This window comes from Pan troglodytes, chromosome 10, assembly GCF_028858775.2.
Source record: "Pan troglodytes isolate AG18354 chromosome 10, NHGRI_mPanTro3-v2.0_pri, whole genome shotgun sequence".
In the NCBI taxonomy this organism is placed as follows: domain Eukaryota; kingdom Metazoa; phylum Chordata; class Mammalia; order Primates; family Hominidae; genus Pan; species Pan troglodytes.
Genome location: NC_072408.2, coordinates 20,028,053 through 20,099,326, shown reverse-complemented (window position 1 = coordinate 20,099,326; position 71,274 = coordinate 20,028,053). Strand labels below are relative to the sequence as shown.

General features: G+C 45.6%; 2 protein-coding genes, 1 long non-coding RNA gene and 1 other non-coding gene across 5 annotated transcripts in view; 1 reads left to right on the top strand and 3 right to left on the bottom strand.

Moving 5' to 3' along the window:
- Positions 1-11,418, top strand: part of GPRC5D (G protein-coupled receptor class C group 5 member D) — a 17,191-nt gene extending 5,773 nt beyond the window's left edge. Inside the window, exons 2-4 of one of the 2 annotated variants that reach the window (XM_001154995.6) lie at positions 1-586; positions 7,555-7,622; positions 9,034-11,418. The exon at positions 1-586 is cut by the window's left edge and continues 4,618 nt beyond it. In XM_001154995.6, coding sequence (XP_001154995.1) covers positions 1-586; positions 7,555-7,622; positions 9,034-9,108 — 729 coding nt within the window. In that variant the 3' untranslated portion in view covers positions 9,109-11,418. The remainder of the gene's footprint in view (positions 587-7,554; positions 7,623-9,033) is intronic. The other variant, XM_063785461.1, reaches the window with a different exon arrangement.
- LOC107967465 (uncharacterized) lies at positions 536-9,055 on the bottom strand. Its single transcript, XR_001707883.3, has 3 exons — positions 5,391-9,055; positions 2,829-3,032; positions 536-624 (listed from the first exon to the last, which is right to left on the bottom strand). It is a non-coding gene; the product is annotated as an uncharacterized LOC107967465 (long non-coding RNA).
- Positions 11,419-31,479: 20,061 nt separating the features above from the next.
- Positions 31,480-58,428, bottom strand: GPRC5A (G protein-coupled receptor class C group 5 member A). Its single transcript, XM_054664093.2, has 4 exons — positions 57,738-58,428; positions 40,215-41,143; positions 37,245-37,303; positions 31,480-36,940 (listed from the first exon to the last, which is right to left on the bottom strand). Exons 2-4 carry the CDS (start codon positions 41,134-41,136, stop codon positions 36,848-36,850), a joined length of 1,074 nt encoding a protein of 357 aa, XP_054520068.2. The 5' UTR covers positions 41,137-41,143; positions 57,738-58,428; the 3' UTR covers positions 31,480-36,847.
- MIR614 (microRNA mir-614) lies at positions 33,487-33,575 on the bottom strand. The gene has a single exon (NR_035943.1). It is a non-coding gene; the product is annotated as a microRNA mir-614 (primary transcript).
- Positions 58,429-71,274: the final 12,846 nt, after the last annotated feature.

Sequence of the window (71,274 nt, the reverse complement as noted above, 5' to 3'; positions counted from 1 at the left end):
TTCTCATGCCTCTTAGCTCATGCCTCCAACCTAGTGAAGCTGGTTCGGGGTTGTGTCTCCTTCTCCTGGACGACAATTCTGTGCATTGCTATTGGTTGCAGTCTGTTGCAAATCATTATTGCCATTGAGTATGTGACTCTCATCATGACCAGAGGTATGATGTTTGTGAATATGACACCCTGCGAGCTCAATGTGGACTTTGTTGTACTCCTGGTCTATGTCCTCTTCCTGATGGCCCTCACATTCTTCGTCTCCAAAGCCACCTTCTGTGGCCCGTGTGAGAACTGGAAGCAGCATGGAAGGCTCATCTTTATCACTGTGCTCTTCTCCATCATCATCTGGGTGGTGTGGATCTCCATGCTCCTGAGAGGCAACCCGCAGTTCCAGCGACAGCCCCAGTGGGATGATCCGGTCGTCTGCATTGCTCTGGTCACCAACGCATGGGTTTTCCTGCTGCTGTACATCGTCCCTGAGCTCTGCATTCTCTACAGATCGTGTAGACAGGAGTGCCCTTTACAAGGCAATGCCTGCCCCGTCACAGCCTACCAACACAGCTTCCAAGTGGAGAACCAGGAGCTCTCCAGAGGTACATTCCTGGGGGATTCAGGGAGCAGGGAGGTGCTCCTACAGGAGAAGCAGGAGAAAAATCATGCAGTAGGATGAGCCAAGAGGAAACTAAAAGAAAATGGTCAGATTTGGGGTGGGTGGCTTCATAGTTCAAGCATGGAAATGCAGACTCCCAGAATCAAGGTTAAATTTTTATGAAAAATGAGTTCTTCCAAAGCATAGAGCTTTATGGGGAGAGACCAAGACATACATGAATCAAAGGCCCTAAATAAAGAGGGTATGACTCTGAATGTTCACACTGGTTAAAGAAAGGCATCCACTATAAAATGAGTTAACTGGCCCTAAATTAGGCCTGGACCATGCGATTTTGCATGACATCTAATGTTAAGTCCAGATGTATTGGCCTTCAAGTGCAAAAGCCGATCCTGGCAGCAGTGATGGACATTTTAAAAATTTGTCTCAAAGCTAATTTGCCCAAACGTAATCTTAAACTGATTCACAGGACTCACCACCTCATTAAAGCCATAAAGCCCAATCACTTCTGGATTTCAACTTTTCAAAACATTTACTATTTAAAATCCTTCAAGGTTTACAAAAAGCGAGAGGAAGAGCCATTATATCCTAATTCTGAGTAAAGACTCAGATGTGTGATCATTAGGAGAAAGAAAGTAACTTGCTTATGTGACATTTTCATAATAATTTCTGGGTCATATTTTGATTCAAGCCACCTGACTCCACTTTGTTAAGGAATAAAATACATTATCCATGGCAACAAGGATGCTTGGACCCCAACAACCTGGGGGAAATAGTGGCTAATTTTAATTATCTGGAAATATGTCAAAACTCATTAATTCCTTTTCTGAAACATCTGGGCTATTATCCAAAACCCAATATCATAGTTTTACATCAATTTTTGTGTCTTAATAGGCATCTGATTTCTCACATTTTATTTCTAATATGTAATGATGATGTTATTTTATATATTGTACAGCACACATAATGTTCACCAGGCTCAAAAAAATTCACATAAGCTTCCTTTTAAGTACATACACTTTTTTTGAGCTGTAATCTGTGGCTAATTGCGCATTCAAATTAAATCCTGTTCAGATAAATACATCCATTAATTCTTTTCAGTTCAGTTGACCAAAAGTTGGAAATTGATACTACACACTTTTTCCCATAAAAGTTTTCCATTGCTTCTTGGTGATGCATAATCACATCACTGAGTTTTGTGGCAGAATTGCAGAGTCAATCTTTCCTGAAAATACTTCTCATAGTTCTTACTAGAAGATAAAACTTTTTGTGTTTTTGTTGCTGCTGTGTGTTTCCAGGAAACAAAAGTCAGAGCAAAAAAAATTCTTAGAGTTTCACAATAAACCAAAATACACTGAGCTTTGTAATGATCAATATTCCATACCCCACAAAGTACCAGGCAAGTGTTGAACAGGTTCGAAGGAGTATCTCAGTTGAAGAGCAAGGGCCTGCTAAAATATGATGATTCCTGGTTTGGCCAGGAGTATTCTATTACTCAAGCAAGGTTAGAAAATCCATCTCTGAGCAGGAAATAGTCTGCCAATGATAGCCATCATCAATGTAATTTGAAATTTTGTGGAAAAAAATCAATAGTGTTGTAAAGAACATACAGATTGGCTGGGCTCTGTGGCTCACACCTGTAATCCCAGCACTTTGGGAGGCCGAGGCGGGTGGATCACTTCAGCTCAGGAGTTTAAGACCAGCCTGGGCAACATGGCGAAACCCCGTCTCTACAAAAAATTAGCTGGGCATGGTGGCACAGGCCTGTGGCCCCAGCTACTCAGGAGGCTGAGGTGGGAAGATCATTTGAGTCTGGGAGGTTGAGGCTGCAGGGAGCCATGGTTACACCACTGCACTCCAGCCTGGGTGACAGAACGAGACCCTGTCTCAATTTAAAATAAAAGAAAGAAGGGAGGGAGGGAGGGAGGGAGGAAGGAAGGAAGAAAGGAAGGAAGGAAGGGAAGGAATTGCTCTCCAAGATTGGGCAAAATAACCAGAAGCTTAAGCTCAGAAAGTAAAATCAGAATTTAGGTCACCTGGAAGAAGTACAAATATCAAAATTTAGAGGAATGATTAAAACTCAATTAAAAGTGCAGGATTCCACCTAGCTAGGAAAAACATACAAACAGATACGAAATAGGTAAGAGCTAGAGAAGTATAATAACAATAACTTGAAACATCCTAAGTGTTATGGTAGGTCATGAGCTGATAATAGGGAAACAACTTACCACTGTCTTTGCTTTTGTTTGCTCAAGAAACAATCATGGTACTGTATAAACAGATGTGTGGTCAGCAAGAACAACCGTGCCATTGTACCCGCAATCGGTCAGTCTCTAGCAAGGATACCCACTGATCCACTAATGAGAAGTGTGGGAAGTTTGGGGAGGCTTGGCAGAACCCAACAAAGATGATTAAAGGGTATAACATCAGACCTGTGTGGAAAGGTGAAGACAGTGAGAATGAGATGGTCATTCTTAAGTTTTATGTGCTTTACCAGACTATCCAAGTTCTCTCTTGAAATTCTGTCCCAAAACACATGTTGTTTCAGTCCATGAGGCATGCATTTGTGATGTGACACTTCTGACTAATGCTGTTTGTAGCTGTGATTCCAGTCACATAATTATTTAATTTACCACTGGGTTATGAGACCAGAATTATTCAGCTAAAAGGAGAGTAGGACAAGGGATCCCTAGCTGGAAATTTCACAAGTATGGCCGGGCGCAGTGGCTCACGCCTGCAATCCCACCACTTTGGGAGGCCAAGGCAGGCAGATCACCTGAGGTCAGGAGTTAGAGACTAGCCTATCCAACAGGGTAAAACCCCATCTCTATTAAAAATACAAAAATTAGTTGGGCATGGTGACGCATGCCTGTAATCCTAGCTACTCGGGAGGCTGAGTCACGAGAATCACTTGAACCTGGGAGGCAGAGGTTGCAGTGAGCCGAGATCACACCACTGCTCTCCAGCCTGGGCAACAGAGCAAGGCTGCGTCGAAAGAAAGAAAGAGAGAAAGAGAAAGAGAGAGAGACAGAGAGAGAGAAAGAGAGAGAAGAAGAGAGAGAGAGAAAGAGAAAGAAAGAAAGAAAGAAAGAAAGAAAGAAAGAAAGAAAGAAAGAAAGAAAGAAAGAAAGAAAAGGAAGGAAGGAAGAAAGGAAAGAAAGAAAATTTCACAAGTGTGAAGACCTCTCCCCAAGAGGCGGTTGTCCTGTTGTTTTCCATCTCCAACTAAAGATAGCGGGTGGAAATGGATGCAAAGGCATGAGAGATTTAGATTAAAAATGAAAATAAGAGTTGGTAGACAGAAACAGATCAGCAAAGGGGATTAAGAATTTCATTTCCCTGGAAGTCTTTCTAAAGAAGATTAGGCTTTATTCCTCCGAAGTGGATTATGGACTTAATTTTAAGATACAAAAACATCTGGATGGAGAATGAAAATGCAATCAGGTGTATTACTGTAGGACACCAAACAAATGGGTATAAATATTATTTGCTCTGTGTTATAAGTGTGTCCCTGAAAAGCTGTATATTGATTGGACTTTTAAAAATCAGTTGGCCTCAATCAAAATCTTGAGCCAAAAATATAGATACATCTTCTCACAGCATTTGATTGAAATTTAACATGCTCAGCATATTGTTAGGTACAGGAAACTTCAACAAAAAGATTAGGGTAAAGAATTTGTGTACATGAAATGAAGCAATTAAAATGCAAAATAAAATAGAGATGTAATTCTGAAATTATTTTGATGTTTAACTACTTTCCATTTACATGATCCTGGGATTATGTTATTTTTTAACATATTCATTAATTAGTTGATGAATATAATACTTGTTTTATATTTAATTTGGAGTTGGTAAATTTTGGAATATTTCTCTTCCTGAATAAATGATAACTAACCTTCAAAATAAATAAATAGAATAAAATCAGTAGGTCTTTTAATTGAGAATCTTAAATGTGATATAAAGAGCAGAAATCTTAGAGTAGAATATCAGCTATGAATTGTTTTATGAGTGGAAAACTTGTAACTATTGCCTGCCTTATCTGTTTTAGACTAACAGGAATATTGTTATATCATATTTGCTAACACTAAGACCTATCTGTATTTGAAAGCGTTGGCCCGGCGTGGTGGCTCATGCCTGTGATCCCAGCACTTTGGGAGGCCAAGGAGGGTGGATCACCTGAGGTCAGGAGTTCAAGATCGGCCTGGCCAACATGGTGAAATGCTGTCTCTACTAAAAATACAAAAAAATTGCTGGGCGTGGTGTCGGGCACCCGTAGTCCCTGCTACTTGTGAGGCTGAGGCAGGAGAATCACTCGAACCCGGGAGGTGGTGATTGCAGTGAGTTGAGATCATGCATTGCACTCCAGCCTGGGCAATGAGAACGAGACTCGAAAGAAAGAAAGAGAGAAAGAGAGAGAGAGAGAAAGAAAAGGAAAGAAAGGGAAGAAAAGGAAGAAAGGGAAAGAAAGGGAGAGAAAGAAAGAAAGGAAGGAAGGAAGGAAGGAAGGAAGGAAGGAAGGAAGAAAGGTGTCACAGTACTGTAGGCATTTTTCCATCCAGTGTTTGGATGCATACAGACAAACCTCATATGATTCTTTTTGAAGGCATTAGATAATCAATGAGTCTATATAATGTAAAAATGGATCAACGAGTATAAAACGAGATGAACCAAGAGAACAATATTCCTGCAAACATAAGCCCTTCTGGTTGTTTCCCTAGCAAACTCCAACTTTTGCTGAACATAGCCCTTTTTGACAATTCTCAACATTTTTTTCTTCAAGGCACACTCACCTTACCAGGGGAAATCCAACTTCAATGGTCCCAGGTGGTGTCATGTTTGTTTGTTCTTTCATGGGAAGTTCTTTTTTGTCACCCTCAAGTTACAGGTCACAGAGAGAGAACTAGCTTAAAGCAAGGAAGAAGACAGTGGGGTCATAGGCAGGATTTGTTTGGTCTGAGGACAGATAAGTCAAGGATGGTGTCATTCATAAAGATTCAGAGAGCTTAGCTGGACATAGTGGCACACACCTGTGGTCCTAGCTACTCAAGAGGCTGTGAGATGGATCACTTGAGTCCAGGAGTTCAAGGTTGCAGTGAGCTATGATTGCGCCACTGCACACTCCAAAAAAATTACATTTCAATTTAAAAAAACAAATTCAGGGAGCGAGAGCATAATTGGGCAGCAAAGGGCAGTGGAAAGAGTGCAGAATCGGGCCGCATGTGCCCAGGATCCGAGACTCTGCTTCTTACCAACCTCGAGACCAAACCAAGGTCCTCAAACCCTAGGAGCCTCAGAATCCTCATCTTTAAATGCTGCTCATCACCTCCCTCCCTGCCTTCTCCACAGATAAATGGAAGGTCTTACTCAACTCGGACTTCCTGTCACACAGTGGTGCAGGTTTAGTATTAAAAAATGCTCAGCCTTTTGGTAAACTCATGAACTATAGCTAGAGCTGGAAGAATTAGGCTTTTCTAACTGATGATCTGGTTTGATGAGAATGTTGGCTGAAAGTTGGTTCCCAAGAGACTGAGTGTGAAGGAGCCTTGTTATGACACAAGGAATGAAGTTGAGCCAAGGATTCAGTTTGTTCTGCCATGAAGGAAAGACAAGCATTTCATGTATCACAGCATCAGCCCCTTTAAAAAATAAAAAAAATAAGTAAAAAGCCACTAGGAAGAGGATGTCAGAGCATCTATTATAACTGCAGCACCAGCACCACCACCAATAATCATACACAAAGGATAGCTCTGTTCCAAGGACTTTATATAACATTTTACATAATCCTCAAAGCAATCCTATGAGATAGACTTACTGTTATGACTGTCATTATTCCTCTTTTATTTCCATCAGGAAACAAAGGCAACAAAAGGTTAAGGAACTTGGCCCTAGGTAGGTAACACAAATGAGAGAGCCAAGCAGTCCTTTTCCAGGGTCCATCCACTCAACATGAAACCCCTAAGTGTGAACCCTACTAACACGGTTATGTCTGTGATCATCAAAAAACAACTAGGTATCCAGCAAGTACCTGCTCTCAGAGACAGGCACAGCTCCTGTCTTCACAGAGCTTACAGGCTGGTTGAGGAGGCAGCCATTAAACAAATACCTATGTCTGTGATGATCCTACAACAATATAGAATTGTCTCAAGTGATCTCTTTTATTATGCCCAATTTTAAAAATTGAATTCAGGCGAGACATGGTGGCTCAGACCTATAATCCCAGCATTTTGGGAGGCCAAGGTGGGAGGTTTGAGGCCAGGGGTTTAAGATCAACCTGGGCAAAATTTTTAAAATTTTGAAAAATTGAATTCAAGCTTGTAGAGAATCAAGCCTAAAGGGACTGTTGAAAAGAGTGAGATGCCCAAGGCCACACGGTAATACTGAGAGAGCAAGAACTGACTTGGAGCCAGTGGTCTCCCAACGCCAATGCACTTCTCCTAAACACTCACACGCTACCCACGCTTTCTACATCAACTTTAAATGCACTCCTTTAAATCATAAACTTTTTCAATAACAGCTACAACTGATTGATAATTCCTCTTACTTATTTATTTATTTAGTCTCGCTGTGTCACCCAGGCTGGAATGCAGTGGCGTGATCTCGGCTCACTGCAACCTCCGCCTCCCAGGTTCAAGAAATTCTCCTGCCTCCACCTCCCAAGTAGCTGGGATTACAGGTGCACGCCACCACGCCCAGCTAATTTTTGTATTTTTAGTGAAGACGGGGTTTTGCCATGTTGGCCAGGCTAGTCTCGAACTCCTGACCTCAAGTGATCCGCCCGTCTTGGCCTCCCAAAGTGCTGGGATTACAGGCGTGAGCCACCGTGCCCAGCCTCAGAATTCCTTTTAAAGAGTGAAGAGCCTGTTTGCAAGCCATGGAGTTTTCCTGTAGTCCTCATGTGCTGTTTCCGATTGACTCTCGGACACTAACCCAGCCCTTCCCTCCTTTGGCTTTCAGCCCGAGACAGTGATGGAGCTGAGGAGGATATAGCATTAACTTCATATGGTACTCCCATTCAGCCGCAGGTAAATGTACTCGCCTATATTCACCCAGGAGGGACTTAGCAAGCACTCCTTCCTTAGGACAGCCTCAGGCTTCATTTCTAATGGCTTTACTGACCTGAGAGAGGAGAGACAGAGCAGGAGCATCCCTAAAGGCATGTGGAGCTTGAGCCACCCAGATTTAAGCCAGACCAGGTGGCGCAAGACAGCTTTCACCCAAACCCTCCCAGTCTTCACCGCCAGCAACAATATAGCATTCTGATGCAAGTGCGTGTCCCTGGAAAGAAAGGGCAGCTTGAAGCTTCTGTGTGAAGGTGAAGAGCAGCAGGCTTACTGAATTTTGCCTCGGGGACAATACAGGATTGTAAATATGTCTGAGTTTGGGGTCAGCTTTTAGTAGCAGTTGTCTGAACCTATCACCTGAGCCCCACTGACTGCCTCTCTGAGTCACTGTCTAGCTCCAGCAGCCCAGGCTGCCCTAAGAACTGGGCAGGGTATGTCATCATCATCTGGATGCCCAGATGGATGAACAAATTTTAATCCTTTCAGGCAAAAACAGAGGGAGCACTGCTGAGTAGTTTGGGGGTAATTCACATTTGGGCTGTGAAGACTTGAAGACATACAAATCTAAACAGCCAAAAATATCACACTGGGACACAATTCTTACATTACGGGGATCAAAAGTAACTAAAGCCCCAATATGAAAGCCACCCTCAGATCATTTGTTCAATGAATTTACTAGGCCACTAACTAAGCTAACCCCTCTGGTATGTTATCTCAGAATTTGCCTTTTCCTAGAATGACACATGGACCAGGCCATAACTATATCATGTGCTTTAATCAACCCTCAGGAGGGCATTTACATAATGAAAACATCTTTATTATCCACTCCAAGAGTTTCTTGGATTCATTTCAATTTCCAGTGATCAGCTATTCAAGAACCTTGCTTGCAAAAAGATTCTTGTTCGTGGCTAAGGGGTAGCCTGGTATAGGTAGGCTCAGTACGTTTCTTCTTTTGTTATTGACAAAGAATTAAATGAAGGTGAGATAATAATACTTCAAACATAACTTTAGGGCCCGGCACAGTGGTTCATGCCTGTAATCCCAGCACTTTGGGAGGGTGAGGTGGGCGGATCACTTGAGGTCAGGTGTTCAAAACCAGCCTGGCCAAAATGGTGAAACCCCATCTCTACTAAAACTACAAAATTATCTGGGCATGGTGGTGCATGCCTGTAATTTCCGTTACTCAGAAGGCTGAAGCAGGAGAACTGCTTGAACCTGTGAGGCAGAGTTTCCAGTGAGCCCAGATCACACCACTGCACTCCAGCCTGGGTGACAGAGCAAGACTCTGTCTCAAAAAACAAAAACATAACTTTGGAGAATATAATTTCTTTTGTTGCTCAGAAAGTTGATGATGGCATTTCTTCCTTTCCAGACTGTTGATCCCACACAAGAGTGTTTCATCCCACAGGCTAAACTAAGCCCCCAGCAAGATGCAGGAGGAGTATAAATCTACAGGAAACACAAGTGGAGAAAACCCAGCAGACCGTCCTGGGTAGCATAGCCCTGATAGCCCACGGGGGCCCACAGAGTCATGCTGCCAATGAAGAGTCAGCATTCCACCTTCTGTTTCCAACCCCTCCATCCACCAGGATCCTCCACCAGAAGACCACCATTTTGAGCATAATTACAATCTTGCTGGCCACCCTACCTTGACTGTGTCTCTTTCTTCATTCGTGTAACTGCAAAATTCCCTTTCTTAGCAATGCTGGAAAAGAATTGGTGCCTCTTATTCACAGAACTGAAAGACCCTGTCTGAAGAAATTAAGGGCATTCTAATGTGACAACGAGGTTAGTAGCAGCTTACTACTGGGTTACATGTCTGGTCAATTTTTAAATTGTGCTAAAAAACACAGAACATAAACTTCACCATCTCAACCAAGTTTAAGTGTACAGTTCAGTAGTGTTAATCATATTCACACTGTTGTGAATTCTCTAGAACTTTTTCATCTTGCAAAACTGAGATTCTCAATCCATTGAACAGCTCCCTCCAGCCCCTGACAGCCACCATTCTACTTTTGGTTTCTGTGAGTTTGACTACTTAGATACCTTATGTAATAGAATCATACAGTATTTGTCTTTTTGTGACTGGCTTATCTTTCCTAGCATAATGTCCTCAAGGTCCATGTCACATGTTATAGCATGTCACAGGATCTCCTTTTCTAAGGCTGAACAATATTCCATTGTATGTCTATACCACATTTTTTTTATTTATCTGTCAATGGACATTTGGGGTTGCTTTCACCTCTTGGCTATTGTGAATAGAGCTGCAATGAACACAGATGTGCAAAAATCTCTTTGAAATCCTGCTTTCAATTATTTTGGTGTATACCCAGAAGTGGGATTGCTGGATCATATGATAATTCTATGTTTAATTTTTTTGGGGAACGTCCACACTGTTTCCACAGCAGCTACAGCACTTTACACTCTTATCAACAATGCACAGAGTTCTGCTTTCTCGACATCCTTGCCAACATTTGTTATTTCCTGGGGTGTTTTTATTTTTGGTTTACAGTGGTCATCCTAATGAGTGTGAGGCATCTAGTAATTTTTTTGTAAAGGAACTCAAAATACGATAGGTCCAGAATTGTCTACAAAAGTTAAGGCTGAATCCTCAGGATCACCACAATTGGGTGGTTTAAAGAACACGGACATTGCCATGGACTTGCAAGCTGGCAGGCTTTCTCTCCTGGTGCTACCTCCCTGTGACAGCTACTTGGGCAGCACACATGGCTGAGGGCATGACCTGCTTTGCTGAGCCAGTAACAGCAAAGGAAGAGACACCCCAGCAGATGCTCATAAAGGATTTTATGTGGTGAACATAAAAAGCATAGTCTGCCTGTCTTGATGTTTCTAATGAGCTGGTGTCTCTGGGCTAATTTTCTTGCCTTTGTTCCTCATCAGCCCCACATTCTTCTGAATGCTTTCATCTGCGCTTAATACTCGTTTGTTATCTATTACAAGAATAAGAGGACCAGAGTCAGAGGTGTGCCTCTAGAAGGGTCCCGGGGTCTGAGTCAGCTCTCTCACCTTGCAGATGACAGCACAGAACTTTGGAGAACAGAATGACTTACCCAAAGCCACACAGTCATTAGTGGTGAGCCAGATTTTCTGACTCCTAAGCCTGTCTTCTTCCCCCGTCCACTAGGCTCCTCCATGCCCATATTTCTGTATGAGCAAGTAAGGTGTGTTCCCCTTGAGAACAAATGGAATATTTCAGACCCGTGAGTGTTGAGTGCCTGCTAACTGAAAGCCTTTTGAAAAATAACTACAGCTTTATACATGCAACAGAGCCTTTTCTGTGGCCAATGGACACCATAAGTTGTTCAACAGCAATAAATATTTCCTGAGCATCTGCAAGGTACCAGGAACCATTCTAGGACTCAGCCCCAGACAAGGCGTACAACACTGCTTTAGCAGAGCTTGCACTGTTGTTGTAGAAGATCATACAATGCAGAGAATTTCAGGAACACAGTTCCTTTGTTTTTTACAGACAGGGAGAAGGGACTTGCCCAGTATAACGTGGCTTGTTAGCACTAGAACCAAGACCAGAATCCAGGTTTCCAAACCCCTATCCAGTGCTCATCTCTACACAATGTTCCAACGTTTTCTTTTTTTTTTTTTTTCCTGAGACGGAGTCTCGCTCTGTCACCCCAGGCTGGAGTTCAGTTGTACGATCTCGGCTCACTGCAACCTCTGCTTCCTGGGTTCAAGCGATTCTCCTGCCTCAGCCTCCTGAGTAGCTGGGATTACAGGTGCCCACCACCACACCCAGCTAACTTTTGTATTTTTTTTTTTTTTTTTTTTTTTTTTAGTAGAGACGGGGTTTTACCACATTGGCCAGGCTGGTCTTGAACCCCTGACCTCAAGTGATCCACCCACCTCAGCCTCCCAAAGTCCTGGGATTACAAGCATGAGCCACCGCGCCCAACCTGTTCCAACACTTTCGTATGTTTTTCTGCTGCACTAAAATTCACTGCTCTTTTTCAAAATCTGTGCCATAAGCATTATTATCAGCACAACCCAGGACCTAGGTAAATGACAAAAATGTTTGACCTACTGCCCTTATTGATAATGAAAAACGGAGAAAAAATGTTTAAGCATTAAGCAATGCTTTGGTCTATAGATTAGGTGGCATCCACATGAAGACCCTAATTTGAGAGGTAGAAACAAGCCAAAAAACTTCCACCTGTTGTGAAAGAAAACCATTATAACACATCCTCCTGATGTTTATCCTAATAATCATAATAATACCTTCAACATAATTTTGTTTTGTTTTGCAAGCAGGAGATGTTTCTACAGAGTTGGCTAACAAATTCTTAAAAATCCATTGAAGCCACATGCAAGGGCCTAATATTGTCTCCCAAAATGTTTTTTTCTAAAATTGATGAAGGCTAAAATTGAACCTTTTTACCAAACTGCCTCTGAAATTTACACCACAATTTATCTAATTTTAGACTACCTATTAGTTAGATTTGGGGGGTTGTAGGTTGCAAGTGTCTCATTCAAGCTGTTTCAGGAATGAAGTTTGTTTTGTTTTGTTTTGTTTTTTTGAGATGGAGTCTCGCTCTGTCGCCAGGCTGGAGTGCAGTGGGGCGATCTTGGCTCACTGCAACCTCCACCTCCCGGGTTCAAGCGATTCTCCTGCCTCAGCCTCCTGAGTAGCTGGGACTGCAGGCGCTTGCCACCACACCCAGCTAATTTTTGTATTTTTAGTAGAGACGGAGTTTCACCATGTTGGCCAGGATGGTCTTGATCTCTTGACCTCATGACCCGCCCACCTTGGCATCCCAAAATGCTGGGATTACAGGCGTGAGCCACCACGCCCGGCCTGGAGTTTTATTTTAAAGTTACATATGACGGGGAAACAAAACTTCCTCAGGATACACAGTACAGCCTCTCAGCTGGCCTGACGGAGAGTAAGCACTGTCAGGCACTGGGAGAGGCTTGCTGTCTCCTGCGGTCACTTCTACACTTTCTCTGCTTCTTTTTGTGGGTATTTTCACTTATCCGCCCACCGCCGGCTGACTGATTCTCTCACATGCCATAATTCAGCTGTTCTCTTAGGTTGAATCAGCCTGTGGATTGGCTGCCCTTGGGTCCGGCACCCACCACTGGTCCATTCAGCTGTGCCTGGCTTGGTTATGTGGGACAGACCTGGTCACATCTGCCTGCTTCCTCTGTGGGAAACTGTGGACAAAGAAATGTTCTCTGGGGAGCAGGGGAAGCCATAACATGCACCATGAGAAATTAATACAGGAGAAATTAATCCTGAAAAATATAAAAATATAATTTTATAAAATTAGAGAATACTTTTTTTGAGACAAGGTCTCACTCCATCACCCAGGCTAGAGTGCAGTGGCTTAAGCCATCTTCCCACCTCAGCCTCCCAAGTAGCTGGAACCACAGGTGCACCCCACTATGCCCAGCTAATTTTCTATTTTTTGTAGAGACGGGGCTTTGCTTTGTTGCCCAGGCTGGTCTCAAACTCCTGGGCTCAAGCAATCCACCCGCTTTGGCCTCCCAAAGTGCTGGGATTACAGGAATGAGCCACCACACCCAGGCTATGGAATACTTTTGTAAAAATACAATTGAATTTATTTCAAGTTTATGCAGCAACTCATGTAAAGCCAAAAACTGTGAACTCTCTAAGTAGAGATCCATGAGGAACCTGCTTTTAAAAACAGATTTTTCCAGATACTCAGGAGGTGGGAGGATCCCCTGAGCCCAGGAGTTCAAGGCTGCAGTGAGCTATGATCATGTCACTGCACTCTAGTCTGGGTGACAGTGAGACCGTATCTAAAAATATAAAATAATAAAATAAAACATAAAACTATTTATGGTTAACATATTGTACTCAATTACTCAATTTGACAAGTATTATTTGAAGATCTAAATTCATTTACTTTTTGTTGTTGTTGTTAATAGAGATGAGATGGCCAGGCATGGTGACTTACACCTGTAATCCCAGCACTTTGGGAGGCCAAGGCAGGTGGATCACTTGAAGTCAGGGTTCAAGACCAGCCTGGCCAAGATGGTGAAACCCCGTCTCTACTAAAAATACAAAAAAAATAGCCGGTTGTGGTGGTGAGTGCCTATAATCCCAGCTACTCAGGAGGCTGAGGCAGGAGAATCGCCTGAACCCAGAAGGCAGAGGTTGCAGTGAGCCAAGATAGTGCCACTGCGCTCCAGCCTGAGTAAGAGAGCGAGACTCTGTCTCAAAAAAAAAAAAAATAGAGATGAGATTTCACCATGTTGCCCAGGCTGGTCTTGAACTCCTGGGCTCAAGCAATCCTCCTACCTCAGCTTCCCAAAGTACTGGGATTACAGACGTGAGCCACCATGCCCAGCCATCTAAAATCATTTACTTATATGTAATGGGTTACATAATTTGATAGGTACATATTCTCTAAAATATTTTATTTTTAATTTTTCTTATGGGTGGCTCATTTCATCTTACATCTTAAATATTTTAGGTAGTATCCCTCTGATTTTATTTACTTTATCCAAAAGAAAAGGTATCAATTAAAATTTTTATTTTAAAATGCCTGCCTGGCATAATGTAGCCAGTTAGCTCAGCTGGTTAGAGCATACTGCTAACAAAATACTTGCCTGGATAGAGTTAATATATCCTTCATCTTGATGATATTAATATTTTCCTGATCCAAAGAACATCAAAGATTTATTTCCCTGCATATTAAATTTCATGATCATCCCATAAACTTAAAGGGCTTAGAGTAATATCTATTCTATATCGGCCAACTTCGCGCCTTCTTCTTCTTTGTTTTCTTCTTCCACAATTAATTCGAGATCTACCTTTTCCTGGAAACTTCCTTTGATGGTCTAGGAGACAGGGCTGTCATAGACTAAGCCCAACCTAAGTTATAGCAGAATGATATAAACCAGATACTTCTGTGGCTGTGGCATCCTCCTCAGATTAAGCATAATCACCTATTTTAAAAGAACACAATTAATGAGAATTAAACTAGAAAAGAGCTGTCCAGTTTCCTTGGTCCAACACCTCATATTTTGCACTTGTGGGAGGTGCTTCTCAATGAACGCTGAACAGTGGCCATATGGAGACCTGGACCTGGACCTCTGAGAAGATGCACCTGACGTCTGAATAAAGGCAGACTTTTTCCTGCAGCTGTTAAAAATGTCTTAATGGCTCGGGCCTTTAAGAGATCATACCTGCCACTCTTCATCAAAGGTAGCTTATTTAGAATTAAGTGTGGAGCCCTGATAAGTAAACAACGACAAGGAAGGGGTCGCTGGTTGGGGTGGGGGCAGGTGGGGAATATCAATGAATGAATGATTGTTCTGAGAGATGGCTAATCACAAACAACCCGCGGGCACAAGGACCTGCTGGGGGACCTCCTTCTGCACATAACCCCCTCCAGCACAACCCTATAAAACTTCCCTCCAGCCCCTCCCTCTCTGCAGACGGCTCCTTTTCTGCTGTGCTGCCCGCTGCGGCCTTGCAAAGTATTTTCATTCCTTCTCAATAAATCTGCATTCCTTTATGTACAACTGTCTTGATAAATTCCTTTACCACCTGCGCCACTGGCCCCAGATAGTCACCACCTGTGACATTAAGTTTGTCGGGTAACATATATCAGAACTTATTTATTTAAAGGACTTCAAAGTGGTTACATCAGGAGGCACAAAATTGCAGCCATTGTTAAAGTATTATCAGAATGCCTTTCCTGGGGCTGCCTTCAGGAATGTCTCAAGAAAATCCGTGTGACTGGATTACTGTGATGATGTGACCTCAGAGAGCAAAACAGACACCCCTTTATCAACTAAGATGGACCCTAAGGGTAAAGAAACCAAAATATTACCTAGAGATACAGGATTCAGGGGCCAGGTGGCATGACAAATTTCTAAATTTCTACAAGCAAAACCGCACTTTCACTAAACCCCCTAACAACAGAAGCTATCAGGCAGATTATCTGAACTCTGGTTTACAACCCAGACCACTACAACTCTGTTGGACAGAGGATCAACCTTACAAACATTCTCTTTTTTGACAAACAACTGCAGACCTTAAGCCAATTTCAGCCAGCTTGTAGAGGCCGCGCACAAACCGTCTTTGAGTCATAAAGTTCACCTTTTGACATAAAGAGCCAAATTCTACCTCATTTTAATGCTAAAACCCCACCCCAAAGTGCACAGGGGATGTATGTTGCATATATGTTTACCCATTGCTCAAGCACTAGGCAGCCTTCATACATATGTATAGCTTTTCCCCAAACCTGCTGAATATGTATGACTCTAGTGTGTAATACAGACCCTGTGAGGCATAAAACCCAACCATCCTTCCCCTCTTTGAAGAGAGAGCACCTTTGATACACACTGGACACTTTCTCTTCCCAGCTGGCAAAGCGATATCACCAGTAAAGGTCTTCTTTCTACCTTTTAGCCATCGTGGTGGTCTTTTGGACAGCAATAATCAAACTGTTGGATCAGAGAGGCAAGCACAATGACGATTTCTAATATTCACCTGAATCGTCACTAAAAGAGCTTCCAAGTGCACTTTGGAAGTGCCATCGAATATCTTTTCTGGGTTTTTCTTTTTTTTTTTTTGAGACGGAGTCTCGCTCTGTCGCCAAGGCTGGAGTGCAGTGGCGTGATCTCGGCTCACTGCAAGCTCCGTCTCCCGGGTTCATGCCATTCTCCTGCCTCAGCCTCCAGAGTAGCGGGACTACAGGCGCCCGTCACCACACCCAGCTAATTTTTTGTATTTTTAGTAGAGATGGGGTTTCACTGTGTTAGCCAGGATGGTCTCAATCTCCCGACCTCGTGCTCTGCCCGCCTCGGCCTCCCAAAGTGCTGGGATTACAGGCGTAAGCACTATTAGAACTTGAATCATATTTAGTATCTAGTTCAATCAAGTCTAGGTTTGGCAAATGATACGGTTCTTGAGGTAACTGTGTCATCCTAGGATTCAAGATCAACTAAACTGTAGGAATTTCAGTTGCATCTATTATTGCCCACTAATTGTGAGATGATAGCATATATGCTACAACATACATACAGAGGAAGCTATCCATAGAATTGTATATATATTTCAACTTGTAGAACTGACATAATTTTTTACTCACGTTTTTTATATGATATTAATGCACTGAGGGAGAACATTATGCTTTTTTAATTACTTTCTATTTTATTTACATATTTTTTAGAGACAGGCTCTCACTATGTCACACAGGATAGAGTGCAGTGATGCAATCATAGCTCACTGCAGCCTCAGACTCCTGGGCTCAAGCATCCTCCCACCTCAGCCTCTTAAATAGCCAGGACTACATACAGGTGCACACCACCGCACCTGGCAATTTTTTTTTAAGAGACAGGGTCTTGCTATGTTGCCCAGGCTGGTCTTGAATTCTTGGCCTCAAGCAATCCTCCCACCTCGGCCTCCCAAAGTGCTGGGATTATAGGCATGAGATGCCACACCTAGCCTAAAATAACTTTTTAATGTGCAATTCACCCCTTAATTATTCTGTTTTAAGAGTTTGAAAATTTGCACATCTTCCTAAAACAAGACCCACCTACATGTATTGAGGGGGCTGAACTTTTTAAAGTATATGCTACAAATGGAACATTTCGTTGTAGTTTCCACCTGGGCTTTATTTGTATGTAGAAGAAATTTGTGTAGACTTTATCTGCAACTAATTTTTAAATTTCTCAATGTTTGGCCGGACGTGGTGGCTCACGCCTGTAATCCCAACACTTTGGGAGGCCGAGGCAGGTGGATCATGAGATCAGGAGTTCAAGACCAGCCTGGCCAAGATGGTGAAACCCTGTCTTTACTAAATATACAAAAATTAGCCAGGTGCGGTGGCAGGCACCTATAATCCCAACTACTCGGGAGGCTGAGGCAGGAGAATCGCTTGAACTCGGTGGGGCAGAGGTTGCAGTGAGCCGAGATCATGCCACTGTGCTCCAGCCTGGGCGGCAGAGTGAGACTCCATCTCAAAAACAAACAAAAAAAAATTCTCAATGTTTAATTCAGTGGTATTAATAACACGGCAATTTATCTCCAGAAAAACTGAGTTTTTCAGTTTTGTTTTGAGTATATATAGCTGGTCAGATTAAAAGAATGTTTGCGGGCCAGGCGTGGTGGCTCACACATGTAATCCTAGCACTTTGGGAGGTCGAGGAGGGTGGATCGCCTGAGGTCAGGAGTTTGAGACCAGCCTGGCAAACATGGCAAAACCCCCGTCTCTACTAAAAATACAAACTTAGCTAGGCATGGTGGCGGGAGCCTGTAATCCCAGCTACTTGGGAGGCTGAGGCAGAAGAATTGCTTGAACCCAGGGGACAGAGGTTGCAGTGAGCCAAGATCATGCCACTATACTCCAGCCTGGGCAAAAAAGCAAGACTGTCTCAAAGAAAAAAAAAAAAAAAAAGGATGTTCGCTATAGTCCTGCTATAATTAGAGTTTTGTTTTAAAAGCAAATGAAAAGAAATGAGTATATACCTAAAGCAGAATAAGATCTTAGATCACAAGTGTCCAATGATGACCCTATGATGAGATGCCTGATCTTTTAGGGTAACAACAATTTTTTAAAATAGTGCTTTGCTTTCTATTTTATAGCTCTTTACAATTTACAAATAATTTTCACATCCACCATCTCATCTGATCCATTGGATGGATTAGCCAATGCTTTTCAATTATGAAATACACATACACACACACACACACACACACACACACACACACACACAGAGAGAGACATACATATATTTTATAATATATATTTTACTAAGATGCTAAGACTCTCACCTAATAAACTGCATTTGGGCCACTATCACTCTGCTGCTTTTTACAGCATAATCTGAGCCACCTCTATAACATAAAACAGACACATACCCCATGAGAATCTTTACTACTGGCAGAGATGTCACTGCATGATATTCAAAAAAGACTGTGCTTTCGGTTTTTAACTGCAGTTGTTACTGCTGTGTCCTGCTGTTGACAACTCATTTTTCTAGACACCAAAACAACTACTAGGGGTGGTTATTTAGAAAATTAGGAAAATCTGTCAACTTTATGGAACGTGCCACTGTGGTAGTCATAAGTGCTGTTTTCCAAATATTTCCAAACTCTCTTGTCTTCTGGGTACACTGCCAGTTTGCACTTTTGCACCTTTTGAGGTTGTGGGGGATGATGACACTAATTCTGCCTTACAAGTTGAAAGCAGAAATGATGTCACTTCCAAGTCCCAAGCAATTAATTGTTGATGCAAGACCCTTGTGGGCTTTTTCCTTCCTCCCATGGTGGTAAGCAATATTCCACATAGCAACTGCTGCATTCATCTGGGTTCCATGATGAACATGCAGCGTGTGCAAGAAATAAAGCTTTGTTGCTTTATGCCACTGAGACTTGGGGCTATTTGTTATGTCAGCTAACCCAGCCCATCCTGACTGACATAGCCACTGAACCAGTTGTTTGGTATCCTGAGATAAAGCAAGGAGTTACTTGTCTGAACATTTTACTTTACCATCTGTTATTCTAGTGTTCTTCAAAGACATTCTTAGATCAAAGAAGAACTGCCCTGCTCTTGACTGATGCATGCCAGACTGCTCTGCCAGCCATGTGGCTCCGTGCTTGTCCACATAATTACAATTCACAGAGATAGCTTGCTTCCATCATAAAAACACGTAGAAGGTCACCCTGTGTGCAGCAGAGGGCTGGTCTAAGGTGGAGCCCTCGAAGTGTGGCCTCCAGACCTGGGCCTGGTCGGCTGATGGTTTGTCACTAGTCTGCCACAAAATAAGTATAGAACTCAAGAGTAAGCACTTAGAAACTTCTGTCTCCCAGACAAAAAGCAATTCTGTCTAAGAGACTGAGAGCAAAATAGACTTCACAGAGGAGGTCAAAAGCTCAAGCTCTGTCTTACACGGGGTTGGTGGGGGGTAGAAATTCCCTGAGCAGATGATGTTGGGAATGGTGCTCAGAACAGCCACACACAGGGAGACTGTGTGTGAGTTAGAAACATGTGCCCCCTCTGAGTGGATGAATTTGAAAATGTGCCCCCACCCCAAAGGATGTGACCTCAGGCCAGCATCCAGGGCTTGGCCAGCGGTGAGACTGGATTCCAACCCCACCCCAACCATCTCAGCTGGGTGCCTTTGAGCAGTACAAAAAACCCAAACTAGTCAACTGACAGCATTGGACCAGGTATGCAGGTCAGAAAAGTCTGTCTGAAGGTGAGGCTGCAAGGAAAACCAAGGCTCATTCAGCGAGCTGCAAGCCCTCCTTATGCTGGAGCAGAGATAGACAAAGAGAGAAGCAACAGGAGAGGTTGGCTCTGCCCCCACAGGGCTTCCATCCCGAAAGGAGGAATCTAGACATGGTCTGTGTGTGAAGAGCACTGGAAGGAGAGTCCTGATCATCAGTGAGCACTGCTGTGCTAGGCCCTCTTGGAGCCCGAGACAGAAGGAAACGTGTGTGTCCCTATATGCGTTTATCAAAATATCTTCCCATGCTTTGAACCAAGTGGAAAAACGTCATTTAAAAGTCTCCAATCAAAAAATTAAGCCTCAGCCGGGCACGATGGCTCACGCCTATAATCCCAGCACTTTGGGAGGCGGAGGCAGGTGGATCACTTGAGGTCAGAAGTTTGAGACCAGCTGGGTCAATGTGGTGAAACCCCATCTCCACTAAAAATACAAAAAAATTAGTCAGGCGTGGTGGCATACACCTGTAATCCCAGATACTAGGGAGGCTGAGGCAGGAGAATTGCTTAAACCTGGGAGGCAGAGGTTGCAGTGAGCCAAGATCACACCATTGCATTCAAGCCTGGGCAACAGAGCAAGACTCCATCTCAAAAAAATAAAAATAAGAAATTATACATATATATATAATTTTATATATATATATATATATATATATATATATATATATATATAAAGCCTCCTTCCCCCCATCTCCCTTTCTTCTCTCTTTTAAAACAAAAACAAAAGTAAAAAGGCCAGGTACAGTGGTTCACACTTGTAATCCAAACACTTTTGGAGGCCAAGGCAGGATGACTTGAGCCCAGGAGTTCAAGACCAGCCTGGGCAACACAGCAAGACCCCCATCTCTACAAAAAAAAAAAAAAAAAATCTAATAAAAATATCCAAGAGGCTGGGCATGGTGGCTCATGCCTGAAATCCCAGCACTTTAGGACGTTAAGACGGAAGGATTGCTTGAATCCAGGAGTTCGAGATCAGCCTGGGCAACATAGCAAGGCACCATCTCTACTAAAAATCAAAAAAATTAGCTGGCCGTGGTGGCACGTACCTGTGAACCCAGCTACTCACGCAGCTGAGGCAGGAGGACTGCTTGAGCCCAGGAGGTTAAGACTGCAGGGAGCTGTGATTGCACCGCTGCACTCCAGCCTGGCAACAAAGCAAGACCCTGTCTCAAATATTTTAATAAATTTTTTAGAAAGTACCCAAGAATGGTGGCACACACCCATAGTTCCAACTACTCGGGAGGCTGAGGTGGGAGAATTGATGGGGCTTGAGAGGTTGAGGCAACAGTGGGCCATGATGGTGCCACTGCACTAGCCTGGGCAACAGAGCAAGATGCTGTCTCAAAAAAAAATTTTTTAAGCCCTCCCTTTCTTTCATCTCTCTTTCTTCCCTCTCAAAATACAAACAAACTATATATATGTGTGTGTGTGTGTGTGTGTATGTATATATGTATATATACATATATACATACATATATGTGTATATACGTATATACATATATGTGTATATACATATATGTATATACACATATATGTATATACACATATATACATATATGTATATATACATATATACATATATGTATATACATACATATGTGTATATACATATATGTGTATATATACATATATGTGTATATATATACATATATGTGTATATACATATATACATGTATACGTATATATACATATATACATGTATACATGTATACATATATGTATATATACATATATGTATATATACACATATATACATATACATATATACATATATGTATATATACATATATATGTGTATATATATACACACATATATATATATGTATATATATATAAAGCCCTTCATTGCCCAATTTGTTTGTACCCCATTGTCAACCCTCACAGATCCATGGCAGGGACACAGCAGCCACATAAGCCCAGGATCCAAAGCCTGATTGGAAACGGCTCCTCTCTTGCAGTAACGCAAGGTCGTAAAACAAACCAAACAGCCTGCTTTTATAAAATTTTGATATGTTGTTTATCATGGGCTTTTTGGTATTGATTTTGTTTTTAAAAATATTGTGGTAAGGCAGGAGTGACTGAGGCAAGTATTAGAGCAGGAATGAAAGTTTATTAAAAAGTTTTAGAGCAGGAATGAAAGGAAGTAAAGTACACTTGGAAGAGGCCAAGCGGGCGACTTGAGAGATCACCCACTGGACAGTCTGACCTTTGACTTACGGTTTTATACGCTGGCATGCTTCCGGAGTCTTGTGTTCCTTCTCCCCTGACTCTTCCCTTGGTGTAGGCTGTCCACACTTGCGCAGTGGCCTGCCAGCACCTGGGAGGAGAGCATGCGCAGTGTGTGGCCTGCAAGCACCTGGGAGGGGAGCATGCGCAGTGTGTGGCCTGCCAGCACCTGGGAGGGGAGCATGCGCAGTGTGTGGCCTGCCAGTGCCTGGGAGGGGAGCATGCGCAGTGTGTTTGTACGCATGCAGGAGTTGTACACATGCTCACGTGAGGCGTTCTTCCCTTATCAGTCGAATGTCCCTAGAAGGTCATATACCAGTTAAACTCTGGCATTCTGCCTGTTAGTGCTCATGCTTGAGTCCACTCGACCAACTGCTAAGATCTTATTGGGAAGCTGCTTATCACCCGTTTCAGGTGTTTTCTATCTACTGGGAGCCTGTCTTTCCCTAGCACCGGCTGCGACCAATTATTATTTTAGAGCGACAGACTAACAGCCGCCTGACCATCACCTGATGGTCACCTGAGGTTCCTGGTATTGGAACGGACCCTCTCCTGCCCTGCTCATACCTGACAGCTACCTACTGTAACACACCTAGGCAGATAAAGATGAGATTGTGGAGTTCCAACAGAAGCAGACATTAGGGAATGAGCTGAAAGGTGGAGGTGGAAGTTGTTCAGGGAGATGAGATTGCGCGGGGTACGTAAGAAGAGAGCCTCAGTAGGCTTCGCGGTGGAGCAGGCTGTCCCATCTCCAGCGAAGCTCCCCCCATGCCTCTGTCTCCATATGGAGTTCCACTGTTAACCCTGGGCATCTCCAGCAAGATCCCTACGGGGAGAGGGAACGAATCTGAGTACTGTTTGCAGAACCACACACGACAGCTCTGAATGAATAAGCCAAGACAACACCCCGAGATTCTTCCTGCGGATTTGGGTTCCCAGGCCGGGAAGGAGTTGTTGGAGCCTGCATGGAAGATTAGTGGATCTGCAAAAAGACAATGTGGATGACTGGCCGACGCCTTGTCCCAACCCTGTCCAAGCAGAAGAATCGCCGGGATACTTGCTCCGGATACAAATTCTTGGACCCTGACTCAGACCAACTAAATCAGAACCTCTAGGAGGCTCCAGACACTGCATTTTAAACAAATTCCCATGTGATTTTTAACGCAGTATAAGTTTAGGAAGCGCTGCTCTGTTGACAAGAAAAGGCTCTGGTCTGGTTTGTAGCAGACTGTCCAGGCTTTCCCAATTTGGTCCAAAAAGGCAGAAAGTGATTGGCTTGAGAGGGCAGAATCAATGGGGAAAGTTTATGAATTCCTGCCCCTGGGAACATTCGCCTTTCACTTTTCATCTTCTTCCCCACCCCCACCTCTTTGGGGTATAGTCTTCCCCATGCCCCAGTTCCACATCTGCTCTGACCTGGGGTTCCCACCCAGCCTCCATCCAGAACACGCTCACCCTGTTTTTGTAAGAGAAAACATTGTCGAAAGCAGCTTATGCCTGAAAATTCAAGAAGATAAATTCCTCCTGAGCCTATTTGCTGGCATTCTCATCTGTTTCCAGTTTGGTGTATATCATCTCTTCAGATGAACCCTTCGGTCCTTGTTCATCCATTTTGGTTCAAGTCAGTTTAGAAAAGAAATGCACTTTACGCTGGGCACAGTGACTCACGCCTGTAATCCCAGCACTTTGGGAGGCTGAGGCGGGTGGATCACTTGAGGTCAGGAGTTTGAGACCAGCCTAGCCAACGTGGTGAAACCCCATCTCTACTAAAAATACAAAATTAGCCAGGCATGGTGGTGGGCACCTGAAGCTACTTGAAAAGCTGAGGCGGGAGAATCACTTGAACCCAGGAGGTGGAAGTTGCAGTCAGCCAAGATCATGCCACTGCACTCAGCCTGCGTAACAGAGTGAAACTTCATCTCAAAAAAAATTTTAAAAAGAAAGAAAAGAAATGCGTTTGGAACACAATGCAATCGATCTTTGGAGAAAATCCATCTAAAATGCTTCTCTTATTGTTTTTTGGGGGTTTTTTTGTTTTGTTTTGCTTTGGGGCGTGCTTTTCTCTTTTCTCATATTTAAAGTTTGTTCTTGTGTGGTTCTCCTAGGAAACAGCACTTTCCCAAGCTTGACAAAGAAAAGCCTCAGGGAAATAAATTGGGATGTGATGAAATGTATTCAGCCCAAGAAGTAAAAAATTCCTTTCCTTTCTTCCAAGCCTCGGGCTTGTAAGTTGCTTTTATCACACTGGATTTAAGTGTTCTTATATGGAAACACACACAAAAATCTGATGGTTGATCAGCTGAAATTCATCAAAATTATTTGAAGACAAATTGGCATTCAAGACACCAGAATAGGCAAGAGAGGAACCTCAGAGCTGTGTTCTCTGAGTGAAAGGACATCATTCTAATTAGCCTGTGACAAAAGAAAAAAAAAATACCCTTCTCCCAAAATGTTTATTCATTTTACCCGTGTGTACAGGCACTGTCCTAGGCTCAGGGAATACTGAGAAAAACAGAACAAATTTCTGTCCTTCTAAAGCCTATATAATAGAGAAAAACACACAAACCAACAAATAAATCTAAATTCGAAATTTCAGTACCCTGAAGACTTACCACTATGGGAGCCCAGCATTAAACTGCCTGCTCTAGCCGGGCACGGTGGCTCACGCCTGTAATCCCAGCACTTTGGGAGGCTGAAGTGAGCAGATCAAGAGTTGGAGATCAGCCTGGCCAACATAGTGAAACCCCGTCTCTACTAAAAATACAAAATTAGCCGGGCATGGTGTACAGCTGAGTAGCTGTAATCCCAGCTACTCGGGAGGCTGAGGCAAGAGAATCTCTTGAACCTGGGAGGTGGAGGTTGCAGTGAGCTGAGATCGCGCCACTGCACTCCAGCCTGGGCAACAGAGAGTTCGTTTCAAAAAATAATAATAAAAAAAAATAAAAAACTGCCTGCTTATATCTGGGCCAGCTTGTAGTCCCAGCTACTTGGGAGGCCGAGGAGGGATGACTGCTCGAGCCCAGGAGTTCAAGATCAGCCTGGGCAACTTAGTGAGAACCCATCTCTACAAAAGATAAAAGGTAAATAAAAATGAAAGATCGTGAAAATCAAGGTCACAGGGATGGATCACTCACCGTGAGTTAGGGACAGTTGGTGACATGCACTGCTTTTCAGCCACACAATCGGCAACCCTGTTTTGCTACTGCCTTGAATGGAAATGTGTTTTATTTGGCATGACAGTGTGCACATACACATACGGTGATAGGAGGCAAGGGCACTGGTTTCATCTCACGTGTAGAAATGACTCTCCATACCTTAGGCTTACGGCCAATTGGTGTATACAGGAGTGGACATGGATGTGGGTGGATGTGTGGGTGTGTCTGTACACACAGCCACCAGCCGGTACCCCACACATACCAGGAATTTCTGAGATTCTCACAGACCACTGAAGAAGATGTCTGGGGAGCATGAAAGCTTCTCCACAGCCAGGCATGGTGACTGACACCTGTAATCTCAGCACTTTGGGAGGCCAAGGCAGGAGGATTGCTTGAGCTTGGGAGTTCAAGACCAGCCTGGGCAACATAGAGAGAGCCCCCCCGCCATCTCTATAAAAAATCAAAAAAAGCTAGGTGTGATGGTGCACACCTGTAGTCCAAGTTACTCAGAAGCCTAGGGCAGGTAGATTGGCCAGCCTGGGTGACAGGGCAAGACAAGAAAGAAAAGAAAGAAAGAAAGAAAGAAAGAGAAGGAAGGAAGGAAGGAAGGAAAGAAAAGAAAAGAAAGAGAAAGAGAGAAAGAGAGAGAAAGAAAGAGAGAAAGAAAAGAAAGAGAAGAGAGGCTGGGCAAGGTGGCTCATGCCTGTAATCCCAGCACTTTGGGAGGCCGAGGCGGGCGGATCACAAGGTCAGGAGACTGAGACCAAGCTGGCTAATGCGGTGAAACCCCATCTGTACTAAAAGTACCAAAAGTTAGCCAGGCGTGGTGGCAGGTGCCTGTAGTCCCAGCTACTTGGGAGGCTGAGGCGGGAGAATGGTGTGAACCCAGGAGGTGGAGCTTGCAGTGAGCCCAGATCGTGCCACTGCACTCCAGCCTGGGCAACAAAGCGAGACTCCGTCAAGAAAGAAAAGAAAAGAGAAGAGAAGAGAAGAAAAGAAGGAAGGAGGGAGGGAGGGAAGGAGGGAAGGAAGGAAGGAAACCTCTCCGTTATGCAGAATATATAAACAGCCATTTTTCTTTCTAGTTTTCTTTTAAAGTTAAATGCAACACCCATGCATGCAGACTGTAGCCCTGATGATCTGGGAAAAATATACAGGTACTAATTCATCAATTCATTGTTTCTGGCACTGCCACCAGGTTTGTCAGAGAAAGGAAAGGACAGAGGACCTAGCCAGGGCCTTGGGGGCGGGGAGGGGACGGCCAACATAATCAAAAGAACCATCTCTGAGCATGCCGGGTTCTGTGCATTTAGCAGGCTGCTCCTCCTCACCTTGTCCCCCGTCTTTCATGAAGCCAGGGCGTTCTAGAAACGTAGAGGAAAAACTGGAAGGACGTTCTATGATGAGGTCAAACCCATCTGCCCAATTTCACACACAGGTCTGACCCTTTGAGAATTGTAACTTAATATTTTCCTGAATTCCTGATTCTCTTTTTTTTTTTTTTTTTTTTTTTTGAGATGGAGTCTTGCTCTGTCACCCAGGCTGGATGGAGTGCAATGGCATGATCTCAGCTCACTGCAACCTCCGCCTCCCTGGTTCAAGTGATTCTCCTGCCTGAGCCTCCTGAGTAGCTGGGATTCCAGGCGCATGCCACCATGCCTGGCTAATTTTTTGTATTTTTAATAGAGACAAGGTTTCACCATGTTGGTCAGGTTGGTCTCGAACTCCTGACCTCGTGATCTGCCCGCCTCGGCCTCCCACAGTGCTGGCATTACAGGTATGAGCCACTGCACCCGGCCAAATTCCTGATTCTTAAGTCCTTAATTTTAACTTTAGTGTAACATTCTTTTATCTTCATTACTTTGCCAGGCCTCCGATTTTACAACTCTTCCTCCTACTTATCGGCTCTCACTCCCCATCCCCTCACCCTCACTCTGACGCTTTCTTCCCAAGGAAGCCCTGGCACCCCACCCCTTCCTCTGCCTCCCTCTAATTCAGTACAGTCAGATGCTCCCTTGGGCCCTCATTCTGGCTCCCAAGTATCCAGAGGTCATGGGTTTGTGATTCAGATGACTAAACTCGTGCTACCCAAGTACAACGCACAAGCCTTTTTGATTCTGCTGAGTAACACGAATCATGGGGTTCTTTCTTATGCAATTAATCACCCTCAAAGACAACGTGGAGTCGTTTTTTGTTTTTTGTTTTTTTGTTTTTTTCTTAAAAAGACAGTAGTTTTTGTCTGAAGAACGAAATCAAGCAATAGTTCAGACATTGACTACATGTATCTGGGGTGGGAGAACACAGTGGTGTTTACAAAATTCAAGTGCCTTTGCAAAGGATTTTAGATCATCACCGTGTCCGCAATAAAGTCATATTAACATAGCATGAGCTCTGTTCCCGTGGCAGCTCCCATTCTAAAGCAAGGCTCTGAACAAGGGAGTAGTCCTGCAACACACAGCCCCCTTAATTTTAATTGACACCCAATCATAACACTTACTAAAAGGTGAGGGCCCCTCCCAAGAGTGAAGAGCATTTCCATTTTCACCTGAAGGGCAAAGGAAGTGTTTGGGTTGGAGGTATAGGGAAAGAAAACTGTCCAGGAAAACTAACAATCTAAGAACTCTCCATGGCTCTTAGATTCAAATATGAGGAATAACAACTCAGCCAGTGAACGTCTAAACCCTAAGAGTTACAAGCTGCCTCAAGCTTATCGAAGGCCTTGCTCCAGACAGAATTCCCCACATTGTCCCCAGCAGAGCTGGAGGATGTGTCCTCACCTTTTAATAAGTGTTATTATTGGATGTCATTGGTAGTTGTGTGTTACAAGACAATTCTCTGCTTCATAACTTTGCTTTAGAATGCAAGTTGCCTTAGGAATGGAGCGCATGCTATTTGAATAGCATTGAACTGATTAGTTCATTGAGCTTAAACATCACCAGCCAAGAGAGGACCTGCTATTTTGCAGGAAGCTCTTCTGGAATCTGCTTGCCTAAAATTTCTAACCACAGAGCCAGCTGTTAGGCAATCGTTATTAAAGACAGTTGGGAGGCAGCAGGGAGTTATGGATAAGAAATCTGGAGGCACCCCACCCCACCCTGGCTCCCAGTCAATCACTTGACAGCTGTGTTGCCTTCGGTGTTACCTAGCCCCTGGGTGCTTCAGTGTCTGCAGGTGTTAAATAAAAAAGGGATAACAATAGTAATAACCCCAGCCAGGCACGGTGGCTCACGCCTGTAATCCCAGCACTTTGGGAGGCCGGGGTGGGCAGATCACCTGAGGTCAGGAGTTCAAGACCAGCCTGACCAATATGGAAAAAACCCCATCTCTACTAAAAATACAAAATTAGCCAGGCGTGGTGGCGCATGCCTGTAATCCCAGCACTTCAGGAGGCCGAGGCAGGCGGATCACCTGAGGTCAGGAGTTCGAGACCAGCCTGGCCAATATGGTAAAACCCCGTCTCTACTAAAATACAAGAATTAGCCAGGCGTGGTGGCGGGCACCCGTAATCCCAGCTACTCAAGAGGCTGAGGCAGGAGAATTGCTTGAACCCGAGAGGCAGAGGTTGCAGTGAGCCAAGATCGCGACACTGCGCTCCAGCCTGAGTGACAAGAGCGAAACTCCATCTCAAAAATAAACAAACAAACAAACAAATAAATAAAGCACTTCAAACAGAGCCTGGCACGGAGTAAGCGCACAGTAAATGTTAGTGATGGTGATGATCATGCCCCTGCAACATCTCCTCCTCTCCGGATTAACTAGCTCCAGTCCCATCAGCCATTCTGCATGTCATGAAATTCCAAAAATAGCTTCTCTGTTAGAAGCTCCTCCTCCATTAGAGTGAGCTGCAAAGATGTGGATTTTATGCTGTGATGTGGTACCTCAGGGGAACAGCACATGCCTTGACTTGGACTTCACAAATGTGTCAGTGCTGCCTACGATTGCTTTGACTTTCTGCCTGTTGTCTCATCACTGGTCCTTCTCAGTTTTCTAGACACCTCAAACTACCAAGTCTTTTTCATAAAAACTACTGTCAAACCAAGTCTTTCCAATTTGTATTTATGTAATTTACTTTGACAGCACGAATACATTTACATCTATTAAAGTAAATTCTTGGTTTGGGATCTTTATTACAGCTTATTGCAACATATTTGTATTCTGGTTTTATTATTCAGTCTTTCCTAATTTTGTGTCACGTGCAAAACTTGATAAATGTGCTTTATCTTTATCCAAGTGATTGATGAAAACGTTATCCAAACAGATGCAAAGACAGAGCCCTGTGGCACATCACTAGAGACTTCCATCTAGTAAAGGATCTCTTCTTGAATGTTTCAGTTATGACTCCATCTAACTCTATTATCATGATCTCTGCTTTTTTCCATTGTTCATAAGATATCATGCTGGTCGGGCGCGGTGGCTTATGCCTGTAATCCCAGCACTTTGGGAGGCCGAGGCAGGCGGATCACCTGAGGTCAGGAGTTCGAGACCAGCCTGACCAATATGGAAAAAAACCCCGTCTCTACTAGAAATACAAAATTAGCCGGGCGTGGTGGCGCATGCCTGTAATCCCAGCTACACGGGAGGCTGAGGCAGGAGAATCGCTTGAACCCAGGAGGCAGAGGTTGCGGTAAGCCAAGATCGCACCAGTGCACTCCAGCCTGGGAAACAAGGGCGAAACTCCATCTCAAAAAAAAAAAAAAAAAAAAAAGAAATCATTCTAAAAATTGACACGTGCTTTTTCTCTTTCAACTCCTGGTGGGGGAAAAAAAAAGTTGGCCTGGAAGCATTTCTTCTTAGAAAGAGAAAGGTAGTAGTCAGGAAACATGGTGCTAGCCCCTACAATCATGTCCCAGAGCTCACAGCATGGCTACATGGCCTTGTCAGAGGAGTTTTCTGAGTTGAGTTGATACAAACCCAGCAGGATTGACAGATCATCACACGGAAGGGGGTTGCACTAGAAGCAACTGGAACCAGGCAATTTGGTGTGGCATATGCCGCAACTAAATTTCACTAACATGTCATTTCTTTTCTGCTGAAGACCACGATTGGATTGGACTTGGATTGAATCACTGGGCTCGGGACAAACATCTTGGCTGAGTCATTACAAACACAAGTTATCTGCACGGCTCTCCAAGGACTAACTCTGCACCTGCTCTCAGAAGCTGCATGGGGAGGGAGGGCTCTTCCAGGTGTGGCACTTACTCCCTGAAGGGAGCCAGAATTCCATGCAAAGAGAAAGAAGGGGGATGGGTGTGGGTTTTTGGCTCACTATGGGCCTCAGGGAAGTTGAAGGAATCAATAACACAAACAAGTGAATAGGAATTCACTGTTGGTTGGGGGCATGGTGGCTCACACCTGCAATCCCAACACTTTGAGAGGCCACGGTGGGAGGATTGCTTGAGCCCAGGAGTTCAAGACCAGCCTGGGCAATATAGTGAGACCCCATCTCTACAAAAAAAATTTTTTTCAAAAATTAGCCAAGCGTGGTGGCACACGCCTCTAGTCCCAGCTACTCAGGAGGCTGAGTGGGAGGATCACTTGAGCTCAGGAAATGCAGGTTGCAGTGAGCTGAGATCACAGCACTACACTCCAGCCTAGGCGACAAAGCAAGACCCTGTCTTAAAAATAATAATAAAAATAGAGAATTAACTGTTTACTGGATCCTGAGCTTTCTTGTAAGAGTGGCTGAATCTGGTCAATTCTGAGATGAGTCAAAAGATGAATGGAAAATAAAATCTCAGGCTGGGCATGGTGGCTCATGCTTGCAATTCCAGCACTTTGGGAGGCGGAGGGAGGAGGATCACTTGAGCCCAGGAGTTCAAGACCAGCCTGGGCAACATAGGGAGACCCTGTCTCTACAATTTTTTTTTAATTAGCCATGTGTGGTGGTGTGCACCCGTGGTCCCAGCCAGTACTCAGAAGGCCGAGGCAAGAGGACCACCTGAGCCCAGGATGTCGAGGCTACAGTGAGCCATGATCGCACCACTGCACTCCAGGCTGAGTGACAGAGAAAGACCCTATCCCAAAAGAAAAAAAAAAACTACTTTAAAAAATTTTTTAATTTTTTTTAGAAAAAGAAAATCTCAGTAAAGGGGAGCATGTAAGAACCGGTTGAAACCTTGAATACATTATGATTTGAAACCAAGTATATCAAAAGATGGTGCTTGAAAACAACAAATTTTACCACCTGACTCAGACTACTTTGTCATTGTTTTATTTAAAATGTTATTGTCTCTGATTAGAAAATACAGTCATGAGGGCTAAAAACTGAAATGATGTGAAAAGGCATCCATTAAGCAGTGTTGCCCCACCACCCTCTCCATCAGTCCTGTCTCATGGGGGTGGGGAAAATGAAGACAGAACGCTTTGCCTTGCTTTGCAATCCCTCCTTTGAAGGCCTTCTGTCCCAGGAAGCCAATGTTCATTTGATGTGGAAGAGGGACCTGTGTTTAACCAGAAGCTGTCCTCCCTCATCCCCTTCCCATGGCTTACACGCAGAAGGGAGAGGACATGACCAGAGGAGAAATCAGGGGAAGAAAAGGCAACAGGGGAGGCAAAGGGAAAGGAGAGGAATGCTTAAAATACACAGTGAAATTTGAGTAGGATTCTCTACTCAAAGACTTCTCTGGGAAGTGTCCAGAATTGACCACACAGGTGCTGACGGTAGAAAGAACACAGACCCAAAACCCTGATCTAGTTGCATTAACTCCATTAGCCCTGAGTTCTTCTGTAAAATGAAGACTGTGGAGGCACCAACTAGAGGATTTCTGTGACCTTCTCAAACTCTAAAATTTTTGGCACTGGACTGTTCCACTTTGAAGGGTCAAGAAAGAAATCTGGAGGTTGCAGAAATCAGGGTCAGGCGCACATACACGCACGCACACACACACACACACACACACACACACACACACAGATCCAGCAGCATCCTTGGAACATCCTGAAGTCAAGAAAGGCACAGCACTGTCTGCCCCGATAGAAGGAATTCCAGAAAACAGCCACGAGGTTGGGCCACAGAATTTCCAAAGAGAGCAATCTACAAACTGGGGGTTGATTTCCCAGTTCCTGGATCTCAGCAGTCAGCACACGAGAAGGATTTTTTTCTGAAGCTGCCACCTCCAATTCTGAAATAATCCCATGTTTCACACTGGGGCCGGGACGGTGGCAAACCTGCAGACCCTGGCAGCAAGATGAGGGCAAGGAAGGGAAAGGTCAGCTAGGCACAGTCCAGTTCTCAGCAGTAATGACAAAAATGAAGGAAGGAAGCTCAGAATGAGTGCACGGGGGAAATGGGTTTTGCTGATGCATTTCCAGGGCCGGCCGTACTCTTTGTTTTGGCACACTTTTCCTGACAAACAGCCAGTGTTCTCAACACATAAATACTAGTCCACGTTAACAACAACAGCATATGAGACCGCTCTCCGTAAAGATGCCAGATTGGATGCAAATGGACTGGAAATACCTTGGAGGGTTTCACAAAAATAAGACAAAGGGCAAAGGAACTTTGCCAAAGGAGATGGAGAGCAATTCTTTAAAGATAGTGGGAGGGAGGAAGCAAGGAGCTCATAAATACAAGCCTCTTAAAATGGGACGCATTTGCCTCGCGCCTACTGGGTGTCTGCAGCTCAGCTTGGTGCCCCACACAGGAAACCGGCTTTAAGTGGCTGCCTTTGCAAGGCTCAGAGGCCATGAGGGTTGATGCCTGAAGTGTCAGCGCCATCTAGTGGAAACATGGGGCATGGCCGCTTTGGACGGCCTCAGCCTAAAATGAGAGGCAGAGAGACACGCTCTATTTCGCATCTCACAATGAAAGATGAGAGAAAGGCTGTTGAGTTTTATTTCATCATCGCCCGTTTAGGTCAAAGGAGATGCCACTTTGGCTCCCAGTCATCAATCAACTGGCAACACCCAAGGACCAGGCTGGGCTACATTTGCACATTCCGTTTCAGCCCAGGTAGAGATGGAGACACTTGTAAGAACGGCTTCGGAATCTTCTCCAGTTTGATTCTCAGATGTCAAAGCCTGTAGGCCATGAGAGGTCCCTACTTAAACAGAACAGCTATCCTTTGGTACCCTCTCCAAAGAAAAGAGTAAAAAAATAATAACTTTTAAAAATAGCTTATTTATGTGCAGAAGGTGTGAGACCTGAAGATGAGTCAACAGCCGCAGCAGCGGGAGGAGGGGTGACAGGTACTGCTCAAATGAGCAGCAACCTTCTGCCACCTGGCAAGAACAGGCGTTCAGTGCAGGGCTGGCCTGCTCCTGCAGACTCCAGAGACCACTGCGTTTCTTAGAAGGGAAACAACGGGGCCGGGCGCGGTGGCTCATGCCTGTAATCCCAGCACTTTCAGAGGCCAAGGTAGGTGGATCACGAGGTTTGGAGTTCGAGATCTGCCTGGCCCATATAGTGAAACCCTGTCTCTACTAAAAATACAAAAATCAGCCGGGCATGGTGGAGGAGAAGGAGGAGGAGAAGGAAGAAGGAGAAACAACAGTCCAGAGATGATGCCATTTCCGGGGAAAGAGGTTGACTTGAGGAAGGCAGCCATGGGGATAAAAGCTCCCACAGATCCTTTTTCATTAAAAAGAAAGCAGGCCGGGTGCAGTAGCTCACGCCTGTAATCCCAGCACTTGTGGGAGGCCAAAGCAGGAGAATCTCGAGTTCAAGACCAGCCTGGGCAACAGAGCAAGACCCCCACCTCTACAAAAAATATATTTTGTGTGTTTTTCAAGAAGTGATTCAAATTGCTGCTCAGATTTTAAAACTTACTGTAACTATCAGTGTAAAGACCCATGCCTGGATCCTGTTTCATTTTTATATCAACTTGGTAAAAATGCTGTTCTTGACACCCTGTCCTCCCTATCCTCCCTCAAACCACATGTGATCTCTGAAAAAATAAAATTAGCCGAGTGTGGTGGTGCACGTCTGTGGTCCCAGCTACTCAGGAGACTGAGGCAGGAGAATCACTCGAGCACAGAAAGTTGAGGCTGCAGTGAGCTATGACTGTGCCACTGCACTCCAGCCTGGGCCATAGAGCTAGACCCTGTCTCAAAAAAAAAAAAAAAAAAATGCCGATCCAGAGTATTTTGTGATTTTACCTTTTACTCCTCCTCCCTTGCTTGGTTGGTAGTATGAAGACCAGAGAAGGAAAGAAAAGATGGAAAGGAGGCTGGGCATGGTGATTCCCACCCGTAATCCCAGCACTTTGGGAGGCCAAGGCGGGCGGATCACTTAAGATCAGGAGTTCAAGACCAGCCTGGTCAACATGGTGAAACCTCGTCTGTACTAAAAATACAAAAATTAGCCAGGCGTGGTGGCGCACGCCTGTAATCCCAGCTACTCAGAAGGCTGAGGCACGAAAATCGCTTGAACCCAGGACGCGGAGGCTGCAGTGAGCTGAGATCATGCCACTGCACTCCAGCCTGGATGACAGAGTGAGACTCTATCTCAAAAAGAAAGAAAGAGAGAGAGAGAGAGAGAGAGAGAGAAAGAAAGAAAGAAAGAGAGAGAGAGAGAAAGAGAGAGAGAAAGAAAGAAAGAAAGAGAGAGAAGGAAGAAAGGAAGGAAGGAAGGAAAGAGAGAAAGAAAGTGAGGAGGGAATATGCATTTCTTGAGTCCCTAGTCTATGATAGATAATATATGTGAAACCACATTGCTTTATTCTCACAACAAACCTCATTAGGTCACACCTCCTGGGAAAGACCAGAAGCATCTGTGTCACTATGTGTCCTTCCCCCTTTTCAGTACAAAGCCAGGCTAATCTTAGCGCGAAGCCTACCAACCAAACCTTTGCGGCATATAAACATCCCTAACTCAGCACATCATCCGCTCACCTCCACCTCCCTCGCCTCTGCCTCACGCTGGTTTTTCCTTTTGATGAAAAGCACAGCGTCAGGCTCTTAGGAAGTAACTCCCTGACTTAGCTACACATTTTTACATGTCACTCAGTTTCTATGTAGAGGGATTATTTTTTTTCCATAACGAAAGAGAGATTTCCTATTGCTCTGCCCTACAGAGCTCTTTCTTGGATTAAGTCAATTATCATAGTTAGGTGTCACATGTCTTTGCCAAGAGACATTTGTGAACTAATTCTGTCAAACAGGGGATCTGGATTTGTCCTCTCCCACAATTAGACCTTGGGTGAAACATGAAACCGGCTTTGAGCTCTCCTCCCTGCCTTTCCTGGGCTGCCAAACCCCAAGCCAAGGTTGCCACTCCTCTGCCTTTCTGGAGTAAAACCTCAGGCCCCTTGATGATCCTGGCTCTCACACCATTGACAGCCTCAAAAATGAGGGGAAACACACTTGTTTTAGAGGCAACAGGAGAGACACATGAAGAAGGGTCAAGTACAAACCCAAAGAAAGTGAACCTTGAACTTCAGCTCCAACATGAAGCTCTCAGGGCAGCCCGTGTTCTATCCCCCAGAGTCTAATGCTCATTACTGGTAACTGCTGCCACCACCGTGAAAGAGTGGCCATCACATCTTTATTGCATACTCAGGTGAATAACTTATTATACAATGAACACTCCTCCATTAGGAGACCATGCCCACTTACAGAATGCAGCCGTAAATGCGGTAAATCTATTTACAGAGGTTGGGGTGCAAGATGAGAGAAGTATCAGCCCCAGGAATTTAAAGTGAGAATGATCTACAAATTCTCCTGACAAGGAGCAACCGGGCTTGTGCTAGTGAGGTCTGAAAGAATTCCTGGCAGAGCGTAGGGGGAGATTAGATCTCGGAATTGACAGCAAGTTTGTGGACAGTGCAAGAAGAGAGGGGTGACCTGTGAATTGGTGCTGGGGAGCTGCTGAGGCCCAATGTGAGGCAGCACCAGAGAGATGAGTAAATTTAGGGTGATCTTTAGCCTCTCCTACCCAGGCAAGAAGGATTGGGGAGCGGGGGTGCCAGCAAGTTGGCTTCCAGTGTAGATTCAGGCCAGTGGGCTGAGAGAGGCTTTTGCTATTTTTGCTCAGATATGCAGGTCTGCTCTGGGCCACAGAGCCTCACAAAACCCACTGTGAGTTAGAGGAGCAGGCCCCTAGAGCTGTGTGAGCCAGCGTGCACTCAGATGGCCAGACCTTTAGTCCATGGAAAATAACAGCAAGATTAAGGGCCTAGGCTGGGAGCTGTGGCTCACGCCTGTCATCCCAGCACTTTGGGAGGTGGAGATGGGAGGATTGCTTGAGCACAGGTGGTCGAGGCTGCACTGGGCTGTGATCGCGCCACTGCACTCAAGCCTGGGTGACAGAGCAAGATCCTGTTTCAAAAAACAAACAAAAAGAGTAAGGGTCTAAACTTGAGTTGCCTGAGACTCCCACTTAAAAGAAGTATCCTAAGGATGAGACAAAAAAAAAAAAATACTACAGCGCCTCTAAGAACTGGAGTCTTACTAGCCCACATCAGCCCCAGCATGGAAGAATTGTGGTTGAGGCTGGGAGGGAGGCAAACTGTTCCCGTAGTGTCTTGTACAGTTTTCTCAGAAGACTCAAGATTTCGCCCACATCCCTTTGAGCTCCCGCTAGATCTGCCGCCCGGCTGCATTTGTCCCACTCTTCAGGACAGAGTTAGCTGCCCTCTTTCTTTACTTCATAGTCTTTGTAAGGGCTCGGCCAAGCGTGGGCCCGTGGGATGGAGAATTCCTTTTGGGGAGGCTGGTTCTGAAAAGGAAACAGTCATATCGTGAAACCCACTCCAGTTCCTGCCATTTCAACAGGTCTCCAGTCTGGGCAGGAGTCTCATTTCCTTCCCTTTCTCCCAGGCCTCTCACCCCCAAGTCCTCTCTATGCCAAGCACTCATTCTTACCCACTAACCCCATGAGGCCGCTTAGAGGAAAGAAGACCCAACATTCCTTCAAGTGGCCATCTAGGGGCCATGAGAAAGGTAACATCGTCTGTTTCCAAAGGATCAGTGTTCCTGAGGTGCTAATGCCTTTGATGAAGAGGGAGAAAGAAATCACTTACCTGCAGCTGAAAATGTGTGGAATAGGGGGCATAGAGCGTGTCCCCTATCTCTTCAAAACCTGAAATGGAGGAACAGGAGAAATTAAACCATTGGGGCCCCCACCTATGTTCACCCCATTGTATCACTTATCACAGTGTGACATCTTGCCCATTTAATTGCCTGTCTCTCCAGCAGAACTTAAGTTTCTTGGAGGGAGAGAGACTAGGTCCTCAAGCCTACGACCAGGCACAAAGCAAACACAATATTGGTTGAATGAATGAATAACTATGATGACTAGGGACGCCCCTTTTCAGAACTTTACCAGAGCCCCACCTCATCCTAGGACCACTTCAAAAGCACATTTGAAAAGTCATGGGCTGGGCGTGGTGGCTCACGCCTGTAATCCCAGAACTTTGGGAGGCCGAGGTGGGCGGATCACAAGGTCAGGAGATCGAGACCATCCTGGCTAACAAGGTGAAACCCCATCTCTATTAAAAATACAAAAAATTAGCCAGGCGTGGTGGCGGGCACCTGTAGTCCCAGCTACTCAGGAGGCTGAGGCAGGAGAATGGTGTGAACCCAGGAGGTGGAGCTTGCAGTGAGCCGAGATCGCGCCACTGCACTCCAGCCTGGGCGACAGAACAAGACTCTGTCTCAAACAAAAAAAAAAAAGAAAAAGTCATAAAAACCAGTCATTTCAGATATAGATCTGGCCAGGGGTGTACCTAGAGTGAATCTCACTGGGGATTTACCTATTTCAACTGCCTGACAAGGAAAATATGTATATATTTGTATCATTTTCATTGGGAAGAGGCAGGATTGATGAGCAACTGTTTTCTGTGTATTTGGGGAAAACCAAAGGCTTGGGAAACAAGGATAAACACATGCAATCATCATGAATGCAGTTCAAAGCAATTCATTTATTTCCCACCAAATTTATGGGCCCAATTTGCTGAACAAACACTTAAACGCCTTTATGTAAGAGATCGTGGCCGGGCACGGTGACTCAAGCCTGTAATCCCAGCACTTTGGAAGGCCTAGGTGGGCGGATCATGAGGTCAGGAGTTCGAGACCAGCCTGGCCAAGATGGTGAAACCCCGTCTCTACTAAAAACACAAAAAAATTAGTTGGGCATAGTGGTGCACATCTGTAATCCCAGCTACTCGGGAGGCTGAGGCAGGAAAATTGCCTTGAACCTGGGAGGCAGAGCTTGTGGCAAGCCAAGATTATGTCCCTGCACTCCAGCCTGGGTGACAGAGCGAGACTCTGTCTCAAAAAAAAAAAAAAGAGAGAGAGATGGTGAAGCACATAAAGATTAACCAGAATGATCCCTCCTTGCAGCTGACACTGGAGAGTAAGGAACATATGACAGGTACATAAATAACAGTGCAATGAGACAGACCCTGATAAGAGCATTTCAAAGTCCTACAGATGCACAGGGTGGAGTGATTACCAGGGGAAACTGGGGAATGCCTGATCCTGGAGAAGGGCAGAAGAGGGAGATGGCCACACCAGGCAGAGGACAGACACACCTGGAGCACAGGCACAGGCAGGAAAGCACAGCGACTTGGTTCATCTGGACTGTGAGCAAAGCTTCAGAGGTTGTTGGTTCCAACTGTGGAAGGGCTCAGGAAGGATTTGATGGGATGGGGTGGCTCAGGGGACCCAGGGAGGAAAGTGAGCAGCAAAGCATGGAGGCCAGAGAAGCATTTTAAGGGAGAAAGCTGACAGTGGCCCTTGAAATGAATGAAGGAAGGAAGACTCATCAGTGAATGAGAACAGGAAGTACAGGAGTGAGGTGATGGAGTGAAGCCACGGAACGGACAGGAGGGGCTGGGTGGTTAAATAACCCCTCCTGCCCTCCTCCGCCTCCCTTCAGACTTCCAAGTGCCCTAGACAGGGACCATAGCTGCAGTGAGTAGCACCAGGAAGTTCCACACCTCAGGCTTAAGAGCAAAGGAAAGACCTATTTTTAGCTGGAGCTAAGAACATGGCCTTGGAGGTTCCTCATTCCTATCCCAAAACCACCCACCCCCTGTGATTAGACTTAAAGGTCAGTGTAAACCCTGGAGACCAATGAATAGGTCCCTATGAGCAGGAGTACTTTCTGGCCATCAGTTTAGCCTCTTTTGCTTATGAAAACAACACGAGAACATCTGGCTTCTCTCAACTCCAGATAAGAGCAAAATCATTTGATTCTTTTTTTTTTTTTTTTTTTTTTTTTAAATAGAGATGAAGTCTTGCTATTTTGCCCAAGCTGGTCTCAAACTTCTGGGCTCAAGCAATCCTCCCACCTCAGCCTCCCAGAGCGCTAGGATTACAGGAGTGAGCCACCATGCCTGGCCTGAATCATTTGATTCTTGTATGTCAAATATGATCTGTTCCTTCCCATGGGCCCAGAAACATACACAAAAAATGTGGTTCTTCACACTAAACCAGAATCCTTACCAATTTTACAGAGACTTCCTGCTGGTTTGTGATAAAAGGGCTTTCTCCCTTCTCTGCTCTGTGATCACTGCAGGAAATCATGGCTTGGTTTTATGCACTGAAATCTACAAAGGCTCCACATTTCTGGAAGGAATGCCTCGTTATCTTTTATAAAAAACACAACCTCACCTACTTATTGCTGGGAATTTGTCTCGTTATCCCTTTTCCATGTCTTTGCTGCATCTTATTTTGATGCACAGAAACCTCTGAGGTGTTCTGCCCCACAGGAAATTACAGCACAAGAAAGGGGAAGTGAGGAGGGCTCTCCCAGTCTACACCAATTGTACAAAGTACTCAATAAAGACTCCAGAGGCCAGCTTCGTGTTCTACTTGTCTCTAACAGGCTGGACGACTTTAAGCAAGATCTGAGCCTTAAGGAACTTATCTATTCTATCAAGGGTATAATCTGGAAAATCTTGCATGTTCCTTACAGTTATAATATCCTATGATTCTCCCCCACCTTTCTACAAGGGATTCTCTGCCTAGCCAGGCTGCATCTGTACCTTGAGTGATTTCCTCTTGAGAGTAGGCTCTGTTCTCCACACCATAGCTCTTCTTCACGAGTTGAGGTTTACAGAAAGCATCCTCAACAGGATAATCCATGGGGTTTCGTTGCTTTGTGAGCAGCCAAAACTCGGGACTAACATAAGCCAACAGGAACACCCAGCCATTGGCAGCCAAGGCGGAGCTGAGGATGGTGTCATCCCACCTGCGGTCAAAGTCAGGAAGCATGAGCAGGGTGATCCAGGCCACCCAGATGGCAATGGAGAGGAGCATCGTGAGGTAGATGTGGGCCCCATGTCTCTTCCAGCCCGTGAAGGAACCACAGAAGGTGAAGGAGGACATGAGGAAGGTCAGCGCCATCAAGAAGAGGACGTAGATGAGCAGGAGGACAAAGTCTTCATTGCGACGAGGTGCGGAAAGCTCAGAAAAGACATTGACGTTGGTCCTATTCATGGTCAGGACAATATATTCAATAGCGATAACATCCTGGACTAGGCTGAAGCCCACAGCCAGACCCAGAATCACCAACAGGGAAAGGGGCTTCCTCCCCCGGACGAGCTGGGTCAGACTGACAGCATGAGCCAGCAGGCAGGAGAAGCAGATGGAAAAGAGGATCCCAAAGAGGAAGAAGCGTGTGGGCCCTGTGCTCCCATCCAGTCCGATGATGAAGGCGAAGGTGAGGCCAAAGATGCCCAACACACCCAGGAGGAAGAGAAACTGAGTAGGCAGCATTTTTCGCCGGTTGGAGTCCTGCACCTTGCAGACGAGGATCGGGAGAGCGAGCATGAAGGCCACCGAGGTCACAACCCCGGCTGTGGCCACCGTTTCTAGGACAATGCCCCAAGCTTCAGCCTTATCACAAAGTCTGTAGTACTTGGATTTCAGGCCATTGCGGCAACCATCAGGGACTGTTGTAGCCATTCTGGACCTGCAGAAAAGGAGTGTTGGAGTGGGGAGAAGGTGTTGAATCTCCTAACACAGTCCTCAGACACAGAAGACTAAAAAAGGATTAGGAAACCCATTTTGCATGTTTAGCCAGGGTTTTGACTTTGAGCTTACTACATTAAGTAAAGCTACTAACTTTCCCCTACCTCCTGTAGTAAATTCTAAAACCTGTTGAAGAACCAGGAAGAAATCCCGTATGTTCCTTCCCCCAGTTTAACTATATTAATATTTACCTTAAAGCCAGAGAACCTAACACTCTGAAGAGGTATTTTGAAGCCTAATCTCAAAAAACTTCACAGGGCTGGACGTGTTGGCTCATGCCTATAATCCCAGCACTTCAGGAGTCTGAAGCAGGAGGATCATTTGCTCTCTGAAGTTTGAGACCAGACTGGGCAACATAGCAAGACTCCGTCTTTATATTAAAAAATTAGCTGGGCATGGTGGCACGCACCTGTAGTCCCAGCTACTCAAAAGGCTGAGGTGGGAATATCGCTGGAGTCCAGGAGTTCAAGGATGCAGTGAGCTATGATCACATCACTGCCCCCCAGCCTGGGCAACAGAGCAAGACCCTGTCTCTTGAAATATATATACATGTATATATTACAAATAACCTGCCAGGGTTCCTGATATTTTTTTACTAGTGTTTTCTTAGGAATTAGTGAACATGGAACTATCTAAACTTGAAGTTAACACTTTAATCATAATGTTGCAGCCTCTACCTTTGGCCCTGATACAGTTATCATTTGTAAGCATCCTATTCTCTCATGGATAAGAGGAGTTATCTGGATGGTAGATTTTTCTTTCTCTTTCTTTTTTTTTTTTTTTTTTTTTTTTGAGACAGAGTCTCACTCTGTCGCCCAGGCTGGAGTGCAGTGGCACGATCTCGGCTCACTGCAAGCTCCGCCTCCCGGGTTCAAGTGATTCTCCTGCCTCAGCCTCCAGAGTAGCTGGTACTACAGGCATGTGCCACCATGCCCGGCTAATTTTTTTTTTGTATTTTTAGTAGAGACGGGGTTTCACCGTGTTACCCATGATGGTCTCTGAATAGTAGATTTTTCTACAGAAGGCCGAGCATTCCCTTCTGAGCCAGCGGCTGGGTCCTCTTCTTAGGCTCTGTGGTTCAGAATTATTCTGCCCCTCCTCCTTAAGATTTGTTTTTGAGTTTTTGTTTTTTTTTTTTTAGACGGAGTTTCACTCTTTTTGCCCAGGCTGGAGTGCAATGGCACAATCTTGGCTCACCGCAACCTCCGCCTCCTGGGTTCAAGCAATTCTGCCTCAGCCTCCCGAGTAGCTGAGATTACAGGCACGCGCCACCACGCCCAGCTAATTTTGTATTTTTAGTAGAGATGGGGTTTCTGCATGTTGGTCAAGCTGGTCTCAAACTCCCGACCTCAGGTTGGTCTCAAATTCCTTCAGCCTCCCAAAGTGCTGGGATTACAGGTGTGAGCCACCGTGCCCGGCCTCCTCCTTAAGATGTGTAAAGATGGCTCCACTAATTCCAAAAAGTTATGAAAGGGGTCTTGTCTGTCATAACCAGCTCTAAATTGGCTACCTGTTAAGAGGAACGTCCTGGATGGCACATAAATAGCGGGTAATCCAACAAAAAATAATCTTCATAGCTAACATGTTCATTTTTAGTATTGCTCCAATTTTTACTCCTTTTTGGGGGGATGGGGGGAACAGAGCCTCGCTCTGTCACCCAGGCTGGATCTCGACTCACTGCAACCTCCACCTCCTGGGCTCAAGCCATCCTCCCCCGACCTCAGCCTCCTGAGTAGCTGGGATTACAGGCATGTGCCACCACACCCCGCTAATTTTTGTATTTTTGTAGAGATGGGGTTTCACCATGTTGCCCAGGCTGGTCGCAAATTCCTGGGCTCAATTAATCCTCTTGCCTTGCCCTCCCAAAGTGCTGGGATTATAGGTGTTGAGTCACCCCGCCCAGCCTCGAATTTTTACTTCTAATCACTCTATATATACATTACTTACTTCATTTCATAGCAACCCTATGAGGTAAAACTATTATCCTATTTTACAGATGAGGAAACTGAGGCAGAGAGAAGTCAAGTTACATGCCCAACATCATACAACCAGGAAATGGCACAGCCAGGATCTGAATCCAGGTTGTCTGGTGCCAGGACCCAGGTTCTCAAGTACTCTACGTGTCTCCTCTCAAATTAGCCTTAAAATGAGACCTGAGATATCCTTCTCTCTCTCCTCCTCTCTACATCTCTTTCTCTCTCTCCCTACTCCTCCCCTCATCAGATGCCTCATTATGACTCTGGTTCCACTCTCCTAGTTCAGCTCCAGGAGGATAGGAGATCCCAGGTAACGGACCATCCACAAAGTGAGAAATCTACTTACTCATTCGGATAATCAGGAATCCACTAGCTGTATTACAGTTTACTTCCCATATATCTGTCCTTTGTCAGGAGAAAGGCTTCTTTCTCTGCCCCTACAATCTTCGTGTGAATTTTAGACCCAGCTCCTTGACCATACCCCTAGGAAATCTAAGTCCTCAGGATTCAGGGCACAAGTGGGAAGATAAATTGGGAAATCGGAAAAGAGAAAGGAGTGTCCCCATTTCCTCAAAACAGGTGGCTCACAAATTCCAAAGTCAATGTCAAATAAGATGTTGAGATTCAACAAGGCTAGACATAACTATAGTCCAGTTTGTCAACAATTTCATTCAAATTATTTTATTGCTTATTTAAGTGTCTTCTACACTATTCTTTTTGTTGTGTTCCATGCTTTTTGGGCATGGGATTTTTTTTCTTGAGTTTTTTGTTTCCCAATGAGATTGTTCACGTGGCAATAAAAAGTTTTGAACGGACTAGAAGAGAACCATGTTGCGGCAGGAAAGAGGCCAGAGTTAGAGGAAGGGAAGGCTCACAGAAGTCACCTCCAGCCCTAAAGAAGGACAGAGATGATGCAGCAAGAAATCCAAAACAAGAGGAAGGACTGGGGTTGGGAAGCAGGAAAAGATACAAAGCATCCCCTGAATCCTGCCTCTTTCCTTAGAGCAGAAAAAACAGCTCGGAAAAAACAACCTTCTTGGCCGGGCACAGTGGCTCATGCCATTCCAGCACTTTGGGAGGCCAAGGCAGGCAGATCACCTGAGGTCAGGAGTTTGAGACCAGCCTGGCCAACATGGCGAAACCCTGTCTCTACTAAAAATACAAAAATTAGCCAGGCATAGTGGCACGCACCTGTAATCCCAGCTACTCGGGAGGCTGAGGCAGAAGAATTGCTTGAACCCGGGAGGCAGAGGTGCAGTGAGCGGGGATCATGCCACTGCACTCCAGGCTGGGTGACAGAGAGAGATTCCATCTCAAAAAAAAAAAAAAAAAAAAAAAACCACAAAATTTTCTTTTCCACTAGAAGAGATAGTCATCTTACCAAAATTATTTAATTCATATAGCAAGTAGGAAAAGATTGTACATATGTATATATGCAATATATACATATACATACATATGTATGATACATACGTGAATATCATGTGAATATATACTATCACGATATTATGTATAGTGTGTTAAAGTGACACCAGATATAGCTTAAATCGATCTTCCCGAATTTTAATAAAATTTGGCTCTCCAATCTCAACTTTATTTTATGTAGTCATTCATTCAACAAATATTTACCGAGCACCACTATGTGCTGATCACTGCTCTAAGCACTCCGTGGTAAAGGCAGAAACAGACACGTTTCCACTTCTACCACAGTAGAAGAGAGAGACGGATGGCACCTGTCACTATGGCCATGGGCCTCCCACCGCCTTCCCTCACAGTGGGTCTGTCACCTGCACACACTACCCTCCTGGAATCTACACCACAGCCATCGCTACCACAAGCAGAGCACAAAGAATGGGCTATACCTCTACAGGGCAGTGCAGAATGAGAAACAGGAAGAAAAAGGCAAATGAGGTTCAGATATAGACAGCCCCTGCAATCCAAGCACCCAAGTCTGATCCGTCTTGTCTACAAATGTCCCCTCTTTGGTCCCCTCTTTGACATAGGAAAGAGGAAGTATGAGGGCTCTCCCAGGCTACACCGTGAATGTGGAAGAGGAAGACCCTATTTCCTTCAAGGGCGGCGAGGGGAAGGAACTCAGGCCCTGTGCACTTCACTGTGTCTCTCCACACCCCGGCAGATTAATCACCAGGGTGTTGTCTAGCAGGAAAGGTATTTCCCTCTTCCCTTTGATCTCTCCCTCTCCCTGCCCCTCCCTGCCAATTGCTCCTTCCCCACCCATCGGGTATTACTGTTTGTGGACAAGTAGTTGTTTTCATAATTACCTGATTGTTATGAGGGACTGGATCGTTATGAGGGACTTTGAACCTGATGACTCTAAATCTTGACAGAGATTGATGTGGTGTTTGCCTCAAGAACAGTTCTGGTACCGGACAGACAGGAGGGAAGGCAGAGCCCCTATCTAGAACCTATAGGCTCCTCTTCCAGCGCAGCTGCGCAGGAGGGTGCTGAGTCTCAGGGCCTTATAGAACCCACAGACCAGGATCCAACAAAAGTAACGGCAGTGGGTGTAAAGAGAAGAAAAAACCAGTTTCCCCAAATGTCACCTCCACCTCCCACCTCCCAGTCATGCAACAGGGAATGGAGAAATAGTTCTTGAAGTTCCTTTTAAACATTATTTAGGCCAGGCGCAGTGGCTTTAATCCTAGCACTTTGGGAGGCCGAAGCGGGCTGATCGTTTGAGCCCAGGAATTCAAGCAGTCTGGGCAAGATGGTGAGACCACTGTCTCTAGAAAAATAAAAATGTAAAAATTAGCCAGGTGCGGAGGGGCACACTTGTAAACCCAGCTACTCAAGAGACTTAGATAGGAGGATTGCTTGAGCCCGGGATTTCGAAGCTGCAGTGAGCTGTGATCACATCACTGCAATTCTGCCTGGGAGATAGAATAAGACCGTGTCTATTTTTAAAAAATTAAAAATTAAAAAAATAACTTGTTTTCATTATAGAAAGTTTTATAATGGAGTCCCATGTATCCAGCACTTCATTTCAAAAATTATTACTATATGGCCAATTTTGCTTCGTCTGCATTCCCCACCCCACTCCCTAGACTATTTTTAAGCAAGTCTCAGACATCATGTAATTTTATCTATAAATAGTATGTGTATTTTTTTTTCTTTTTTCTTTTTTGTTTGAGACGGAGTTTCACTCCCGTTGCCCAGGCTGGAGTGCAATGGCGCGATATCGGCGCACGGCAACCTCCACCTCCCAGGTTCAAGCGGTTCTCCTACCTCAGCCTCACGAGTAGCTGGGATTACAGGCATGCGCCACCATGCCCGGCTAATTTTGTATTTTTAGTAGAGACAGGGTTTCTCCATGTTGATCAGGCTGGTCTCAAATACCCGACCTCAGCTGATCCACCCACCTCGGCATCCCAAAGTGCTGGGATTACAGGCGTGAGCCACCGTGCCCAGCCCTTTTTTTTTCTTTTTGAGATAGATTCTCACTCTATCACCCAGGGTGGAGTGCAGTGGTGTGACTGTGGCTCACTGAAGCCTTGACTTCCTGGGCTCAAGGTATCTTCCCACCTCAGCACCCACAAGAAACTGAAACTACAAGCGCATGCCACCACACCTGGCTAATTTTTTTAATCTTTATTTTTTTAGAGATGGAGTCTTGCTATGTTCCCCAGGCTGGTCTTGAACTCCTGGCTTCAAAGGATCCTCCCTCTCTCGGCCTCCCAAAGTGCTGGGATTACAGGTGTGAGCCCCCATGTCCAGTCTAGAATGTCTCTCTAAAAGATAAAAACTCCTTCTTAACCACACTTTAATAACTAACAAGAATCCTTTATTATCAACTATCTAGTTAGGATTCATATTTCCCAATTCTCTCACAAATGTCTTTTAAAAAAAACCATCAGTCTATTTTTTTTAATCTGGATGACTAATTAGTTTGGAATTATCATTCTTAATTCACCTCTGTTAGCCTCCCCCACCCCATCCCTAAGCTGATAGGGATTGCTCAACAAGTCTAAAATGTTCTGAGTACTTTGAATTTAGTAAGAGGAAAATAAAACTCACTGGAGTTATTAATAAACAAGTCTGCACTGAAAGGGTGCCATGTTGCCCAGAGAATGACCCAGGTAAGGGAAAGACACCAGGGGATTGGAAGAGATGGACAGGGTTCTGAAAAACTGAAAATGATTTCTAGAAAGCAGCATTTGAGAGGGAAAAGAGAAGTGATCAGCATTTAGGAATATGAACTGTCTGGAGCTAGAGAAACAGCCTGGGAGAGGAGCAAAGGGCTAGAGCAGGAAAGAGAAAAGAGAATGAGACTAGCGGTGGTTTGGATATTATTTGTAACCAAAGTCAAAGGACGGGAGATCTAGAGTCCAGCCAACAAAGAACTTGCTCCTATAAAGACCAAATGGACCCCACCCTTCACTTGACGTAGAGGTCCTTTCCTCCAGGATGGTTTTTTTTTTTTTTTTTTGATGCCCAAGTCTGATGAGACACACATCTCATAAATTCTCAGACACTCTCAGCTTTTCCTCCCGTAGCACTTATTACACAACCCTGCCTGTCAGTAAGTCTGTGTCTCCCTCTAGACTCAAAGGCTCTGTGCAGGCGGAGACTGAATCATTAAACGTTGTCTCTCCCCAGCCACTTGCCTAGCACCTGATGCTCAGTAAGTACCTAACCAGAATAGATGAGGCAGCAAGAGAATGGCGCTCGGTGTGTGGGGTAAGGGGAGTCAGGAGGAGGACGGGCTGCTCGTGAGACAGGGTAGGATGGGCTGTGCCTGGTTTCCTCTCAAGCCCCCAGGCTGCTACCCTTAGTTCTAACCACCTTTCCTCCCACCCTCCTTCTCATGCAGGCTGCCAAAAATTGCACTTTGGGTCTGAGATTAGGAGCGCCTGGCCATGTCTGAACCCCGCTCCTATCTTAGCGGCCGCAGGTGGCTCCCAGGAAAGCATGAATCCTGAGGTTTTACTGGTAAGCAGGGAGGGATTAACTGGGATCCAGTCATGTGCTCCACCCAGTACTCAGTGACTAAACCCTGCACTTTGGAGGGAGATGATAATGTTTCAGCATGAGTAGCCTCTGGCCTTGGGCATGAGCAAAGGACTTTGAGTATGAGGACAAGACCCTCTTCACTTATTCCAGTTGCTAACAGTTAACACACAGCCGTCCAGTAACACAAGGATGCCCACAGCTGAGATCCTGGAATCACTTGGTGCTGTCTTAAACCTTTTTGGAATGAATCTAGGCATGAAAGAAAGGGGTTTTTGGTTCTTTTGTTTGTTTGTTTTTTGGGTTTTTCTGGTTTTGTTTTGTTTTTTTTGAGACGGAGTTTTTACTCTTGTTGCCCAGGCTGGAGTGCAATGGCGTGATCTCAGCTCACTGCAAACACCAACTCCCAGGTTCAAGTGATTCTCCTGCCTCAGCCTTCGGAGTGGCTGGGATTATAGGCATGTGCCACCACACCCAGCTAATTTTGTATTTTTAGTAGAGATGGGGTTTCTCCATGTTGGTCAGGCTGGTCTCGACCTCTCGACCTCCCGGCCTCCGGCCCGCCTCGGCCTCCCAAAGTGCTGGGATTACAGGCCTGAGCCACTGTTACCAGCCCCAAAAGAAAGGTTTAAAAAACCAGTGGGGAAGAGGGAGAGGGAAGGGAAGAATAAGAACAAGAGGAAGAGGGAGGAAAGGAAGAGGAGGGCGAAGTCATTTCTTGGGTCAACTCCAAGTCCTCTGTTCCTCCTCCCCTTTAGGGAGAAGGGGTTTCAGCTGCCAGGCTGTGTGAACAAGTAAGTCACTTGACCTCTCAAAGCCTCCTCTCATCTATAAAATGCAGGACACGCTGCTGAACTACATGGTCTGAACTCATGTTCAGCTCCACCGTTCACCCACCTGGGGAGCTTCATGTACAAAACTTCCAGATGTCTTTCTTTCTCCCCCTCATCCTCATTCTTGCCCCATCTCCTGTCATTAAAAGAGTATGTGCCACAAACTCCTACCCAAACTAAAAGCCAGGGCTAGAGGTAAGGTTGAAGGGTCTGAAGAAGAGACACACCAAGGGACTGCCCACCTGAAGGACAAAGCCAGAGGCTCCTGGAGCAGCGCTGACCCTAGACACGGCCTTGACTGACACACAGCACTGACCACTGTGCAGGGACAAACGTGAACATGTGATGAGTCTCCCGCTTTGGGTTTCTAACCTGAGACTCCTCTTCGCAACCAGAGAGATGGGGAAAGTGTGTAGAGTTGCTTGTGACTAGGCCTGGAAGTTTGCCCATGCTTATTCTACACAGTCCTTCCCAGAGCATCTGAGAATGAATCATCTGGGGCCCAGAACCTTACAAAGACAAACTGACTTTGTCTTCCTTCCTATGAGATTTCTCTCATTCTGTCAAAATGTGTCTTCGCGCCAGCCCAGCCCTGAAAATGTGTGACTTTCTAGCATTTTCATTTTTTCTCTATTCTCGAATTGCTACATTCAATCAGTAGTAATAACAGTCATGATGTAATTATGAGTAAGAATAATGACAGCTACTGTCACCTCCTGAGTCCTATTATGAGTCAGGCACTATGCTGAGTAGTTATGTGTTTTTACACATATTCTCTCATTTACATGCTTTTACATCCATTACCTCATTTAACATTCCTACAGCCCATTTTATAGGTGAGAAACCTAACAGAGTGAGGAAGGTACATGTCCAGTGTCACATGGTCAGAAAGAATAGCTCTTTATAAGTAGTCATAATCATAATTCAATCCTCCTTTTCACCTCTAAATCACTGTCATCATCTCTAGAGCTTTTCTCCCTGACCCCAACCTCTCTCCATTTAAACCACCATATATTCAAGCATTGGCTTGCTGAGAAGTCTCCAAAACAAGCAACCCTGGCCGGGGTCAGTAGCTTACACCTGTAATCCCAGTACTTTGAGAGGCCGAGAGATGGGAGGACCACTTGAGCCCAGGAGTTTGAGACCAACCTGGGCAGCATAGTGAGACCCCCGCTGTACAAAAAGAAATTAAAAATTAGCCGGGTGCTAATTTAGCCAGGATCACACCTGTGATCCCCCTACTTGGAGGGTGAAGCAAGAGGACTGCTTGAGCCCAGGAACTCGAGGCTGCAGTGAACTATGATCATGCCATTGCACCCCAGCCTGGGCAACAGAGTGAGACCCTGTCTCAAAACAAAAAACTAAATAAATAAATATAAAATTGTGGCCACTGCCCTTGGAATGAATAATAATCACACTGACATACAACTAAGAAGTTATGGAATACATTAGGAATGCTGAGGGCACATGGAAAACAGTGACACATTCTACCTAGTGGGGTTTTAAAATAATTATTTTTAATTTTTAATGCTTTAGGGAAGAAAGCAGGGAGATGAAACATGAAAGATGAACAGGAAATGGTAGGAGATTTTTATGAAGGTAGAAGAGACAGGGCTTTGGGAATGGAAAAGCCCAGGTTAACTCCCAGATTTCTGGCTTAGGCAACTGAGTGGCACCATTGTCAGAGCCTAGAAATACAGGCTTGAAAGGAGAGATGCTAAGTGTAGCTTTGTTGGGTCTTTGATAAATATGCGACCTGCAAGTGGAGCTATCCAGGAATAACAAGTCAAAAGACCCAAGTCCTCTTGAGAGTTTCCTCTGAGCCATATACGGTTTCCTTTCTTTTCTCTTTTTTTTTTTTTCTTTTGAGACAAAGTCTCTCTGTCGCCCAGGCTGGAGTGATGCAATGGCACAATCACAGGTCACGGCAGCTTCGACTTCCTGGGCTCAGGTGATCCTCCTACCTCAGCCTCCTGAATAGCTGGGACAGGGGCGCACCACCACATCTGGCTACTTTTTGTATTTTTTGTAGAAGTGGGGTCTCGCTATGTTGCCCAGGCAGCTCTTCAACTCCTGAGGCTCAGGTGATCTGCCCGCCTCGGCCTCCCAAAGTGCTGGGATTACAGGCACAAGCCACTGCTCCTGGCCATATACGGTGTTATTTAATCCTCACAACAACCCTATTATTATGCCTCCCTTTAACAGCTGAGGAAACTGAGGCACAAAGAAATTACATAACTTGCCCAAGATTGCATGACTCTTAAAAGCCAGGCTCCTTGACACTGGGTTGTGCTGTCTCTGCACCGTGGGCATATGGGTTGGTGCTCAGGAGAGGTTTGGGCTGTAAGCACAGACTGGCAGTCATCACCTAGAGTGGTATCTGAAGCCTCAAGAGGAGACAAGATCACATGGGAAGCCAAGGACAGAACCATGTGGAGCACCATCTCATCTAGGTAGGAGTCCGCAAAGGAGGTTAAAAAGAAATTATCGGCCGGGCGCAGTGGCTCACACCTGTGAGCCCAGAACTTTGGGAGGCCGAGGCGGGTAGATCACCTGAGGTCAGGCGTTAAGAGACCAGCCCAGCCAGCATGGTGAAACTCCATCTCTACTACAAATACAAAAATGAACCAGCCATGGTGGCTCACGCCTGTAGTCCCAGCTACTCAGAAGGCTGAGGCACAAAAACCGCTTGAACTCAGGAGGCAGAGGCTGCAATGAGCTGAAATCATGCCACTACACTCCAGCCTAGGCAACAGAGCGAGACATGGTCTCAAAAAAAAAAAAAAAAAAAGAAGCGTATTCGCTCCTTTTTGTCTGTCACGGCAGATCCAGCCCCAGTTTGAGCTTCAAGGCCTTTCTCCAATTAGTCCTCCCACCTATCTCCTCCTTCCTTCCCAACTCCCGTCTCCACCTCCATGCAAGGCAAGCAAATCTTCCTAGAGTTCTGTATTTTCCATCTGGAAGGGAATTTGGGTTCATTTAAGGTCTTCTCATGCTCTTTGCCTCAACACATGAATTATTCTCCTAACCAGAAAGATCCTCTCCCTCCTATTTATGATCCACTTACCATATTTCTGCAAAACTTTGCCCAGGATTTAACCTCTATCATGAGTTTTTTAAATTATTATCATTATTACTATTAATCCTATAGCCTTTTTTTTTTTTTTAAGACAGGGTCTTGCTCTGTTGCCCAGGCTGGAGTACAGTGGCATGATCTCAGCTCACTGCAGGCTCTGCCTCCCAGGTTAAAGCGATTCTTGTGCCTCAGCCTCCTAAGTAGCTTGGATTACAAGCATGCGCCACCACATCCAGCTAATTATTATATTTTTAGTAGAGGCAGGGTTTTGCTATGTTGGCCAAGCTGGTCTCGAACTCCTGGGCTCAAGTGATCCACCTACCTCAGCCTCTCACAGTGCTAGGATTACAGGCGTAAGCCATCGCACCTGGACTTGAAATCCTATTGCACTCTGAATGTGTCGATCTCTTCATGGTTTTTACAATTAAATATTTCTTGGGACTCAAGTTTTTCCATATCTGTGTTATATATTACAAATTAATGTCACTGCTGAGCTGCCTATCAGACAACAAGATTCTTTGTGGCATCTATCTCCTAGGAAGATAGGAAGGTGGCGTGAGGCACCGTGCCTGGCCAGACGACAAGCTTCTTAAGAAAACAGAGCAAACTTCTATTTGTTGGTATCCCCCTTACTCTGTACTCTACACAGTGATTGCTGAGCAAATGCTTTGGACTAAGACTGAGTGCTGAATATTTACCCAAAGCAAGTTATTTATTTGCAAGTGTGAGTAATGGGGAGGAAAATTTTTTGGAGATGAATATGTGCTGATGTTAATCCTCATATTTCTACTCAGGCTGAGTTCTTCTAAGGGAGAAGTCCTACAGAAATCCCTCTGCCCTTGATAAAGGATTATTTATAAATGCAAAGCGTCTACAGGGAAATCTCCAGGATCCCCTATTCTGGGTAGCCATCCCAACTCTGATGACATAAAAGTGATGAATCATGGCAATAACTTATGAATAACATCTGAATAACATCACAGAATTGAGTTTCTATGCAATAATGAGAGAAAATAAGTCATCATAGCACCACAGGCAGATCAAAACAAGTATAACCAAGGTGTTCATCCCAATTTCTACACTTCCAGGTAGTTCCCTGGGCGTATTACCATCTTCCTGTTACTCTAAACGAAACATGTAGACTTGATTAATGTGAATATAAAATGAAATACTGGAAATCATCTTTTTAAATAAAGCTTAATATTTGAGTGAAGCTTCTAAATCTCTTATGCCCAGAATTCAAAGAAATGAAATTTCCAGAAAATAGGAAAATAAAGTGAAGTTCTCTACTACTATACTATCTTTTTTTTTTTTTTTTTTTTTTTTGTGAGACAGAGTCTCGCTATGTTGCCCAGGCTGGAGTGCAGTGGCGTGATCTCGGCTCACTGCAAGCTCCACCTCCTGGGTTCACACCATTCTCCTGCCTCAGCCTCCCGAGTAGCTGGGACTACAGGCACCCATCACCACGCCCGGCTAATTTTTTTTTTTTTTTTTTTTTTTGTATTTTTAGTAGAGACGGAGTTTCACTGTGTTAGCCAGGATGGTCTTGAACTCCTGACCTCGTGATCTGCCCACCTCAGCCTCCCAAAGTGCTGGGATTACAGGTGTGAGCCACCGCGCCGGCCCTCTACTAGTATACTATCTTAAGGCTCTCAAAGATCCCTTCATTTAAATATCTTATTCTGATACATAAGGGTAATAGTCACTGGATCCAACAAGTTCAAAGCTAAACTGATCACCTCTCCTTACAAGCTTATCTTTCAAAGCCCTGAGAATGGCACTACCATCTACTCAGTTGCTAGTAGATCTAAAAATATGATATATACTGTCTAATGCAGAAGGAGATGGAGACGACCAAACCATATAGCCTAAAATTCGATGACAATAACAAGTAACTATTATTACAAGAAATGTAAATGGTAACTGTTTTATTTTGAAAAAAAAAAAGACTAAACTATATCATACCTAGAAGAACCTAACCTAAAACAAAAAGATACACAAGAGTTAAAAGCAAAAGAACAGAAAGAAATGAAAATAAAAAGAAATACTAACATAATATTTATTTAACAAGTATTATGTGTCAGACACAAAGTTAAGTAAGTTGTTCAAGGTAAAATAATTAAGTAGAAGTTAAGGTTTTAATATCATACAAAGTTGTAATCAAAGCAAAAAGATATTATATTGACCAAAAGGCTTGTTTTATAATAATTAGGGATGCTCTACACTGAAGATAAAACCATCCTGGGCCGGGCACGGTGGCTCACGCCTGTAATCCCAGCACTTTGGGAGGCTGAGGCAGGCAGATCACGAGGTCAGGAGATCAAGACCATCCTGGCTAACACGGTGAAACCCTGTCTCTACTAAAAATACAAAAAATTAGCCGGGCATGGTGGCGGGCACCTCTAGTCCCAGCTACTCAAGAGGCTGAGGCAGGAGAATGGCGTGAACCCGGGAGGCAGAGCTTGCAGTGAGCCGTGATCGCACCACTGCACCCCAGCCTGGGTGACAGAGCGAGACTCTGTCTCAAAAAAAAAAAAAAAAAAAAAACCATCCTAGACTTTTATGCACCAACTAATATAGCACCAAAATACGTAAAACAAAAAGTACTGAAGGCTGGGTACAGAGGCTTACACCTATAATCCCAGCACTTTGGGAAGTGAAGGCAGGAAGATTGCTTGAGCCCAGGAGTTTGAGACAAGCCTAGGCAACATGGCAAAACCCCATCTCTACAAAAAATTTAAAAATTAGCCAGGTGTAGTGGTGGGTGCCTGTAGACCCAGCTACTCAAGAGTCTGAGGCAAGAGGATCACTTGAGCTTGGGAGGTGGAGGTTACAGTCAGCCAAGATTGTGCCACTGCACTCCAGCCAGGGCAACAGAGCAAGACCCTGTCTCAAAATAAATAAATAACTGCTGAAAATACAAGGAGAACCCAAAGGCAATACTATAGTTGCATGAGACTTTCATACTTCTTTACCAGTCCTTGGCAGATAAAATATACAATATGAATAAGAACATGGTAAAATTGTGTAAATGTTCTATGGATACTTAAATAGAAATATTCTCTATCTTCATATCTTATTAGATCTCCATTACTAATCATATAATTCAGATCCTCTATATCAGTGATCAGCATAGATTTTCTATAAAGGGCCAGGTTATAAGCAATTTAGACTCTGCAAGCCACACATTTGTAGCATGAAAGCAGCATAGATGATACATAAACAAATGAGCATTGCTGTGTTTTAGTAAAATAGTGGATTACAGGTTGTGGCTCATGCCTACGATCCCAGCACTTTGGGAGGCCGAGGTAGGCAGATCACCTGAGGTCAGGAGTTTGAGACCAGTCTGGCCAACATGGTGAAACCCTGTCTCTACTAAAAATACAAAAATTACCCAGGCGTGGTAGCGGGCGCCTGTAATCCCAGCTACTTGGGAGCCTGAGGCAGGAGAATGGCTTAAAACCTTGAAACCGGGAGGCAGAGGTTTCAGTGAGCCGAGATCGCGTCACTGCGCTCCAGCCTGGGCAAGAGCGAGACTCCATCTCAAAAAAACGAAAACAAAAACAAAACAAAACAAAAAAAATCACTTTATTTACAGAAAGAGGCTATAGGCCGTATTTGGTCGATGGACCATAGTTTGCCATCCCTACTCTATTATGATTGCTTAATAGGAACTATGGTCCATGGTCCAAATGGAACATTTGCCAAAAATGAGCATATTTAGAATACAAAGACAAATCTGGAATTAGAAAATAAGAAATGTGCAGACCATATAGTCTGACCACAGTGCAATAAAAATGAGAATAAAAGAAGCAAACACCCTGAACTACTCAGGAAGTCAAAGATTCCTCAAGCAAAAATACTACTCAATTTATTGTTTACTATACCACCATATTAATTCCTCAGCTTAATCTTTGGACTTTAAATAGTAGTGGACCCAGAATGAGAAGAATAAAATCACGCCATCAAAATTGTTCTTCATACCCTGTTGTCTTCGATTACCATTCAAGACTAGAATACAAAAAAGCCAGTTCTAAAGAGAACTTCCAAGGCGACGTGTGCAGATGGAGAGGGGCCAGAATCGAAACACAGGAGGGGAAACTGGGGGCCTCCCCAAGACCCCTATGAGGAACTCAGGCCCAGCCCCTTGCCTGATCACAGTTCCATGTTCCTGCGGAGCTGGGAGGAGAAATCAGTCTTCCTGACTCAAGGTTGAGAGCTCTTCCCGGGAAACCAAAGGGTTCTGCTCATTCCATTCTGCCCTTGAAGCACTCACCTCTCCACACCCTTGGAGAGGCCCCTTGTTTCCCACGTAGCGCCTCTCCCGGCCCTTCCTTCCCCTCATTCCTTCCTTCACCTAGCAGACACCGGCATGCAAACCTGGAGGGTGTGTGCCCCCTCCGCCCTCACCCCTCCCGTGGTCCCTAGCCCATTGTGTCTGAAGTAGCTGAAGTGTTCCCCTTCAGGAATGAACCCACAGCAGTGGCTGATTCGGCCGAACCCTTCAACAGGTGTGGTGTTTACACAAGCCTCTGAGGAGAAAATCAGCCTGGAAAGAAGTCAGGAATGGAAAGTCCTTCAAATTCCTTGATTCTGAGCAGGTTTCAGCTGTTAGCTAGCCTTTCCCATGGATGTTTAGAGCTATGTGCTAGCCTTTCCCATGGATGTTTAAAGCTATTTGTGGCCGGGCGCGGGGGCTCACACCTGTAATCCCAGCACTTTGGGAGGCTGAGGCGGGCAGATCACCTTAGGTCGGGAGTTTGAGACCAACCTGACCAACATGGGGAAACCCCGTCTCTACTAAAAATACAAAATTAACCAGGAGTGGTGGTGCATGCCTGTAATCCCAGCTACTCGGGAGTCTGAGGCAGGAGAATCGCTTGAACCCGGGAGGTGGAGGTCGCGGTGAGCTGAGATCGCAACATTGTACTCCAGCCTGGGCAACAAGAGTGAAACTCCATCTCAAAAAATAAAATAAAGCTATTTGCCAGCCTTCCCCATGGATGTTTAAGGGACCAGATTGAACAGCATCTATGCTATTCCCAAATCCTATCCATAAAGTCGGTAGTGGAAGGTGCGCTCTCAGTGCACATTCAACTTTCATCTGTCCCAGGTTTCTGAGCAACTCAAGGCACACCAGAGTGGAACTGACCGCCCACACATCAAGAGAAAAGGGATGGGCTTCTAGATCTAATTCCCAAAACTCAGAAGGGCTTTTTGCAGCATCTGGGTAAAATAGTAGCTGTCACCGTGTCCTCCCTCCTGCCCCTGCCCCTTGTTTCCTACTCCCCCTCCACTCCCAGTACCTTCGGGTCCTCTGAGATCTTTCTCCCTCTATTCTTTTCCTTCAGAGTGATCCCAGAGCTGCTCACCTCCTGCCTGGCCGGATTCCATCTACTCAAAGTTTGTAGAATGTGTCCGAGCAGAAACTATTACCCTGATTATCTCTTTGCTCTCTGCCTCTATCTTAGCCTAGGAAACCCGCAAAGGAAAAAAAAAAAAAAAAATCTGAGTTGTTAAACTAGAGGAACTGTTTCCTAGGGAATTTTTTTCTCATAGCCAACTGTATTCCATTACCAGGATTTCTCTCCTCTTCTATCCCACCCCTCCCAACGCCCCGCTCTCCCCAGACGATTTAAATCCGGAGGCCCGAGCGCTCTGGGCTCCTGGCGCCTCACTTACCCTAGTGCCTAGGCGTTGGCCGTGAACTTGGTGCTGCTTCCCGCGCGCAAGAGGGCAGCAGGCGAGCTCCTCAGTGCTGGGGGAGACCTTGGACAGCTATCCCGCCCTCGCACTCTGAGCAGTTGTTATAAAGGCGGCCCTCGCCGGAGGGAGGGAACGAGCGAGGGGTGAGCAGAGGGACAAGGAGGGGGAGGGTCGAGGGAGAGGACACGCCTATTCCAGTTCCACGGCACTTCATGCTGTTATGAAAATAAAGTCCCCGTGCCAGGGAATGACCCAAAAACCGTCTGACGTCAGAGGCACAGTCACCCCTGGAAGCTGGGCGGGGGTGACCACCCGGCCCTGCCCAGCGCATCGGACTCCTCCGAGACGTGCTCACGCGCTGGTCCCAGGGCGCCGGCTACGAGAGGGGAGCCGGAGCAGACCAGCTCCTTACGGGCCCCGCCAGCTGTCACCTCCCGGGGGAGCCACACCCGCCTCCCCGCAGGCACTCGGGTCCACCCGGGGCAAGGGCCCAGCCCGCGAGATTGCAGCAGCTCCGCCGTCAAGTCCAGCGGGACAAGCCAGCCTTCCTCCACTTTCTTTGACCTTAGCTTAGCCTTTCTCTCCATCACTCTCCCCCAGCCACTGCCGTATGGGAAGCCAGGCTTAAGAAAAAGGAGACAGCCACCTTCTCAGGGCTCCCCAGCCAAAGCCACGTGAAAGCCAAGGAAAACTTCCCCCACCAGGTCCGTAGTTAGCTCAGCAGCTCCACCTGTCAGAGTCTAGACAGGCACCATTAGTGCTGCCCTGGGGCTGAGAGATCAGTATCTCTCCTTTCCTAACTGCCTCTCCTAAAGCCTCGACAATGCAGGCTGATTGAACGGGGGCGCCAGATGAAATTATGAAATGAAGGAATTTGCTTTGGTGCCTGGTTTCCCCTCCCTCCACTGCCCACTCCTCTTCCAGGATCAAGCCAATCGGACCGAAACTCGTCTTTGTTTACGTGTGGAACGATCCTGGAGTGGCTGCCCGCCTGTGTCGGGGCTCAAGCCAGGTTCTACCCCATGCCACGGGGAGGCAGGAGGGACTCTGTTTTTAAAGTGGTTATCAGCGCGCTTGGTAAACTAATCTGGATTATTCTGCATATGAATAAATGGGGGAAGGCCCAGGGCTCCCCAGCTTTCTCTTCACTTCTCTCCACACCCCAAGTCTCCAGAGCCTAAAGTGCTTTTAAAATGTGACCTACTGGAGACTGTGACCCCACCATTGTTAGGTTTTTATTTCACTCACAAAAAACCACAGGCAGTGCCTTGAGTGTTGGAACACTTTGAGGTATGCAGCCCAGGGGTCTGTGAGTCCACCCATTTCACACCTAAGACTCCCAGGGGTGTGTGTGGCAGAGTGGGGGTGGGTACTGAGAGACTGGTGGGACTGCAAATGACAGTGCTTTATAGTGTGTGCCATCCGCTAAGTCAGGGCTTCTCTCCGGACCCCAGCGTTCTCGTCTGTTCAAGAAGTTGAACTAGACTACCATTGTACAATAGAACTATAATTCAAGCCACAAACATAAGCCACATTTGTTTTTTATTTTTTGTGTGTTTTTTCTTTTTTAGACAAGGTCTCGCCGTCACCCAGGCTGGAGTACAATGGCACAATCGGCTCACGGCAGCCTCAATCACCCAGGCTCAAGCTATCCTTCCACCTCAGCCTCCCAAGCACCCAGGACCACATGTGTGCATTACCACACCTGGCTAATTTTTTTGTTTGTTTCTTGTTTGAGACACTCTCACTTTGTCACCCAGGCTGGGGTGCAGTGATACCATCATGGCTCACTGTAAGCCTTTACCTCCCAGGCTCAAGCAGTCTTCCCGCCTCAGCCTCCCAAGTAATTCTTTTTATTATTTATAGAGACAATGTTGCACATGCTGGTCTCAAACTCCTGGGTTCATGCCATCCTCCTGCCTTGGCCTTCCAAAGTGCTAGGATTACAGGTGGGAGCCACCACACCTGGCCCACATATGTCATGTTAAATTTCTAGCCACATTAAAAGAAGTACAAAGAAACAGGAAAATTAATTTTAATAACACTGTATATTTTTTACCCAAATATGATCCCAAATATGATCATTTCAACATGTAATCAATATTTTTAAAAATATTAAGGGGCTATTTTACTTCTTTGGTTTCCAACTATATCCTCAAAAACCCAGTGTGTCTTTTATATTTAAAGCACCTGTCAGTGTGGACCAGCCACATTTCCATTGCTCAAAAAGTGTGTGTGGCTTGTGGCTACCACACTGGATAGTGAGGACTAGTTGTCCCTGGTGGCTCTTCCAGCACGGAGTCTGAATCACCATGTCTAGGGTGAGTTTCATGACATCGAGCAAAAGACGTCAAGTCTGAGGATGGTGAAAGAACAAAGATGATGTGGTTTTGGGGATCCTACCCTATCTCTACACCCCCTCCCCAGGACCACATTCCCATTAGGTCCTCCTAATGAGAATGTGATGAGTGTATTTGATCTTTCCTTTGTTCACTGTTCTCTGGATGGTATCTGTCTGGCAGGTCCAGGGTGTGTGAGACAGAGAGCATGTGTGGGGATGCTTGTTCTGAACCTGTCTTCAGTCATTGTTCTTCACTTTGCTATTGGTTTTGTTTGTTGTTGTTGTTATTCTTAGAGACAGTGTTTCACTATGTTGCCCAGGCTGGAGTGCAATGGCTATTCACAGGCCACCATAGCTCACTACAGCCTCCAACTCCTGGGCTCAAGCCATCCTCCTGCCTCAGCCTCCTGAGTAGTGCCATTGACTTTGGATGTCCCACCTTGTCCTCTTAGTACTCTCTTTTCTACTCTCCTCTTAACCTCTTGGTCTCCTCCTATCCCTTTATGGAGACACCTGCCTGCACAAAGCCAGGACTACATGAGGCCAATGAGGCAACCAGAGCACAGATTTCAAGGAGGCACTCCACAACTTTAAGAGTGAGTGCCCCTTTAAATCCTGAGCTCTAGTCCCCTTGCTTGCCTCTCCCAGTCCCGGCCCTGCACCTGTGTCCCTGGGGGCTGGCTCTCTGGAAGAAGACAGGGAGGACTAGGGCAGGTGGAATAGCTGAGTGATTCTGGGGTATCTGAGTGATTTTGAGATGCCCCAGAGGAGAAGAAGGACAGGACCAGTAGATGGAATCATTCACTTCCTAGGTCTCTCATCCTATTAAAATGGTCTGCAGACCAAGGTTGAGGGTTCTTGGGAATAAATGAAAGAAACAGTAGGACGGGGGTCTGGAGACCCATGTTTCACTCCCAACTCTAGTTATCATCCTTAGAGTGTCACCCGGTTGAAAGTGATGGGTAGCTTTGTTGAGCAACACAGAAGAAAGCTCACCAGACTGGAAATGAGGAGAGGAGAAGAGAGAGCCCCACAATAAGGGCGCCATGTTCCCCCAAAAAGAGAGGTTGATCTGATGGTGTAGAGGACCTTCATTCAGCTGCAAGGCCAGCAAAGTGTGGGCAGGGGTCAGGGGGCCTATGGCCCAAGATCATGGGCCTGGGTCTGCCTCATTCAGGAAGTCCCAGAACTCAGTCCCTGCTGACCCCTTCCCTTCTGATGTCCCCCAACCATCACCACCGAGAGCCCCACTCTTGATTGCAGGAAGGAAGCAAGAACACAGATGGCTCTGCCAGTGCCCTGATCCTGACCCCCTTCCTAATGCCGCCTTGGAATTCCCGGCTGCAGGACCTCAGGCCTGGGGCTTCCCCTTTCTCTCCCTTTGCTTTTTTACTGGCAGGATGGAAGGTGCTACTTGTTCCCCTCCCTGACCTCAATTAAATCTCATATAAGAAGTACCTGAGTTGGTTGGAGGAAGGCGGAGAGGAATTCCATTTCCTTAGGTTATTACTTTATTGGAGCTGCTAGTGTCGGTGAACCACAGCTCCCGCCAGGTTCCTGCTAATAGTGGTTCTTCCATTCAATCACTGGAAGCATTTGAGAGCCACCTAAGCACCATGCATTGTAGGGAATACAACAGAAGTAGGAGAAAGACCGTACTTGATCTTTATCCTCTGAAGGGAATGTCCGTTTATTGAGTGAGTCATTTAGCAACTATAAATGGTCTTCTATGTAACTCTGCTGGAGAATCAAAAGAAAACTGCATTTAAGAAGCTCAGTGTGGGCCGGGCACGGTGGCTCACACCTGTAATCCCAGCACTTTGGGAGGCGGAGGCAGGTGGATCACCTGAGGTCAGGAGTTCAAAACCAGCCTGACCAACATAGTGAAACGTCGTCTCTACTAAAAATACAAAAAAATTAGCTAGGTGTGGTGGTGCATGCCTGTAATCCCAGCTACTTGGGAGGCTGAGGCAGGAGAATCACTTGAACCTGGGAGGCAGAGGTTGCAGTGAGCCAAGATCGTGCCATTTCCCTCCAGCCCGGTCAATAAGAGTGAAACTCCATCTCAAAAAAATAAAAAGAAGAAGAAGCTCAGTCTGGTGGAGAGATGGGCAGTAATCAAACAAAAACAATGCATTGTGGGCCAGGCGTGGTGGCTCATGCCTGTAATCCCAGCACTTTGGGAGGCCGAGGCAGGCGGATCACGAGGTCAGGAGATCGAGACCATCCTGGTTAACACGGTGAAACGCCGTCTCTAATAAAAATACAAAAAATTAGCCAGGCGTGGTCAAGGGCGCTTGTAGTCTCAGCTGCTACTCAGGAGGCTGAGGCAGGAGAATGGCGTGAACCCAGGAGGCAGAGCTTGCAGTGAGCTGAGATCGTGCCACTGCACTCCAGCCTGGGCGACAAAGCAAGACTCCATCTCAAAAAACAAAAACAAAACAAAAAAAAAAAAACAAAAAACAATGCATTGTGTGAGGTGTCACACCAGAAAAAATGCACAAGGACCACGGTCAGGCACAAAAAGCTGCAGTCAATACTCACCCCGGAATTCAGAGTAGCCACTACTGAGGTGGGGAGGCTTAAAGGATGAGTTAAGGCTTTTCAGATGGAGAAGAGAAGAGGGGCAAGGATCAGGAAGGGCATTTCATGCAGAGGGGGCAGAATGCACAGAAGCACAGAGGCAAGTGTCAGCCCTGCCTGTTAAGAAAGTGTGAGCACACACCGGGCATAGTGGCTCATACCTGTAATCCCAGACTTTGAGGCAGGAAGATTTCTTGAGTCCAGGAGTTCAAGACCAACCTAGACAATGTAGTGAGACCCTCCTCACTACAAAAATTAGAAAAAATTAGCCAGGCCTGGTGGCATACACCTGTAATCCCAACTACTCAGGAGGCCAAGGTAAGAGGATCACTTGAGCCCAGGAGGCTGAGGCTGCAGCGGGCTATAGTGGTGCCACTGCACTCCAGGCTGGGCAACAGAGCGAGACTCTAAGAAAAAAAAGAAAGAAAGTATGAGCACAACGTGTGGGCAAGAGGAGAGGCAGCTGGCCAGTGTCCAGTGGCCAGCTTGAGTCTGGAGTCCCAGACTCAGAAGCAGAGGGGCACTGAAGGCATGAAGTAGGGATGGTCACAATGCCATGTGTGAGAGGAAGAGCCATTCCTGTGGCCCTAAATCCAATAACTGGTGTCTTTATAGGAAGAGAGATACAGAGACACAGAGGAGATAGACACACAGAGAAGGCCTTAGGAAGACAGAGGCAGAGCCTGGAGTGATGCTGCCACAAGCCGAGGAACCCAAGACTGAAGGCATGGGATGCTTCTCCTTCAGAGCCTCCAGAAGGAACCTACCCTGCCTACACCCTGATCTTGGACTTGCACCCTCCAGAACTATGAGGCAATACGTGTTTTTGCTGTTTTAAGCTGCCCTGTTTTTTGTACTTTGTTACAGCAACAATACACCTTTGAAATGTACATCTTTGAAATTTTTGCATATGCCAGCATGTGACATGCTAAGAAGAGTCCACCTAGCACAGCAGGAGTCTCTAGGGCTTCATCTCCAATGCCTTGGTTTCATCCCCCGCCCCTCCCTGCCGCCCCCCCCCCGCCCCACACCCAGTCCCCAGGTGGAATGGAGACAGGAGTGGCACGTGCAGAGGGCAAACACGTGCCTGCTGAGTGAGAGATGACACCTGAAGCCCCGGAATGCAGTCTGTAGGGAACCCTTGCGGTCAGGAGGCTGGCCAGCCCCAGCGCTGCCTCTCAGGGGGCCTCTCATTGTTATCAGGCTATTTTAAAAACTTCCCCACCTTCTCTGGGATGGACTTTAAGATTGCACTCATTCCCAGGGTCTTAACTCCAAGGAAATTCATAAACCGAAGCCCCTTCGCTGAAACCAGAGAGGTGCTACCAGTAACCCCAAGGCTGGGTTAGAGAATCCCATTAAGTACCCAGGCTGGTTCAGTGACATGAAACCCAGCGCAGTTGTGGGATTATCCTTCCCACTCCATGAATCTCCTCTGACTTCTCTTGCCCTCTCTCTGAGGCTGTCTCAGGGCAGGGAGGGGAGCCAGTGGCTAGGAAGGCTCATACCTCAGCCTCATTTTTGATCAGGCCTCATAAATCAGTCTGTTCTTCTGGTTCTTGCTGCTTAAAAGCCTTTGCCTAACCTAGAGGCAGTAATTGGGAGTGAACTTGAACATTGGAGTTAGGAAGAACTGGCTTGAACCCTACTCAACAGCATGATGGTCTTTTTCCTCATCTAAGGAAAGGGCACTCACCACACTGAATTCACAGGGTTGTGGTGAGCATCAGATGTAATATACATCTAGCACTCAGGAGATTTTCAGTAACATTTACTCACCCGCTTTTGGATTTCTGACATCAAAGGCAAGAAGGAAGGTAGCTTCGTGAATCGGCACATAAAGACAGGCGGTGGAGCTGGCAAAACTGCCTTCCAGCCTCTCCCCTTGGTCAGGCCTCATCCTCACTTCCTCCTCCACAAACACTCCTATACTTTCTTTTTTTTTTTTTTTTTTTCTCGCTCTGTCACCCAGGCTGGAGTGCAGTGGCGTGACCTTGGCTTACTGCAGCCTCCACCTCCCGGGTTCAAGCAATCCTCCTGCCTCAGCCTCCCAAGTAGCTGGGACTACAGGCGTACGCCACCATGCCCAGCTAATTTTTTGTATTTTAGTAGAGATGGGGTTTCACTGTATTGCCCAGGCTGGTCTCGAACTCCTGAGCTTAGGCAATCTGCCCACCGCTGTTGTGATATTGTAAAGGCTTATGGGATCAGTTTTGGGGTGAATATTTGAAACTGGGATGATCCCTTAAAATGTTATAACCTTTTACTTTCCCAGCAGAATTCTGGAAATACTTTCTCATTAATTCTCTTTCCTACTTCACGGTAAAATCACTCGTGCTGGTGCGGCTGAGTGGGATGGAATGGAACACCCTGACGGTGAGGCAAGAGTCTGGTGACACATCAGGTGTTAGGATATAGAAGTTAACATGAAGTTTGCCAATCCCCAGAGGAGTTTAGAATAAATCAATCATCATTTATCCAAAAAGGGAAAATATCACAGAAGCACAAATGATAATATTTTCTATCTCTTTTTTTTTTTCTTTTTTTGACAGTCTCGCTCTGTCGCCCAGGCTGGAGTGCAGTGGTACAATCTTGGCTCACTGCAACCTCCGCCTCCCAAGTTCAAGAGATTCTCCTGCCTCAGCTTCCCGAGTAGCTGAGACTACAGGTGCACGCCACCATGCCCGGCTAATTTTGTATTTTTAATAGAGACGGGGTTTCATGTTGGCCAAGCTGGTCTCGAACTCCTGACCTCAGGTGATCCACCCGCTTCGGCCTCCCAAACTACTGGGATTACAGGCGTGAGCCATCCCATCCTGCCTCCATCTTGTTTTTATCCTCTACGGCACCATCTTGCACAAGTTTGAAGTCATAGGCTTTTTTCACAATAGTTCACAGGTGAGATGATTCACTTAGAGTTCCAGTATAGAACACAAATTCCTTGCTCTGCCTTCAAGCCACAACATTTATCCCCCAGCAAATAAAAGAAGGTGAGAGAAATGAAAACACTTCTACTCTCATCGATTGGAACAATCCAGAATTTCAATATAGGGTGACAAGGAACACCTTCACTTTTGAAATTGTTCTCAAATAAACTTGCTTCCCAAATGCTCTCAGATCTCCTGTATCCCTAAGGGGGTGGGCTGGGCTAAGACCTGTAAAAAGAAAAGTAAATTGTCTGAAATTTACTTGATGAGTCAGTGGAACATAGAAAAGCATTTCTACCAAGATAAGAAGGTCAGTAAACAAAGTTAATTCTCCCCCGAGCATAGAGGAAATATTTGGCTTTTCAGTGCAGACTGGCCTGAGGTTTTTAAATATGTTCTTTGTTGTTTTTTTTTTTTTTTTTTTTTTTGAGACAGAGTCTCGCTCTGTCGCCCAGGCTGGAGTGCAGTGGCGTTTTCTTGGCTCACTGCAAGCTCTGCCTCCCGGGTTGACACCATTTTCCTGCCTCAGCCTCCTGAGTAACTGGGACTACAGGCACCCGCCACCACGCCTGGCTATTTTTTTCCATTTTTAGTAGAGACGGGGTTTCACCATGTTAGCCAGGATGGTCTCGATCTCCTGACCTGGTGATCCGCCCGCCTCGGCCTCCCAAAGTGCTGGGATTACAGGCATGAGCCACCGCGCCCGGCCTTAAACACGTTCTTTAATACAGCCTCACTCATGGTTTCCTGAGGCATCTGAAGAATGAAACACCTCAGGGAAGACAGAGGTAAGAACCAAGTATTGATTGAAGTCGTACTGTGTGCTAGCTCTCCTTTTTAGTACAAAAGGACTATGGAGAACTGTTCATGTATTCTCTCTACAAACTTGTATAAACCAACTACTGCATGCCAGGTATGGCTAGTGTTTTAGATGAAACTGAATCAGTAAATAAACAAACAGGCCACCTTCAAATAAAAAAAAAATCACCTTTGCATCAAAGTGTCCTTAGTCTCCTCTCTTGGGTTAGAAAATCCGATTACCACCTTGTGCTGCCTGTTCTTTTGGTTGCTAAGTTTATTTGGTGTGTTGGTAGGGGAATCCCAAGGAAAAAAGTCAAAAGGGATAGGGGTAGGGTCCCACAGGGGTGGGAAGGACAGGCTCAGTCTGCTCTCCCAGGCCATGGCTGAGTCTATTCTAGTCTTGTCCCAGAGATGGGCCAGTGGCACCAGCAGACACACGATATTGCCTGGGTTCTTTAGGTTTTTTTCCCTACCCCGAGATGGGGTCTCACTCTGTTGCCCAGGCTGGAGTGCAGGGTACGATCATGGCTCACTGCAGCCTCGACCTCCCGGACTCAAGCAATCCTCCCACCTCAAGCTCCAGAGTAGCTGGGACCACAGGCACCCACCACCACGCCCAGTTAATTAAAAAAAAACTTTTTTGAGACGAAGTTTCACTCTCGTTGCCCAGGCTGGAGTGCAATGGCACAATCTCAGCTCACCATAACCTCTGCCTCCCAGGTTCAAGCAATTCTCCTGCCTCAGCCTCCCAAGTAGCTGGGATTACAGGCATGCACCACCAGGCTAGGCTAGTTTTGTATTTTTAGTAGAGACGGGGTTTCTCCATGTTGGTCAGGCTGGTCTTGAACTCCTGACCTCAGGTGACCCACCTACCTCAGCCTCCCAAAGTACTGGGATTACAGGCGTGAGCCACCACGCCCGGCCAATTTTTTAAAATTTTTAATAGAGACGGAGTCTCCCAATGTTGCCCACGTGGTCTCAAACTCCTGGGCTCAAAGAATCCTTCCTCCTCCACCTCGCAAAGTGGAGCCACCGTGCCTGGCCTGATATCTTCTGTTTAACGGGCTCATTCCAAAGACAACACAGACCCCAACCCAGAGTGAAACTCCTGCGGAGAGACTCTGGGCTGCTGCTAAGGAAACACCCCAGAGCCCCACCATCAGGGACACACTGCAGTGGCAACTCCGAACCACCCTGGCCTGCGGCAGGGGGGCGGCAGAACAAGGGTGCCACTGGGCTCTCCACTCACCCACGAGTCATTTCCTTATTTCTCTTGTACTACGCAAAACCACGACTGCCTGAAATGCCTTTTCAAGAAACTGATGGGTGTGGCCTTGGGAGGGAACAGTGTAAATAGGGCCTGACAAAGGTGGGTATTGAGGAGAGAAGAGATCTTACGGGGAAGCGGGAGAAGACCAAGCCACCTTCATCTTGCTAAAGATGAGGGCCCCAGGAGTATGACCACTTGGTTTCCCATAATCAAGGCACGTCTAGATCCCCTGAGAAAGAATTTTTGAATTGAGACCTATGGGAATTCTATTTTCCATTGTAAAGAAGTATGGCTGTCTTCCCACAAAATCATAACAGTACGTGTGTGTGTGTGTGTGTCTGTATGCAGAGAGAGAGAATGTTTCATGGTTTTCAAAAGATTTTCTACATGGTGTCCTGTGTAATTCTCACAGCATAACCATAATGTCAATACAACCATATATAGCAAGAGCCTGGAGTTGGCTGAGCCTGGAGTTGGCTAAGCCTGAATGCCAATTGCAGCTCATTCTTTAAATAGTTATATGACCTGGGGCCAACTATTTAACCTCCTCCTTAGCTGTAAAATGGGTATAATAAGACTTGCTTTGCAGTAATATTAAACACATCAGCAATTATATTGGGGGTGGGGGGACAGGGAGGAAATAGCTTAGTGTCTGGCTCATGATATGGCATCAATAAGTAGTAGCATTAGATGGGAATAAGCTTGACCAGCGAAAAAACTGAAGTTCAGAGATACGGAATGATGTGTCTTAGGTCCCAATTCGGGTTGACTGGGGAGGCAGGACTAGAACCCAGGTCTCTAGACTCTTGTTCCTAGCATCCAGCTGCTATAGCACCCTAATTCCCACTTTAGTACCTGCCCAAGGATAACATTTTAGATAGCAAACTCTGCCATCCTGCATTTTGTTTTCTTTTTCTTTTTCTCTTTTGAGACAGGCTCTCGCTCTGTCACCCAGGCTCGAGTGCAGTGGCGCAACCTCAGCTCACCACAACCTCAGCTCACCACAACCTCCATCTCCTGGGTTCAAGCCATCCTCCCGCCTCAGTCTCCCTAGTAGCTGGGACTACAGGCTTGCGCCACCACACCCAGCTAATTTTTGTATTTTTTGTAGAGTTGGGGTTTCATCATGTTGCCCAGCCTGGTCTCAAACTCCTGAGCTCCAGTGATCCACCCACCTCGGCCACCCAAAGTGCTGGGATTACAGGTATGAGCCACCGCGCACGGCCTAATTCTGCATTTCTTTTCTTTTCTTTTCTTTGGAGACGGAGTCTCGCTGTGTCACCCAGGCTGGAGTACAGTGGTGCGATCTCAGCTCACTGCAAGCTCCGCCTCCCGGATTCAAGCAATTCTCCTGCCTCAGCCTCCCGAGTAGCTGGAACTACAGGCACACGCCGCCACGCTCGCTAATTTTTTTTTTTTTTTGTATTTTAGTAAAGATGGGGTTTCACCAGATTCTGCATTTTTTTAGTCCTGCATTTTCTGCTTTCACCCAAAGGAAAAAAAAATGAAAGAAATGTTACACATGAGCTCAGAGACCAAGGCTCCCTATCTTCTGTAGTGCAGGGTTCATAACCTGGTGCCAATGACTGAATTGTGCCCCTCTAAAATTCACATCTGAAGTTTCAATCCCCAGTGTGATGGTATCAGGAGGTAGGGCTTTTAGGAAGTAATTAGATTTAGATGAGGTGATAAGGGTACGATCCTTATGATAGGGGTTGGTGCCCTTAGAAGACACCAGAGAGCTTCCTCATTCTCTCTCTCTCTCTCTCTCTCCCCCTCTCTGTCTCTGTCTCTGTGTCTCTCTCTCTCTCTATATATATATATATATATATCGTCCTTCTCATGCAAAGAAGAGGTCACGTGAGCACACCAAAAAAATGGCCATTGTCCATGAGCTGGAAAGAGAGCCCTCACCAGAACCCAGCCATCCTGCACCCTGATCATGGACTTCTAGCTTCAAGAATTGTGAGAAAATAAATCTCTGTTATTTGACTACCTGTGCTATGGCATTTTGTTATTGCAGCCCCAGCAGACTAAGACACCTAGTGTCCATGGACCACACACACACACACACACACACACACACACGCACACACAGGGACTCAAGGATGGGCCTCAAGTTAAGAACCTTCTCCCCTGTGGTCAGAAATATATTGTTTGAGTTCCGGAAATCCAGACAAGTCTGGACAACATAGCAAGACTTCATCTCTACTAAAAATCAAAAAAAGCTAGGCCGGGCACGGTGGCTCACGCCTGTAATCCCAGCACTTTGGGAGGCCGAGGCAGGCGGATCACGAGGTCAGGAGTTTGAGACCAGCCTGGCCAACATGGTGAAACCCCCATCTCTACTAAAAATACAAAAATTAGCGGGGCATAGAGGCATGCTTCTGTAGTCCCAGCTACTAGGGAGGCTGAGGCAGGAGAATGGCGTGAACCCGGGAGGCGGAGCTTGCAGTGAGCCAAGATTGCACCACTGCACTCCAGCCTGGGCAACAGAGCTAGACTCTGTCTCAAAAAAAAAAAAAAAAACTAAAAATCAAAAAAATTAGCTAAGTGTGGTGGTACACACCTGTGGTTCCAGCTACTCCCAAGACTGAGGTGGGAGGACCACCTAAGCCTGGGAGCTCAAGTCTGCAGTGAGCTATGATCATGCCACTGCACTCCAGCCTAGGCAAAACCCCAAGAAAGAAAAGAGAAGAAAAGAGAGCATTTTCCATGCCCATGGCTTTCATCACGTTCTCAAAGGAATCCATAGAGTAAAAAGGTTAGAAGCGCTATGAACCTGTATCCCTTCACCTGTGTACCTGCCAGCATAGGCCAGGTTTGCCTTAGAAGGTGCACCTGGCTGTTGATGTTAAAGGCTGCCTCTCCAGGTGACACAAAGGGGCTGGTAGGGATAGACCAACACAGGGCAGAGGAAGACAGGGCCCATCCAGGGGGAAAAACATTTCCCTATGTCAGTTTTTGTTTTTGTTGTTCGTTTGTTTAGACAGAGTTTCACGCTGTCCCCCAGGCTGGAGTGCAATGGCATGATCTCGGCTCACTGCAACCTCTGCCTTCCAGGTTCAAGCAATTCTCCTGCCTCAGCCTCTTGAGTAGCTGGGACTACAGGCGCGCACCACCATACCTGGCTAATTTTTGTATTTTTAGTAGAGACGGGGTTTCACCATGTTGCCCAGGCTGTTCTGGAACTCCTGACCTCAAGTGATCCTCCGCCCTTGGCCTCCCAAAGTGCTGGGGTTACAGGCGTGAGCCACTGTGCCTGGCCCATATGTCAGCTTTTTATCGGAAGCCTATTTGCTTACTGCAGGAAAAAATATATATATTTTATCTATAGACAGTAGGATTTTTTTTCCCTTTCACTAAAATACACCATGGAATAGTCATCAGAAGGAAACTTTTGTTTTTAACCAGTATTGTTTCTCTTTCATGATAATGACATCTGACATCCAGAGCTTTTACAGTTTCCAAAGCCCTTGTGCTTGCTTTGTCTTGTTTTTAATCTTTACAGAAACTCTGCAGAGCAGATGCTATTAGCCTCATTTTATAGATGAGGAAAGAAGCTTGGAGAGGTTAAGTTACCATTAGAAA

Bases quoted from the DNA above. Each gene is read 5' to 3' on its own strand.
- GPRC5A (XM_054664093.2), bottom strand. From the start codon at position 41,136: ATGGCTACAACAGTCCCTGATGGTTGCCGCAATGGCCTGAAATCCAAG. The intron at 37,304-40,214 runs GTACAGATGCAG...CCTCCATTTCAG, and splicing joins TCAAGAGGAAATCACTCAAG to GTTTTGAAGAGATAGGGGAC. The intron at 36,941-37,244 runs GTAAGTGATTTC...TTTCCTTTTCAG, and splicing joins CCACACATTTTCAGCTGCAG to AACCAGCCTCCCCAAAAGGA.